The sequence below is a fragment of the Pollicipes pollicipes genome, unplaced genomic scaffold (assembly GCF_011947565.3).
Source record: "Pollicipes pollicipes isolate AB1234 unplaced genomic scaffold, Ppol_2.1 Scaffold_4740;HRSCAF=5597_pilon_pilon_pilon, whole genome shotgun sequence".
Taxonomy (NCBI): domain Eukaryota; kingdom Metazoa; phylum Arthropoda; class Thecostraca; order Pollicipedomorpha; family Pollicipedidae; genus Pollicipes; species Pollicipes pollicipes.
This window is the reverse complement of record NW_023596545.1, coordinates 10276018-10345975: the sequence shown is the minus strand read 5'-3', so window position 1 is coordinate 10345975 and position 69958 is coordinate 10276018. Positions and strand designations below refer to the sequence as shown.

The 69958-nt window shown below is 51.6% G+C and overlaps 4 protein-coding genes and 1 long non-coding RNA gene across 8 annotated transcripts in view; all 5 read left to right on the top strand.

Moving 5' to 3' along the window:
• Positions 1-420: 420 nt before the first annotated feature.
• Positions 421-10658, top strand: LOC119099460 (xylose isomerase). Its single transcript, XM_037222613.1, has 8 exons — positions 421-607; positions 6866-7129; positions 7437-7602; positions 7718-7923; positions 8164-8374; positions 8846-8966; positions 9532-9738; positions 10278-10658. Exons 1-8 carry the CDS (start codon positions 535-537, stop codon positions 10407-10409), a joined length of 1380 nt encoding a protein of 459 aa, XP_037078508.1. The 5' UTR covers positions 421-534; the 3' UTR covers positions 10410-10658.
• An 8708-nt stretch (positions 10659-19366) lies between these two features.
• On the top strand, positions 19367-47378 carry LOC119099109 (snake venom 5'-nucleotidase). 4 transcript variants are annotated; one of them, XM_037222188.1, is made up of 17 exons: positions 19367-19756; positions 32510-32613; positions 33183-33279; positions 33986-34072; positions 34591-34739; positions 35544-35660; positions 37052-37174; positions 37635-37803; positions 38213-38335; positions 38899-39039; positions 40862-40994; positions 44281-44398; positions 44606-44742; positions 45290-45390; positions 45752-45855; positions 46263-46418; positions 46745-47378. In XM_037222188.1, exons 2-17 carry the CDS (start codon positions 32533-32535, stop codon positions 46817-46819), a joined length of 1911 nt encoding a protein of 636 aa, XP_037078083.1. In that variant the 5' UTR covers positions 19367-19756; positions 32510-32532; the 3' UTR covers positions 46820-47378. The 4 variants fall into 4 exon arrangements, with proteins under 4 accessions (XP_037078083.1, XP_037078082.1, XP_037078081.1 ...); XM_037222187.1 differs by lacking the exon at positions 19367-19756 and adding an exon at positions 30987-31055; XM_037222186.1 differs by lacking the exon at positions 19367-19756 and adding an exon at positions 30996-31079.
• A 6299-nt stretch (positions 47379-53677) lies between these two features.
• LOC119099103 (AFG3-like protein 2) lies at positions 53678-63472 on the top strand. The gene is made up of 16 exons (XM_037222180.1): positions 53678-54068; positions 55699-55976; positions 56218-56358; positions 56805-56898; positions 57116-57281; positions 57586-57733; positions 58051-58169; positions 58385-58506; positions 58896-59049; positions 59394-59539; positions 59979-60060; positions 60428-60558; positions 60862-60957; positions 61351-61551; positions 62160-62354; positions 62953-63472. The coding sequence occupies exons 1-16, from the start codon at positions 53985-53987 to the stop codon at positions 63157-63159; spliced, it is 2364 nt and encodes a 787-aa protein (XP_037078075.1). The 5' UTR covers positions 53678-53984; the 3' UTR covers positions 63160-63472.
• A 394-nt stretch (positions 63473-63866) lies between these two features.
• LOC119099107 (uncharacterized) lies at positions 63867-65608 on the top strand. The gene is made up of 3 exons (XR_005094305.1): positions 63867-63993; positions 65018-65110; positions 65523-65608. It is a non-coding gene; the product is annotated as an uncharacterized LOC119099107 (long non-coding RNA).
• Positions 65609-66118: 510 nt separating this feature from the next.
• Positions 66119-69958, top strand: part of LOC119099104 (zinc finger protein 239) — a 3949-nt gene continuing 109 nt past the window's right edge. The window contains exons 1-3 of the mRNA XM_037222182.1: positions 66119-66159; positions 67124-67206; positions 67635-69958. The exon at positions 67635-69958 is cut by the window's right edge and continues 109 nt beyond it. Of these exons, the coding sequence (XP_037078077.1) occupies positions 67177-67206; positions 67635-68729 (1125 nt within the window). The 5' untranslated portion in view covers positions 66119-66159; positions 67124-67176 and the 3' untranslated portion in view covers positions 68730-69958. The remainder of the gene's footprint in view (positions 66160-67123; positions 67207-67634) is intronic.

The window sequence follows — 69958 nt, the reverse complement described above, 5'->3', positions numbered from 1 at the left end:
TCAGCCGGGTATCGGTGGGTGGTAACAGAAGTCCCGAGCCGCCCGTCCGCTTGTGCACAAACACGTGCCCATGGTGAGACGTACACCTTTTGGCGACGCTGTCCTCCAAGGCCGGCGTCACTGCCACGGTCGCATAGGCGTAGTCGTCCAAATTACACGCTATCGCGGCAGAGGAACGGCGCGATAGCGGACGCAGTGTAACATCAAAACAGCGTAGCGGAAAAACAGTCTGCGCCCCAAATACCGCGAGCCTTAGTCCAGTGTTGCCTCGCGCCTGAGTACGTGGAGCGTCCACCGGGAGGGGAAGAAGGGGGAGGGGGAGGAGGTTCGGGGACGTGCCTCCGCGCCGCCCCTGCAGCCCGGGCGGGCGGCCTCGCCCCGCAGCCGGCGCCGAAAAGGTATAGCGCGATACGGCCGGCGCCAGGCACGCACCTCACACACGGCGAGGAGGTCTATCCCGGCAAAAACGGGCCGCGCTCGTGTGACACGGCGACGGAAGGCTTTATAAACGGCAGCCGACCACACGACAGCATCATGGCCGCAGCGAGCCCCGCCAAACGCGCCAAGAAGGAAGACAACGGAACAACCATGAAGGAGGCGTTCCCAGGTGAGGACGAACTGCGGACTTGGGGGACTTCTCGGCTTGGCCGCGGACTGCAAGGCGTGCCTGGTGCCGGAGTTACCCCAAGATATCAGGCCGACTTGTTCAGCGTGTCAGGTGCCCTTGAAACTAACTCGACACGCGTGAACTACGGTCTGTCGTGTATTTACAAGTGAATACAGTTACGTAGAAATTAATTTATCGTTTATTTGTATTTTGAAACGCGGCGACTTCGAAGCCCATTTCGCTCCCACTGGACATACGATGTAAGGTGGAGGAATCGCATGTCGGTACATGGAAAGCGAACATCATACCAGTCACCACTTCCGTGCCGATTCACGTCTTCGAGATGTTCGCGTTTCCGTTGCGTGGAGCCTGGAAACGTGTTCGCCTCCGTTACCAGCTTACGTGTTGCACGGACGTTCGTAGTGCGTAAACCGAACTGCTTGTTTCATTCTTTTCGGACGACTGATCTTTTTTGGACTTAACTCTGATGCTCTGTTCATTCACGACCGCACCCAATGTTCGATGCGTAATGCAATACTTTGGCATGTATTGTGATGGGTGCTTCCCTAGACCGCTGCTGCTCACTTAGGGATATCCGTAGTTTGTGAAGACACGATGCCATCCCGATTGTTTATTAAAATATGGTTGCCTTTGCGATGCCTTGACGACGCAGTCTATTCTACCATGCACTTTTGCATGCTTTCAACACGCATCCGGAGCTTGAAGAGAAGGCATGAATGCGTGCTTGCACCACTCATTAGTGAACAAATTATTTATAGCGAGAAATTCTGCCCCAGCTTGGCACATAAGCACGTTGACACAGAATGGGGCCAAGTTGCCCTTGCTCATCACTTCATGTTTTGTGCATTAAAGGGAATGTTCCACATTTGAAGGCAATAAAGCAAGCACCAGATATCATGAAATAAGCTCACTTGTAACTAATGGTATGCTTTCGGGAAAAGACTGATCCACACCACACAAGTTCTCTATTTACTTAACATGGACCTCAATACGTCAGTATTTGGTGATGTTATCGTCCCTTGTACAACATTGATTGAGAGCGAATTGATGGCCATTATATCTGAAAGAAGTGCTCACGAACGTCAGATATGAACGAATCGACATTTACATTTTCTTGATCTCGATCGCCGCATGTCTAATGGGATGGTAATATTTGAATGCCGATACTACAGCGTCAAGGTCGTGGATGCCCGGGCGACCTTGAAATAGTCTCCCCGAAAAAGTCTGCATATATTGACGGGTGTGCAGCTCAGAAACTAGAGGGGCTTAGGCCTTAAGAAGGGAGGACTGTGATTTGCACCGAATGGTCTTCAAGATTGGCGCGATCTCTTAGTGACATGCTTCATCCATAGCGACTAGCTACATCATCTTGGCTGTAAACACTGCTTAAGGTCAGGTCACTGACCGATGCAGGATTTGCGCGACCTCTAGCTCGATTAAACAGCATGACCAACGTCGGGTGACGAGCTTTCGCATAATACCCGCCTCGGCTAAAGTTCGTGTCATACGCACCAAGCATGCGTGGAGCCCAATAACATGATCTCACTGTTGACCTAAGTGGCACAATATAGAGTTAGAGCGACAAAGAAAACTGTATGTGATTATTTATGCAACGCGCTGAGCACTCGTCCATGAAAAAGTTGGAGCAAAATTTTATAAATGCCATGGATGCAAAAAATAATGACATCACATGGACGCACAATGACCGCAAGTGCTCATTTGTATTTCTAATGGATGCAGCAGATCATCTGCTTTCAAAGAATGTTCAGTTGGGGTTAAATCAAAGCAGCCATTCCATAGATACAAAATATGTTTTGGTCCATTTTCAAGACCTTCCCGAAAATTCCATCACATCTGTCTCGTGACCCATGTGACTTAGAACCCTTGAAGATGCTTGGGTGCAATTTGTGACATAGATCAGAGCGTTTGCCAAGTTTCATCCAAAACGGAGTGGTCATGGTGAGTATTCATGTGATTACATGACGCTGGTAATTTATCCTGGTATAACCCTTCTAGCGCTGGGACGCTTCGTGCTACATCACCACAAACACGAATTTTTGGGTGCTCATATTTTGTTTTGGCCATGAGCACAATACAGCCAATGGGATGGGTTTTTGAGTGGCATCTCTATGAAATTATGTGTGGGTGACTTTTCCATAGGCTGCACTAGTTTGCTGGCATCAAGCTCGGAAACAAGAGGGTTTGAAATTTCAAAAGAGCATCGCCGTGTATTGCAGGGAACGACACCGAAAATGGTTTAAGCCACACATATTTGCAACAGTCCCTTTAAAGGGAATGTTTCAAGCTCCTTTCAAACTAGAGTGGTTTGGGTCTCAGGAATGGCAGGTCTGTGAACTGCACCGAATGATCTGCAAGATCCCTAATTCAGTTCAAAACCCTATAAAAATGTGGAGCACTCCGACAAAGTCAGGACCCCCTTGTTAACTGGTGTTTCTACGCATTTGACGCATGCTGCACATCAAACACAAGTGGCGATCCACTTAAGTTCAATTCCTGTAAAAAAGCCATTTCACATTTGTTACCCTGATGATACATCTAGGTGGAGGATATCTAACGATACGTGTAAGTCAGCTGTTACGTTAGCTAGCGCGGATGGCGTTTGGGGGGTTCCCACATGGCGTGGGACACGCACGTGTTGTGCCTCCCGACGCGAACGATTTTTCTCGATTTGAGAACCCCAGCGCAGCTTCCGCGCTACCGTCCGTTCCGCCTGACTCACCCGCATTGATCTAACCATCCCGACAGGTCAACCATTATTGAACTGAGAAACTCGATCGGCGTCATTGCGCGGCCAGAAGCTACGCGATGACGCGGATCAGAGTGGCAGATCCCTCCCGTCCCTTTTCCGTCCGCGATCGCAACACGCTCTGCGCGAGAAGTGACCAGTCTTGCACATTGCGCTGCCACTCCGAGGCCGCTCAGTGGGCCTCCCGGCTCGCTGCATTTAACTTCAAACAACAGAGGACCGTTGCAGACGAGAGGACAGACGTGTTTGTAGAGCAGGCGCGCCTGACACGCCGCATGCCCAGATAGCGCCCTAACCCCACCAAACATGGACAAGGCGAGCGCTGGCCTGCTGACAAGATGGCACTGCCAACGTTGTGTATCTTGCGGATGACACGATGGCGTCGTGTTTAAACGAAGATCGCGATCCATCATGCTCGCGCTAGTCACGTGTCGCTTCTTGGTACATTACAGAGCTGTAATGGAACGGAGCATGCATAATACTTTCCTTTGGTCTGATCTGACAAATAACAATGGAGCAGTGAAACAAGACGAAATAAATGGAAACTAAACTTAAGTCGTCGATGTCTATTGATTGCATCGCCCTGTCAATCTGGAAGCCTTTACAAATGAGAGGAAGCTGCTTGACTGTTAAGCGTTCCTCGTTTCTATGGGGTTCTGAACTGAGATAGACATTTTGAGGATCATTCAGTGCAGTTCACAGCCCTACCCTTTTTGAAGGGAGTGCTCCACGTTTGTATGTAGTTTTGAACTGAAATAGTCGTCTTGAAGATCTTTCGGCGCAGCTCACACGATTTCCAAATATAACGACGGTCAACTGGCTATCAATCAATGTTGTGCAAGGCGCGATAACGTAATCGAACAATGGTAATTTCAGGAACATATTTATCAAACAGAGAAATTGTGTTGTCTAGAGGTGTCTTTTTTTGCTTCAAAGTATACAAAAATTTATAAAGCAAGGTTATTTAATCTTATAGGATGCTTGCTTCAATATCTTCAAATGTGGAGCATTCCCTTTAACACTGAATAGTCTCCGGCTTCTGAGCTTGACGCCCGCGGAACTCTGCAGACTTTTTCATGCACGCTATTTCAAGGTCACTCAGGCATGCCTGACGCCAAGAAACGTTACACGGATGCTGTCACCTGATTGGCCATGTAGAGTTCACCGCCATGACAAGCGTAAGTGTCAGTTTTTCGTACCCGGCGTACAGCAGCAGGATTTCTGGCGTGGCCGAATTTCAGTCGACCCTCAGCCAATCTAATGTGTTGAGTACAACTTTCGACCATGAAACACGTTTTGTGCTATATCATACAGGACTTACTTACTTACGAATAGCGCCATAACCGATTATGTCAATGAAGTGAACAACATAAAATCGTAGACAAATATGCAGTGACCACACGAGAAAGGGCTGAAACACGTGCACATATCGATATTTCAATTCTGCAAACAACACACCGATTAACACGATGCCTCACAAGCTGGAGTACAACATGTGAGTCAGCCCGTCCACTGCATTGACAATTTTGCACACATTTTTGGCAGCCGCTCTGACATCATGCAAATGTGCCATGACGCAATCAAACGATGACGTACTGAAGAGCATATTTACTTAACACTAAAGTTGTTATGTCCAGAGCAGTCTTTAATATTCAAAGCCGTACCAAAACCCGGAATTCAGCTTAATTCATTACGTCTGGTGATTGCCTCAATATTTTCGAATTCGGAGCAATTTCTTGAACCAATTCGCCATTCTAGCAGAAACTATTTCGTCATAAGCATATTTGGTGTAACCACACTGTAAAGATCGGCGAATTACTTTTAGATCTACGCATATCATACACAACAATGGAAAATCAAAATCTCATGAGTTTTGGCGAACTCGGTATGTTTTTGGATATGTCATATCATTTCATGTATTTACTACCGATTGTTCCATATGTGTGGCTTAACGTTTTATTCCTGTCAATGGACTACAAGATACATGATAGCAACGAATATGCGGCGATGATGAAAACGCGTCAGGAACTTGAGAAAGCCTACAGAGTTAAACACAAGCCTGTTTTTGACGTTGGTTAAGTTAAGACATGAGCGCAGCGCGGCTCCGGAGGTCATATCGGCCGTCAGCAGATATCGTAAACCGGCTCTCCCATCACAATTTTCTGTATGTCATAGCATGCCATTCATTATCGAATATCTCCGTTACCTGGCTTTTTGAATGTCCGGAAAGTACAGCTTAACTCGTTGGTTTATATTGATTGCACCATCATGTCGCTCGTCAGGGTAGAGAGATTGCTTTAGCACCTGGCTTTTGAGATGTCCCCCAAACCGTTCAGCGCGTTGGAATGCAATATCGCCGCCTAGGGCTGGGTTTTAAACACACCAAGCCAAGTCACCGGTCTCCTTTCCTACTCTTTCTCGAAAGTCTTGCCTTGCAAAATAAAATATAGAAATCGGCGCCCCGCCGAACATCCTGGGTTGTGTGCAGCAGGTCTCCGTGTCCACTCGTTCAGAGCGAGTTGTGCAATTGCATTGTCCCCTCCACCAAGATCGAGATTTCTACCAAGGTCATTCAAGTTCAAGGTCACATCAGGTCAACTTTGGAAAGCTACATCACGTGAATACTCAGACCATCTTGATAAGGGACTGAACGGCCTTAAAAGTATCGGGCATGCTTTGCGGTCATTAGGTTCATTCAAAGCTAAGTCATGTGGGGTTGCCTGTACAAAACCACCCAAAATGGCATAAGTATACCTTTCAAAGCACACCGTCTGAAAATAGCAGTATAATCCTTTAAAATGAAGATCGTGAGTGAACGGTTCTCTTAGGCCAAGATCACGAAAGCGTCACGAAATGGCTCCAGGTAAACTTGCATTGCCCTGTGGAAGTGAATGGCCGCACACTTTTACTTTTATGCGTATGATGCCTTGAACGGCATTACGACAGAGGTCGTCATATCACAAGCTCACCTTGTGAGCATGTGAAAAGCTACGTAATAACGTCGAAACGTGATTTGACCTAGTTTGACGAGACCCGCTCGTTAATCATAGCAAATAATGTAAAATGACCTCGTTAAACGGATACGTCATGTTCGAGGCTATCGCGCAACCATGTATTTTGTATTTGCTAAAGCGCGGTGGTCCATGCCATGTGTGGGATTGGCAGGGGGTCATACTTCCACCTGCACTACGGAGGGTGGCGAAACCGGCAAAGCTGATCGGGTACACGGTGTCGTTGACTTGTCTCACATCACTGCTGTTATTTCGAATTTGTACACGTGGCTGCCATTCTGCCATTCAGCTGGGGTGCTAACGAATACGACCGTTGCGATTTATTCGTACGTCGATGTATTTTGATATTTATCCTATGATTGACCCAGGTCGTGCTCAGAGCTTTCACGCCAATAGCAATATACAATAACACATTGCTGAGGCTTATATCCCATTACACCGTGCACCGTCTGTCGTCAGATGTGCAGAAGATCGCGTACCGGCCGGACGCGCCGCCGGAGGAGGTGCTGGTCTTCCGGCACTACAACGCCCGTCAGGAGGTGATGGGACGCTCAATGGAGGAGTGGCTGCGCTTCTCGGTCTGCTACTGGCACACGTTCCGCGGCACGGGGCTGGACCCGTTCGGCGGTGCCACCATCGACCGGCCCTGGGATGACGGCTCCGATAGTCTGGAGAACGCTAAACGCCGCCTGCGCGCCGCCTTCGAGTTCTTCTCCAAGCTCGGTGGGTGCCGCCAGAAGCAGACGGTGGTCGGTGGTCGGTGGGCTTCATGACCATTTTGTGCCGGCTGCGTGCCGTGGGCTGCTTACAGCGTGTGGAATTGGACTGATTCCACAGGTTTACAAACGTCTCCACGGACTAGCCATTCTTGTGTAATAAGTAACCCCTCGTAAAATACTATGAATAATAGCATGTCAGCCTCTTAAAGAACTTCTGGACAAAGTTTCCCCGCCGCTGAACCGTGGACGTAAACCCACAGTGAACGCCTCAACACATCACATTGATTTGCAGTGCGTGCCTGTGCCTGCAGGAAACAAATACTGGACATTCCACGACCGTGACATCGCGCCAGAGGGCGCCACGTGGCAGGAGACGAGCAGGAACCTGGATGAGATGGTGGAGCTGGCGGCCCAGCTGCAGAAACAGCACGGCATCAAGCTGCTGTGGGCCACCTGTAACCTCTTCTCCCACCCGAGGTACTCAGCAGAGCTGAGCCATTAAGGCCGAATTTCTCTCACGCGACAGGCGCCGATCAGGTATGACTAACACAGCGAACTAGAGGACATGCGCTACCCCACGTGTCATCGACAGGTACATGAACGGAGCCGCCACCAACCCGGACGCGCACGTGTTCGCGTGCGCCGGCGCCGCGCTGCGCAAGGGCCTGGACGTGGCGCACAAGCTAGGCGCCGAGAACTACGTGTTCTGGGGCGGCCGTGAGGGCTTCCAGACGCTGCTCAACACCGACCTCAACAAGGAGCTGCAGAACATGGCCAACTTCTTCAAGATGGCCATCGGTTAGTCTGGGATTGGGAGGGAGACGTGAGGGAAGCAGGCGCTTCCGGGGACTGGACGGACTGTGCGTCCTTTTGTACGGCATTGGCAATGTCGTAAGCTCTTGGACATTCCTTCTATACCGTGGCATCGAATTTCAGCAGGTATCCGCATCCGAAATGTAGGACTTATTTACCCATTCGTTAGCGATTTTAACCGTGATCTTTACCTAGCCTTCTGCACCTTCTGCGCTTACTCGACAGCTTACAAGGAGAAGATCGGCTTCAAGGGGCAGCTGCTCATCGAGCCGAAGCCGAAGGAACCCACCCGACACCAGTACGACTATGACGCCATGACCGTCATCGCTTTCCTCAAGACGTACCACCTGGACAGGCATTTCAAGCTCAACATCGAGCCCAACCACACCATGCTGGCCGGGCACAGCTATGAACACGACGTCGTCATGGCGTCCGCGTGAGTTGCTAAAAAGGGCCGCCAGAAAGGGGCTTGTGTTTGATAAGGCCTATGATATTGTTGGAAAAGTTTTCTATCAACATTTGGGGTAGGTTTGTGAATTCCGATGAGCTTGTGATCGTTGGTCGCATGGCGTAGTTTCTTATATCAGTTTTGATTCAAGCTTATCTCCCGTGATCCCTCCTTGACAACAGCGTCGCCTCTTGATACAGATAACACGGCGACAATCGCATGTACGCGAAAAATGTCGTGCACCGTATTTGCTTTAGCTCAACCCCTCGTTGGCAGAGTTATTCGGTGTAGATATGTGCCAGATGGTTCTGTTTTGTTTGGTATAAACATAAATTTAGAGGATGGAATTACACGGGCTTTTCCTAATTCTATAATATTAAGCCAATCTACAAACGCAGTTTACGCCCCATCGCTTATTAAAACTGGCTGCAAGCGAAGTGATCACTTCATTTCCGGCAGAATGAACATGCTGGGTTCGGTGGACGCGAACTCAGGCTCTCCAGATCTCGGCTGGGATACGGACCAGTTCCCCATGGACGTCAAGGCGGCCACTATGGTCATGAAGGCCATTATAGAGCAGGTAAGGTGGTTGGTCGAACTCACCAGACCGACAAATGTGTGGTCAGTGGCTTAATGACTCAGGTGTGGTATTATCCGGTGCCAAGATCTTTACTCAGCGAGTGGTGAGCGAGCCAGGGGTCGTGTTAGGTAGGGTCAGACAAGGTCAGGTCAGGTCAGGTCAGGTCAGGTCAGGTTGTTGGAGGCGTCAGTTTGTCGGTTAGCTCTAGGCGAGCAGCTCGCCGAAGCTCGGTCAGAAATGCATGCATCTTTCTGGTCCTTCTGGATGCGATGCGTGTTTTCACTCGCTGTTCTTGAAAGGCATAGCACCAGAGGGGGCAAACGCTGATCACGTAGTCATGCACAGTCCGCAGGCTACTGGTAATAATCCGACACCAGGACTGCAGACATTGGCAGTGACTGGATACCTAGATTTTCCATACATCCAGCCGCAGTCCTACAGCGATCCGGACTCGCTCCACCGCCATCGCCTGTTCCGGCTCGCGCCCGTGCTCGCCGGGCGGCCCAGCTCCCGTTAACGCGCTCCAGGCGCCGGCTTGTGACCCTGTCCGCCGGCGCGTCCTCAGGGTGGCCTGCAGCCGGGCGGTCTCAACTTCGACGCCAAGGTGCGGCGTGAGTCCACCGAGCCGCGCGACCTCTTCGTCGGTCACGTGGGCGCCATGGACACGATGGCTCGCGGCCTCAAGGCGGCCGCCCGCCTCATCGCGGACGGCGCGCTGTCCCGCGCCGTCCAGCAGCGCTACAGCTCCTACAAGGCCGGCCTGGGCCTCAAGGTAACGCTCCCGGTAGCTGAGGCTCCTGCGCGGGCAGGAGGTGAGTGAGCCTGATGTGAGATCGATGGTTGCGTGATAGGCGGCGTATCCGACTCGAGGTTGTGGTACCCGGGCCCTCGTGAGATCCGTGCCGGAGTCCCGCGCACGGCATCGCTGCCTCTGTCGCGCCAATAGGCCAGAGGTACTCAAGCTCATGCTGTCACGTGCTTAGCCTCTCCTGTGAATCGTCAATGGCCGTGAAGTGTTCGAGTTTCATGTGAGAAGAGGTGGAGTGCTTGGCGTGTGTCCGGACACGTCCTGACCGTGGGGCGATCCCGCTCCCTAGATCACCAACGTGTGTCCCGACATGTCCTGACCGTGGCGCGATCCCCCTCCTCAGATCACCAGCGTGTGTTCCGACATATTCTGACCGTGGAGTTATCCCTCTCCCTAGGTCACCAGCGTGTGTCCCGACATGTCCTGACCGTGGCGCGATCCCCCTCTGCAGATCACCAACGTGTTTACCTTCATGTCACCGTGGCGCGACCCCTCCTCCCCAGATCGCCAACGGCTCGGCCACCCTGGAGGACTGCGAGGCGTACGTCATGAAGCACGGCAACCCTGCGCCCGTCTCGGGCCGCCAAGAGCAGTATGAGACCATCTTCAACCACTACGTCCACGACATGAAATGAGTCGGCACCCGCGTGTTCCTGGGGACAGTTGGCCCATGACCAGCACCGCACGGAAAACGCGATCGTGATAGACGCACCCAAACACGCGCACAATGGCACCTGGCCCGTACACAATAAAAGGCTTCACTGCAGAAAAGTGTTTAGGCAATGGTGAAGTGCAGAAGGTTGTGTGAATGATAAAACATATGGTGTGAACATGGTGTGATTGATCATAAATTATCATGGTATCATATTTCATGTCAGGTGTCACACATGTTTATGTCCTATTGGGGGCGATTTCAAACATATGTGTGCATTGAAACGTTATGTTTTGCCAGCCAAAACCGATTGAATGACCACAGGCAGTGATTTTTGCTGGATTTGTTATCACAACGCTGTTGCCAGTGTGTGGTCCGGTGCATGTTGTACGACGCATGGAGAGGAACTTTACTGCAAGAACCCAATGGCCAATCATTGTCACCAATAACTTTCATCCCGATCGCTCCATTTCGCCAGATTTGTTCTGGCAAGTCCACGTATCTGCCTTCCGATTCGACCGCTCGTGGCGGAGTGGGTTTGTCCCGGCTTAGGTGTTCGCCATTTACACCTGGCTGGGATGGCCGGCAGCATGTAACAGCGGCTGCGTCAAAGGCTGCGCGACATCAGAGGGCACGAAGGACCGTGCTGAGTCGCACGGCGAGCTAAGATTTTGCAGCAAAATTATGCCGTTGACCTGGAATTTCACGATCGGATGGTGGAGTCATGGCTCACGTAACAGTGTGTAGCGTCGGTTTTGATTCCAGGAATCTGTCCAATCAAAAAGGTTGCGATTTAACAATAGATTGCTTTGTGTGTGGTTTGCATTATAAAAACGCAACGGCTGTAACAAACATTAAATGAGAACACATATGGAATCATTACCGAACACTGTTCTTTGTACGACATGAATCGCTACCGCATGACACATTGACAGCCATCTACGATGCTGGCACGCAGGGTGGGAATGTCCTATAAACATTCGTTGTTGCGCACAATTAGCAGATTTATGCAAGCTGCCCCGGGACAGGACAAGGAGTAAGGGGTTGTGTGATTATGTCGTACTAAAGACTCAAGTATACACACACGCGGCTGCAGGGGGTGGCGGCCTTGTAGCACATCTGTCACGGCGTGGGACGGTCTGACCGACGTGTGGCAGCTAGAAGTGGGATCGCGTCCTGAAACTGTGATTGTGGCGGGTCACGTGACGACTCACGGCCACGAGAGGCCGGCTGGGTACAGACGGACTTGCCGCCGTGATGCGTGGCGCGTCTAGTCTCGTTCGACAAACGTTTATGGTGAACTAGAATGGCTGTACTACCCCGCAGGGGCACCGGCTTCGGCCGGTGTAGGGGACTAGCGCCCCCTCGGGTCCCAGCTCCGGTAACGGGTGGACAGCGCAAGCTGTTCCTTTCAGGGCGTAGCGACCCTGCCGGTACGTGAGCTCCTGCTCCTTGTCCCGCCCGCTCCGCTTCCCATTATCCTTTCTCCGTCATCCAGCCCTATCACCACTCCTCATCCTCGTTTTATCGGGGTCGCCGTGCCCCCTCGCCCACGTCCCCGGGTTGATCGGATCCTGGTGGCTGAGGGGCGCGTCGTGCGGGTCAGTCACGGCGCGTCCCAACACTCCACTTTGGCCAGAATATCCGGGGGCGTGGGGGGCCCGTGGGGCCCCACACGGGTCTAGCGGCTTGTCGCTCGCGTTGCGGTTGGGTGCTCCTTGCGGGTTTCCGCTTGGGGCGCTTGGCCGCGCGCAGCGGCTTAAGGGGTCAAGGGGCGGCGGCGCTGAACCACGGTCAGGACGGGGAGGGGTCTCCCTGGTTACACCTGGCCGTGTGGGAGGCGTCGTTCGCCCTGTATAGCACCGGGGTAGCCCTGGCGGAACCACCACCCCCTGGGTGAGTGGGCCGTCCCCCAGTTGGGCTCCGAGGTGGGTGGGGAGCCTCGGTGCCGAATGTTACAACCTTACACGCATGGCAACTATAAACTCAAAAAACACCCGCACCCCGAAAGGGGGGCGGACTGAGGCTACAGGTGGTAGTGCGTCAGCGCCTACCCCTCGGATCTTGATTTTTCGAAGCGCCGAGAAGCCGTTGTCGTCCCTTTCGCCCTTTCAAAGGCGAAATGGGTGTGATCGGTTTGGAAAGGTGCTCCGATGCGATAAGCTCAAGGACGGCGGGATCGAGGTTGAGTTCCAGAACGGAGAGGAGGCCAAACGGGCCAGGACCTCGGATAGGTTTGTGTACTGTGTACGGGACGCGGAGGGGAAAAAGGATGTGTCAGTGGCGATGGCTGTGGAGGTCCATAGGACAAAGAACTCGTCAAAGGGTATCATGAACTGTTTTGACCTGAGAGATGTCAGTGATGAGGAGATAATCGATGGTCTCGCTGAGTTCGGGGTAACGGATGCTCGCCGCATCAAGGTGCGCAGAGGTGCGGAGCTGGTCCCCACGAACAACATTGTGCTGACTTTTAATCGTCCTGACATACCATCTGAAGTAAGGGTAGGCTATGTGAAGGTAAAGGTGCGCCTTTTTATTCCGAACCCCATGAGATGTTTTAAGTGCCAAATGTTTGGACATACGAGAGATTTCTGCCGCAACCAGCCAGCATGTGGCAAGTGTGCTTCTCCGGAGCACCCGAGCGATCAGTGTACTGCAGCGAACCCATGGTGTGTGAACTGTGGGAAAAACCAGAAACCTCACTCCACTTTTGATCGCGCATGCCCGGCGTACGCCAGAGAGAAGGAGATCATCGCACTAAAAACCACGAAGAACATCTCATTTCGGGAAGCAAGGGACTTATATGAACTGGGCCACCCTAAGACATCATATGCCACGGCGGCCAAGGCCCATGTCCCACCTGAGGTCTCCTTAGACCAGATGACCGGATCGCAGTTCATTAAACTGCTTACATCGTTCGGGCTGTCGGTTGTACCGGCGTCTCAGGTGCACGCCACAGCATCGGCAACACTGTCGTCCCCCGTCTCGTTGGCACCTTGTGCCCCCTCTGAGGCACAGGCCAGCGCGCCAGTTGTTACCTCGCCGCCCCACCCCACACCAGCCGAAAGCAATGAGTGGACCGTGGCCCGCCGGGGCCGAACCTCTCGGTCTTCGCCAGTAAGCGCGCGATCACCGGCTTCACAGCCGTCCTCCCCAGGAGCATCACGTCCTACAACCCTGAGTGAGACGATGGGTCGGAAACTGGACAACCTTGAGCGCCAAGAGGCGGAGAGACGGGCGCGCGAGGCAAAGCGTGCACGCCTTCAGGAGCAGGAGAGGGCAAAGGCAGCCAGTCGGCTGTCGGGTGCGGGCCCCGGGCCTGCTCCCACGGCGGAGGTAGTCCCACCTCCCCGAAAGCGTGTGGAAGCTCCCTCAGGCCCCTCCGACTCGCGGAGAGACCCGTCTATGGGTGCTCCACCACCACCGCCGCCTAGGACCACGGCGTCGCCGGCGCCGGCTCAGTTTAGGACGGGGCGTCCGGAAAAGCGTGGACCGCCGGGGCCGATTTCGCCAACAGATGGCGGTAGTCCCCGGATCCGACCCAGGATCCGCCCGATCTCTTCGGGTTCTGACGACAAAACCCACAACCGTGGGCCAGGCTCTAGCGCTGCTGAGTTCTTTTAAAACCTTACAGTGCTTTTAAAGCCTCCTCATTCAGTCAGTTTTACAGTGGAACTGTAGAGGTGTAAGGTCAAGCACCCAGGACTTGCAGACAGTTTTAAGCGCGCACTGCCCGGTAGCCGTGTGTCTCCAGGAGACCAAGTTGGCGCCTGATGCGGCCTTCAGCCTGAAAGGGTACACTACCTTCCGCACTGACATGCCAACAGATACCGTTGCTTACGGTGGCGTTCTTTTGGCTGTACACCAAAGCGTACCTACGCGGCGTCTGGTGTTGAGAACAGACTTGCAGGCTGTCGCAGCAACGGTGAATTTCAACCGCCGCACCATAACTGTCTGCTCTCTCTACTTGCCACCTGGGGTTTCATTTCCATCTGGAGGACTACGAGAGTTAGTCTCTCAACTCCCTCCCCCTCTACTCGTTTTAGGCGATTTTAATGCACATCACACTGTGTGGGGGTGTGCTTCCACGAACACTCGCGGGAGGCTATGTGAGGCTCTCGTGCGTGACGAAGGTCTGTGCGTTTTAAATACAGGATCAAGAACGCATTTTACATTGCCATCCGGACAATCGTCGGTGCTAGACCTGAGCATTTGTAGTCCGCAGTTGGTACCACACTTCACCTGGGATGCTTCAGAGGACCCCCTTGGAAGTGACCACTTTCCGGTCTGGGTTCGGTACCGTGGTGGTACTGTTCTTGGTACTCGACCTCAGCGTTGGCATTTCAAGAAGGCGGACTGGAGTGGATTTGAGACTCGCCTGGACGAGACGTTTTCCAACGATTTCGACTCTGCAACTCCGACTACGGAGGAATTTACGTCTCTCGTGTTGGATGCGGCGAAAGGATGCATTCCGCGCACCTCCGGATGCCCTCGTCGTACCCCTGTACCTTGGTGGAGCGACGAGTGTCGCGACGCTATTCGTGCACGTCGGAGAGCTTTTAGGGCTTTTGACCGGCACAGCAGCACATTAAACCTCTTGGCTTTCAGGCAAGCACGCGCGGCCGCACGCCACACTATACGAGAGGCGAAACGTGCATCATGGCGCAGCTACGTCAATTTACTAAATCGCCACACGCCGACGTCACAGGTATGGGGCCGCATTAAGCGAATCGCTGGACTGCATCCAGCAGTTTCTCTTCCCGTACTGCGAGTGGGAAGTCAAGACATCACCCACCCAAGTGATGTGGCAGAAGCCATTGGGGAAGCCCTGTCAGACCGTTGCCGAAATGGCACCTGCGATCCGCGGTTTTTGCGGCACAGGGCACGATGTGAAACTTCGCAGGTTAATTTTGTACAGATGACGTCCTGACGTACAACAAACATTTCACTATGATGGAGCTTCAAGCGGCCATTCGCTCGCTGCGTAGTGTAGCGGAGGGGCCCGACCTCATCCACAATGATATGATACGGCATTTTCCTCCCCGTGTACTACGAGCGTTGCTGGCAGTTTTCAACTGCATATGGGTGTCAGGTAACTTCCCGCCAATCTGGCGAGAGGCAATAGTAGTGCCTATTTTAAAGCCCGGGAAAAGTGGGACGAACGCTCTTGACTACCGCCCGATCGCCCTCACATCTTCGCTTTGTAAGCTCATGGAAAGAATGGTGAATGTGCGGCTCTCGTGGACTTTAGAACGCCAGAACTTTTTCACGAATGCTCAGTGCGGATTCCGTAAGAACAGGAGCACGATTGACCACATCTTAACTCTTGATACCGCAGTGCGAGCCGGATTTAGTAGCAAGCGTCATACCGGCGCCATCTTCTTTGACATAGAAAAAGCTTATGACACCACATGGAGACATGGAATTATGATGAAGTTACTCGATTGTGGCATCCGTGGTCACATGGGAAAGTTTTTACAAAACTTTCTGACTGACAGATTCTTTCGGGTGCGTGTTGGTTCTTATCAATCCGACAGGTATCCACAGGACAATGGTGTGCCTCAGGGCAGCGTATTAAGTGTCATTCTTTTCGCAGTGATGATAAACGACATAGGGGACACGCTTCCACATGGGATCAGCCGTTCCCTGTTTGTAGACGACTTTGCTATTTGGTGTAGCTCATCGACCACTCGCACGATGGAGCGACAGCTGCAGCTGGCTGTCACACGTCTGGAGAAGTGGAGTGTGCTCAACGGTTTCCGGTTTTCTACATCGAAGACAACTGCAGTTCATTTCTGTCGTCGTCGCCGTCACTGTCCTGATATGGAAATCAGGCTGTATGGGGAACGCGTCGCCAATGAGAATACCGCGAAATTTCTCGGTATACGCTTTGACCGACGCCTAACATACCGTGAGCACATCAGAAATCTCCGCGACAAATGTTTAAAATCTCTTAACATCCTAAGGTGCGTGGGACGTACGTCATACGGTGCTGATAGGAGGACACTCTTACTCCTATACCGCTCCCTGATTCGTTCAAAACTTGACTACGGCTGTTTTATCTACGACAGCTCATCAGACCTGATCAAACGTACTCTGAACACGGTGCATCACGCCGCACTCCGTATCGCCACAGGGGCTTTTCGGACATCGCCCATAGACAGTCTTCTGGTGGAGGCTCACGAGCCCCCACTAGCATTGCGAAGGCAGATGCTGGGACTGCGCTACACGTGCAAGCTGGCGCAGTTCCCAGATCATCCCACCTACAAAGCAGTGTTTTCGCGTAGCTTACGAAGGCTTTTCCTACGTCAACGGTCACCTAAAACTTCTCCCTTCTGTGTACGAATGAGAGAGCTTTTAGATGCGAGCGGCCTGAACCTACGGCGTGTCATCAGACCTAAACCCATGGAGACTGCTCCTTGGGAGCTAGCATCGCCAAGAGTGGATGTCTCTCTATCAAATATGCAAAAGCAACATGTCCTCATGGCGGAACTCAAAGGCGCAGCTTTAAAGCACATGGCCTCCTTTGATGGGTACAAGATGACTTATACAGATGGTTCGAAGACGGATGCAGGTGTAGGGTGCGCTTTTGTGTGCGGATCGACCACACGGTCATTCACACTGCCTTCACACGCGTCGGTCTACACTTCCGAGCTTATAGCCATTAGCAAAGCTCTCTGTTTTATTGAAGTGGACGATAGCAATCTGCATTTAATTCTTTCCGACTCCTTGAGCAGCCTGCTGGCTGTTAGCGGCTTCTCCCCGTCGAATCCACTTGTTCAGGACATTCAATCTCGTCTTAGCTTACTGGATCGAGCAGGAAAAACGGTCGTTCTATGCTGGATCCCAAGTCACGTGGGGATATGCGGAAATGATCTTGCTGACGCGGCAGCAAAGCGCGCTACGACGGGGACTAGAATTCCTATAACACCACTACCTGCTCAAGACATGTACCCCGCAGTGTCGCTGTTTATGCAGAAGCGATGGCAGTTGTACTGGAACTCGCTGAGCGCCAACAAGCTGCAGTCGGTGAAACCCCGCATTGGATTATGGCAGTCGTGCTTTCGGGACAATAGGGTGGAAGAAGTTGCCCTTTGCCGGTTACGCATAGGTCACACATATGCTACGCACCGTCACCTGCTATTGGCTGGCGACAGACCATGCTGCGGTCGATGCTCTGATCCACTGACCGTGCATCACGTACTGGTCGCTTGCCGCCACCTTACGGCAACGAGAGCGCAGTTTTTCGGACGCCACGTCCAGAGTCGCACGCTATGCGACTTTTTAGGGGATTCTTCGAACATCGTCGGGTTTGGTAAAGTGCTCCAGTTCCTTCGCGCTATAGATTTTCCTGTAATCTTCTCATCATGATGCTAGGGCCGATCATCATGGCTCTATAGGGTGACCTGATTGATGCACTTCTCTGATTGACGGCTCTGCATGAATCGATAGTTATGGGCGCTGCATGACCTTTAGCAGTCGATGCGCCCTAAATCCCCAAATCATCATCAATGGCTGTACTAGGTTGGTAGGGATCTCCGCAGCACGCCACAAGGGAAAAGCTATACATGTCTCAGAGCCCTTCCCGTAAAGTATTTGATAAAAATAGAACATTTGGTAAAGACTGCTTCCCTCAGCGCGATCGTGATACAACAGCCACGTGCTGCTCTGCGCTGTCGAACACCAGCGCGCCCGCCCGTCGTCGTCGACATATCAGGATCGCCGCGCACCAGCCGCTGCTCTGCGCTGTCGAACACCAGCGCGCCCGCCCGTCGTCGTCGACATATCAGGATCGCCCCGCACCAGCCGCTGCTCTGCGCTGTCGAACACCGGCGCGCCCGCCCGTCGTCGTCGACATATCAGGATCGTCCCGCACCAGCCGACGGACGGATCCGGGTCACATTCTCGCGGCCGCGTGCCTCCGTGCCCCCATTCCACCGTGAGCAAGCTCTGGGTACGGATATCTCCACACGCGTTAAACAAACAAATACATGCGCACATACACACGCACGCACTTACGCACAGACGCTCGCGCGCGCGCGCGCTCTCACACGCGCGCACACCGATGCGCTCAGGTTCCAGCTACCATTCGAGATAGACAAAATCCAGAGCGAACGACGGATCGCCTACCGACGCAAATGGGATTCACTTATTTCTACAATGTTGACTTACTAACGATGCATTGTGGAGACGACATAGAGATGGTCGTTTGTGTAAGGCCTTTACGGGGGAAGCGATGAGTGTTAGCAGCCATGTGTTCGAGTCCCACCAAAGACGATCCTCTTCGCAAGGTAAGGAAAGAATAGAGCAGTTTTCACAGATATAATTGAAATGACGTCGTCTTCGATGGGGGACAAACTTATCCATGCATGTTTAATTTTAAGTAGAATAAGGTCCTGAAAAAGAACGCCTTGCTATTTGCAACAATTTGTAATAAACTGTGCTGATGACACTGATTTCATGCTTTCTTAGATGATAACCTAAGTGGCTAGTGAAAACGGTTGGCATAATGTGCTAGCGGTTCGCATAAGGAACTCTGAGGCATCAAGGAAACTTCTTTCTTGCGAGCCATTTTCAGTGGTTCAGCTGGCTTTTTTTAGGCGGCCGCAAGAGACCGTTCTCAGACTTACCGCAGGCACACGTGGCCGTGCACCGCTCACAGACGGATTGCATGTGCCAGCCAAGTACTCAGCGTCACTGGCACGCCACAAGGCGGGCACCGAGGCTCGCCGAGACAGGTCCGATGCCCCCTCCCCGTCTGAGGGGCGGCCGTGCCAATTCTGTGCGACGGCGTCGGGCCGGCGCGGCGCGTCGCCGCCGACGCGTCCGGCGCTGAAGGCCGCACCAGCCCAGCGTTGGTGCAGTGCGGTGTGGGACGGAGAGCCCGCCGCGGCGCCGAGCTTGCCGTGACCCGCTCCCGCGCCCACGCCCAGGAGCGGACCCGCGCCCTCGCCCGCGCACCGGAGCGGATCCGCTTCTGTGCGAACAGAAGGCGAGACTCTGCCCACTGTGGGGAGAGTGGGGCGGCTGAGAGACCGGGGCCATGCTGACGGACGGTCGAAGTGGAGCGCGGTGACGCAGGGCTCGCAGAAAACCAATGCCGTCATGTGACAAAGGCGACTGGCGAGGGAGTACAGGAAGCAGCCTCCTCGGCCTCCGGCCGTCATCTGCCTCGTCGTCGGCCTCCGGCAGACGGGGGGAGGCCCGGGAGTGTGGAAATCTTTCCGGCACAGCCTGAGGGGAGACCTCGGACTGTTGCAGCCTTCTCGGCACAGCCTGAGGGAGACTTCGCAGTGTGGAAACCTTCCCGACACAGCCTGGGGGAAACCCGTGAGTGTGAAAGTCCTCCGAGCACAGCGTAAGAGGAGAGTCCTGAGTGTGGCAGTCCTCTCGACACGGCGCGGTGTCCGTGACCCCGTCGGTGCGACAGACAGGTGACGTGGTATGCTGACTTAATCCCTCGCTGCGAGGGGAGGGGGGACGGTGGTGGCCGGAGAAGGCCTAAAGCACAAAGCAGCGAAAGGTATCCTGTTTTGTTGCTAAACCCATTGAGCAATCGGCAGAGATTGCAGGTAGGCATGAATAAATTTTTATCTTATCGAACGCCGACAGAGCCTATATTTCTAGATCTCAGATAAATCCCCGTGACAGGACACAAAATGTTATAGTATGTACTTTTTTGCTGTCTTACAAGGCGCTCGCGAAAAGGTTTACCTGTCTGTATCTGAAATGTTTCTGGTCAAACGTCTTACAGGGAATGCTCCACATTTGAAGCAAGCATCAGACATGACGAACTATGCTTACTTGTAATTAATGATGTACTTTATGTGGAAAAGACTGCCCTAGACAACGCAATTTTTTATTAAGTAGAAGTGCTCCCGATAAGTGATTGCTTGATGGCGTTATTGTATTTTGCGCAACATTTAATGGGAGCCAACGCCAGATATGAAAGACTCACAGTTACAGTTTTGGCCTTGGTCGCCGCATGGCAAATGGAATGATAAGATTTGAATGACGCTATCATGACGGCATGGATGCCTGGGTGACCTGGAAATAGTCCGCACGAAATAGGCTGCATATCTTCGTGGGCGTGCAGCTCGGAAGCCAGAGGGGCTTAGGTCTTAAGAACTACACCAAAGGTGGACTGTGAAGCGCACCGAGTGACCTTCAAGATGGCTGTGTCAGCTCAAAACTCCGTACAAATCTGGAGCACTCCCTCTAAATTACCTTTTAGCGTTCGCCGAGGTCATAACAGCTGATCTTTTGAACAACACTCGTCAAGACAATTTGCTGTCCATGCCGTGGCGTGTCGGAGCAACGTTAGATCGCTCCCTGAAAACTGATCAGTCTTTCACCCGGCAAAAAAATAATCTACGAGCCTGATAAACCTGTTCGAAGAGAATGCTGGTGGAACAACACCTTTCCTGCCAAAATTCATGTGCGACTGCTGAAACAGGTTCAGTCTGTATGATTCGGACGAGAAGTCAGCGCGTTCGAATTATTTCTTAACAACACAGGTTTGACGTTCAGAGTAATCCTTTGTGTGGATGTCTGCTTTCTGACACCTAATAAGCAAAACAAAACGTCTTTTCTCAAAATATTGAATGCTCCCTTTCACTTGTCCCGGCCACTCAGGAAAACAGGAGCCATTCCTGTTATCACGTCATTGAGCAACGTGGCCACTTGAAAGTAAAGAGTGTTATTTCAGGCACCCGTAACTCGCTTCTTCGCAGGTGAAACAAACTGAACTAGGCTGAGATATCGTGTGGTGCACTGTGGTCCATCGTTTCACCACGGACTCGTTCGGTGCACGTCACTGATCATCTTACATGCTTTCGAAATCTAGTCTTTGGAGAAATCATTTGTTATTCCAGAAGACAACAATCAATGATCTGTTCGTCTATTTGACGACTACATGTAGTCCTCAAACATTCTCATCGTTCTGAAGGCTATTTATTGCGACAGAAAATGTTGAAACATGGCTAGGGAAAACTGTCCACAACATTTATGTAACTTATTTAACTAGTCATCCAAGTGCAAAGCGGTATTAGATTGTTCTTGAGTTTCCACCAGCGTGACCTCCTGGCTATGACGTGCCTTCAGTTTGAAAACAAGAAGCCTCGCCCGTGTCTTGCCGAAACATGTTTGGCTTAGGGATTTTTTTTAGCTCTTATAGCATTTTGAACTGGATATTTTGAACATGCAGTGCTTAGACTGCAAATTGTGCGTCCGACAGGTGGATGCACAATTACGTCTTACCTTGTTTGGCTAGGGCTGCAAAACTGACATCGGATGGTAGCCTCGTATCTCAGAAATCCGGTTTGAACACTTCAGTTGAACCATGCATATTCCAGGCCAGGTCATCACTAACGTTTGGTAATCTAACGTTTGGTAATCTAAACAGATAACATGACATTTCAAAACAGAGAGTAAGTCACAAGCAGGCAGGTGGGAGGTCACAAAATGAGGGGAGATAGAGCGTGGCAAATATCTCTTAAATCTCTCTCTCACCATGTCACGTCGCGGGGCTAATGTTCATTGTCCGTCATATCTCAGTTGGGAGGTCGCTTCATTTTCCGGCAGCAGAAACTGGTTTTAGATTTGTGGAAGGGTGTTTTTCAACTATTCAGGTTCGGTGAATCAGAATTCTCTGTCTCCTTTACAGCTTGACAATGCCCTTTTCCAGAAAGTGCGGAAAATCGGTGCCCTCCCACAGGGACGGTGTGGATGGGCAAACATTTTATACCGACCAACTGATTTTTATTTTTGCCGGCGGATTCTGTAGTGGCCGAAAAACAGCCCTGAACAAACATGAATATGCCCAGCTCGAAAAAATGTAACCTTGTTTTACGCCTTTGCATTCTCTAGCTGCTGGGGTTTGACTCAAATCGTATAAGACGCTCAGAAAGCCGGGAGGTTTCATGGTTTGCTTACGGAAGCGCTTGACAGTTAGCATACACCAACCCACGCTAATGCCAGTGCGAACGTCCATTTTCTTCTTCCGAATCTGTTGGTCCTGTGTCGTTGCAATGCTGAACCGCGAAGCTATGAACCCAGTTTCGATCTGTGTTCTTCAGCTTTTGGCCATTGAAAAATCTAACGTTATCCATGTTAATCGAATGGAGGAGTTGAAATTGCGATGGTATTGCAAGGCACACGGAAAACCACTCGATTTAAGGCCTTGCCTGCAAACGTCTGATAATGTGTCACATAATAATTTAAGGAATTTGGCTTTTTGTTGGGGACTGCATGAACATGCAGCCAGCGACTATATAGACATTAAAGTCCGGACGGCGTAGTGCCCGGGCCGTGCCGGTCCAGGTAGCTCAATCTGAAAATCTTCTCATGGTTCAGGTGAGACATAGCTGGCGTACAGTCTTGCTAGTAAACACCAAGCAACCAAATTTGCCGTTAAACACGACTACAAGCCTTCGGAGATGATGAAATAGCTCGGTGACTTGACATGACGTGTATCCCGATAGGCCTTAAAACCATGGGCAGCAAGAAGTCACCCTTTAGCTTTGTCAAATTTAAATGCGTCACCATCAGCGTTTCCGGTAGTGTCTGAAAGGCCGGCGCTCGGACAGGTATGCCTTGGATTGGCGAGAGGTTACGTGACGTTTCATCTTCCCTCCCGAGCAATGCAATCTGACCCCGTGACATGACATCCGATGTCAGGTGAGCGCGACCCTGTGTCTATGTCTAGCATGTGTCCGACGGACAAACATCCACTCTATAAACAGTGAAAGGTGCCGACCCGCGACGGCGTTCATCTTCATGGCGACCGACTGCGATCTCTGTGCTCAAAAACCGGCAGGAGATTCAGCAATGACAGGAGATGGGTCTCATTAAGCATTGCGACCGGGGATCGTGACGAAACTCGGTCCTAAGTAAATTCAGGTATGCATTGCCTCATCCAGGCCATGGCTGCTACTGCTGTTGCAACCGAATGTTTCAACAAGCTTGGCGTCTGTTGTGCATCAACAGGTACGATGGTGATGTCTGACGAAAGTAGGTCACATGCTAAGGAGTCGCATTTGGCATTTGTGCATTTTGCGATGGTACAATATCTATCAAGCACCAAAATTACAGCAATTTCAACACCGATTTTAAATATGTCGCGCCATAGGATGCTCTGTGGCCTATCCATATTGTCATGATACATATCGACGATCGCTTGAGTTCCTGTTTCAGCGCATATAGTCGCCCAATAAAATACTTCAAGCGAACGACAGTCTCCACTTTGTATGCGTCTGGTTAAGTTCTCATCACGCACGTTACGCTTGATGTCATTTGCTAGACTATGAATTAGTTCGCCGAAAAAATGTGTCGCCTTTATAAACATTCGTGATTAGTGCTCTGACACACGGTCTATCTATTCTCAAAAGCAATACATGGCTGTTCAGAACACCTTAGAAGTACACACACCTTAAACCAGAACATAAAACGCGAGTGTGCAAACAAAAGTCTTCTCGTGGGACAACATTCACAACCGTTGTTGCCTGGCGAAAACATGTAGTGCTGCAGCTACGCGGAATACAGCATTGATGACATTGATATGACACGCCACGTTGACATGATATATTGTTCTCCTTCTAAATCTGCGGGGATTATAGGTTCCGTCATTATAGTTTTACCTAAGTCATTTATAAACGAAAACCGAGAGCACTGGTGAGTTTTGTATTTAAAAACTTTATGACGGTTGGTTTTGATTCATGTTGCGTATCAAAGCCTATCAATAATTTCTCATTGCGTATATACTTAACCTCGCCCGTATTTTGATGGTCAACTGAAATCATGAAAAATGAGTGAGCATTGAGAGCATCCAGACAATTGTTGAGTTGCATGTGAAGTGGGCGTGCTATTGGGCAACGTGTTATGCTTTGACGAGCGTTAGTGCTCCCTCCATTTAGGGCTTACCATCACTTTTTAACACGCGCCCGGGTGGCCGGCTAGATACCCTTGGCTCGGCTGGAGGTCAATTTGACCCAACCGAGATCTTGGGAACTAAGAAAGCTAGAGACACCAAATTTAGAGGGTGTGTTGATCTGTACGTGAACTCACTTGGCTCAAAGCTTGAGGTTCCTAGTTCAAGACCTTCGGGTCAAATAAGGTCAGACATAGTCAGATTCCAGGCTGATCCCCAAAGTCCCCAGAATCTAGCCAACTGCTTCTAAGCAAAAGGCCACATGCTCATTTAAGGTCAGTGACCTTTTTGACCTTGTTATGGTCATTGTGACCGAAATCACTCAAGAATGCTCTGAGTTTGGCATTTGAATAAGCGTAAAAGACTTCGCTGGGCAGTACGTTTTCAAAAACAACATGGTGACCTGGGTCATTTTATGTCAATGACCTATTCTGGCCTCTAAGAAGTCCATGGAAGATGTATAATCCGGTTCCTGCGATCAATGAATTCTAAATGAGCACGAGAAACTATCTCACTGGAGTAATAAAACATGCTGGTTTTGACCCTGGTCTGACCTTCGTACCTGACCTTATGTCAACGTTGTTTGCTCATTTAATTGCTGTGTTGCCTAAGAAAATATCTCAGAGATGTATTGTTTGGTCTAGCACTCTATTGGTACGCCAGATTGAACGATTTCCTAGAAATTGACTTCGCTGAAACCATGAGCTGAATTTAACCTGCCATAGGTCAGCGATCTTACAAGGTACATCCAACTTTTTGATACCAAACGACCCGCTATTCAGTTGTCTACAGCTTTGCTCAATTTGGCGCTACTACGCCGCGCCGTTCGGAAACTATCATGGAAAATACCTTTGGGGGTTCAATTTAACACCCACTCAGGCGCGTGTTGAAATGGGTTGTGAAGTGACATCCGTACACGAATTACGTATATTTGGCCAGTGTAGTGGAGCATGCTAACACCTTGTTTTGTGGCATAGAACTTGCATATCCAGCCTTTACCGATATGGGTCCTTCGGCTCCGCAGCTGTGGTATGGTATATAGCTCCATAATCATCATGACAGCCATTGGCATTCCCAAATGCTTTGTAAGCCTGTGAGCGAAGGGCAACCTAAGGTCTCGCGCATCGCAGACGATCTTATGTGTCCTATTGTCCAGCATGCTATGCCTGTGATTGATCGTGTTTTTTTTATTTCTGTTCTGCGCCTACTCATGCTTTTCTGTGCCTGTAATCATGACTGTGCTGGAGAGGGAGGACTGATCTGTGGTAATGTTCGACCGAGATAGGCTGCTCTGGCGATGTACCTGAATAGATTCATCCCCTAGCTTAGATGGAAATTATGTGGAACCAGCTTCAGATCGACTTCAGTTCGGGTCTCAGCAATTCCGAAGTATTGGAACTTACGGTCTCCATGCAGATGCGGCGTCCTTGCTCAGCTATGCAACTGGCAACTGGATTGCGATTGATAGGTGCTGTAACTGCAAGAAGAGAACTATCCAGCCACGCTACAAACGTGGTGTGGAGAAAGGTTGACTTTGACATCAGGACCTAGATCTGCTTTTCGTCAAATTTCAGCCATGTCTGATCCTATTTTGCATTCAGTTGGTACTTTGGGCATACGTAATGGAACGCGTGCCTGATCTTGTCCCGATCTCTGCATTTTTGTCGGGGCATTCGAGCGCAGTGAAGTGTATGGATTCCTCTGATTCAAAACCGCATCTTAAGCCTGACGGTATGCTCAGTATCCACTCAGTATGCTTGAGATCCACATTTCTCATCCATGTGTTTATTTCAGAAAGCCAACGCTCGTTCACGCTGCTTCTACTTGTCATTAACTATCTTTAGTAGAACTTGAGTTAGAGCTTTTCTTTCGAATTTCGCGTACCATTTCGGGGCCGAGGGAGTAATGAGAGCAGGTAAAAGTGGTGCTGCTGCCGTCATCGCAGGTTCCGCAGGCCTGTGGACCAGAACTGGGTGGTGCTCAGGGGCGCAGCCTAGGTGAGCGCGGCTGCTCGGCCGTACTCCCGCCAGGGACGGTGCTCAGGGACGCAGCCTAGGTGAGCGCGGCTGCTCGGCCGTACTCGCGCCAGGGACGGTGCTCAGGGACGCAGCCTAGGTGAGCGCGGCTGTTCGGCCGCACTCCCGCCAGGGACGGTGCTCAGGGACGCAGCATAGGTGAGCGCGGCTGCTCGGCTGTACTCCCGCCAGGGACGGTGCTCAGGGACGCAGCCTAGGTGAGCGCGGCTGCTCGGCCGTACTCCCGCCAGGGACGGTGCTCAGGGACGCAGCCGAGGTGAACGCGGCTGTTCGGCCGCACTCCCGCCAGGGACGGCTGGAAGGCCGACACAGACCTAGCGGCCGCAGGATGTTACCGGTACGACGAACCACCGTGGGACTGTGTGATGGGGCGGACATGGATGAAAATAAGTGAGTGGGATGACCGGAGTCAATGCAAAGAAAATGAGTGGAAACGGTTCACTGTTAGGAAGACAAAATAACAAGGCTGCAATGTGCCGGCGCATTGCCATCCTCAGCATGAAATGCCTGAGAGCACTCAGACCTCATCCCTTGCTGGGCTTAACAGGACCACGCTGATAAGGGTAGTTGGCATCGCCGTCGGTTTTGACACAGGTCTCGGTGCATTCGTAACGAATGTATTGTGAAATGGCCATGTCAAGTCACTGAAGGAAGACTTATTACTGAGGCCCTCCAGACCGGTTTTTAAAACGAACATCCTTCTCATGTTTCGTTAAAGCAGATCACTAGACAGCTGTATACCTAAGGTAACTATGGGTATTCAATCGGGATATAATGGCGCAGGCTAACCCACTACTTTGGTTATGGAAATATGCTTAGTCGAATAACGACAACGATGTGATGACCCTGCTGGACCCATGGCCTTACCTAAAAAATCGCTGGAGATCAACATTATTATGCATACATTAACTATGTATTCTTGCACGAGGATGCGCAAAAAACGGCTCGACCGGGGCAAGCTTGGCTGAAATGGAGATCCAGTGAAGGATGCAGACTGGACTAAGGTAGAAGATCCGGTGAGGGCGTGAGTCTGGACCAAAGCTGGAGATCCTGTGAGGCAGGGGCGTCACTTTATGTTCTTTCGGGAAAAGGGGTCGGAGCCCATCCGTCACTGCTGACTTTTGCCCTCCCCAAACGCTGCTCTGAACCGCCCCAATGAATGCGAGCAAAGGGAGAATACTGGGTCAAAAAATGTGGAACAGATTGTCCTGACTATTGGTACACTTGGTACCTAGACACATCATTATTAGTATCATGTTTACTTTATGCCAAATAATATTCTGTAGATACTTACGTACTTGTTATGCCAGCCCCTCCAAATGGCTGGGCAGTCTAAAAATATTCGACAAGTTTTTCACATGATGATATCTGTATTGGTGTAAAGAACATTTGCCTGCAATGTGCGGCAGCTTTTGAAAGTTTAGGGTAGCCCAGATAAACGTTAACTCAAGTTTCGTCCAAAAAAGCAAGTGGACTTGTGGCACAAACATCTCTGTGGTGGTATTTGATCCAATGAAATACGAAAACACAATCAGTGAACAGCGGAAGACATTAATTCCAGATCAGAGTTGCAGTTTCGTTTCATGTGGATGGAGGGGCTTCAGTCCCTTCCCTCCGACTTGGGCTCCCCCCCCCCCCCCCCATCTTTGAAAGGACGTGGGCTGAACCTGGGAAGAAACCTGTTTGTTGGTGTCTTTTAGGGGTACACTGGATTATTTTTACTCTACAGCCTCTTCAACTCATTTTGTAAAACTACACCCCTGCCTCACACCTATCCTATCAAATCGCGAAAACAAAAGATGTTCCACATGAGCCTCTGGAGGATCAGAAACGTTCGATTCCCCGCGGTGCCCGCCCTTCCTGCCGGGGTGAGAGGCAGGCGACGCCATATAGCCTCAGCAGCTGAGTGCGTCGTGAAGCCCCAATAACACACACACACACACCACACACACAACACACACACACACACCACACACACACACACACACACACACACACACACACACACACACACACACCCACACACACACACACACACACACACACACACACACACACACACACACACACACACACACACACACACACACACACACACACACACACACACACACACACACACACACACACCACACACACACACACACACCACACACACACACACACACACACACACACACACACACACACACACACACCACACACACACACACACACACACACACACACACACACACACACACACACACACACACACACACACACACACACACACACACACACACACACACACACCACACACACACACACACACACACCACACACACACACACACAGGAACAGCTGAACCTGCATGCTGATAGTCGATTGCGCGGCCGATCGTCTGCAGTGCTGCACCCGACCTTAAGACTGAATGCGGTCTTAGCCAGAACGGTGGCAATGTGGCGCTCTGAGGTGGTATTAACAATTTGCTCGCTCTCGTCCTCAAATTGGCGTCTTCTATAGTCACGATTTGACAAATTTTGAATCAATGATGACTACCGCTCCTTTTTTATCACGTTTTCTAATTGAGCAGCTATTCAAAAGTCACTCTAGTCATGATTGTGATAGAAACACACCAGTCACTTTTCAGCAAAACGTAAGCTAAGGTTTGCCTGGGCGACTTTGCATACGCGGTAGTTTCAAATAAACATGATCTGTTTATTTCAACTTGCTATGACTCCTCTGCTCGATATTTTTTTCCCAAACCTTCCTATTGGATGTATTTCTGTAATGAACGCCAATGTGAAACAGTGCTCGCTTGATGAGCACTGATCCGATCGTAAAATTCTGGATCAACAGCAGAACTTTGCGGCGAAAGCGCATCGTGTCGCAATGCTCGGCACGCCCTGTTCTGTCCTCTGACGTTACCCGAACGTCAGCGCGCCCGCTGCCACAGACCGCAGGCTTTCAGAGTCAAGGGTAAACAGCGCAGGTCTGAAGTGAGACTGGAACCCACCTCGCGGCTGGTGGGTCAGTCGGAAGGCAGGCGATCCTAAACTTAACTGGGCTGTCGGGACGAGCTTAAGTGCATTTCGGACAGGATGGTTTGAAATGCAGCTCGGCTTAAAAGGACCGCCGGCGTGTACCACACAAAGGGTGTTAAGGTCTAGAATTAACGCATTAAGTGCGCTGTAGTCCAGAATAAAAGAAATACTTAGGTGTCATTCATTGACTCAAGCAAAGAAATCTGACCTTGAGCACGGCTTCGAAGCGTCGGGTTTCCTCAATAAAAGCAGCGTTTTTTTAGAGCGTCATATAACCCTACCTCCCGGTATACTGACGGCCGATCATTTTCAACACGAAAACAACCAACTTATAATACCTAACTAACAAGATACAACACCTCTCGTGTTTATATCAGCTTCCATCACATTTCATGGTGTTGGCCGCGCCATTTTTAAGGCGGCCACTCTGGAGACCCATTTGGTCACCGGTCTTCACCTGTTTTGCCCCTCCACTCATCGACATGTTTGTTGAGGAATTTGTGGAAATTCAGATTTACTGTCATGTTTACTAAATCGTTGCAATGTGCTCGAACATTTTCAATAGACTCTCTTCCGTTCATGTCAAGCCAAGCCGTTTTACATAGATCCGTCTTGTTGTGCTTCGGACCACCTTCGCTAAACAATGAAGGCAATCATTTCGATGATGACGAGGGCTTGACGCTAAGATATTTTTGTGCTGATAACACCCATTTCCAAACTTTTCACAAAACGCGGTCTCACATCGCTCTTAATTTGGAAGACATTCCTCCACAGCAGACCTATTCTGGAATATACGATATGCCTTACTCTTAAAAGCTTTTTAGTTTTCCTATCGGGACGGAATTAAAGTCGCCGAATTTCGGGCGAGATCAGGTTTTGAAGGTGGGTTGTGTCAGCCTTACCCGTTCAGCTCCTCCCCCCCCCCCCTGGCAGATTTCAAAAGTGATTTTTGAAAGAAAGGCTGGACCAAAACTGAAGATTTCGGGATGGCCAGAGCCTGGACCAAGCCTAAGCATCCAGTGAGACTGTGCAAGCAAATACCCTCAAGATCTGGGCGAATCACTGAACCTGTGGCCCTATGTTAAGACGTTATCACACCAACATTGGTCTAAGATTAGCTGATAGCTTGATGCTGGCCCGTGGTCATGGACTACACAAGATATTTGGACGCAAAAGGCGCCTTGGAAAGCACGAGGAACAGCCAGCTTTGGAAACCTCAGATGGGCCAAGGTTGTTCCTAAACGGAAACAGCGAGCGCCGGAACTGTGGTCAGATAGTCAGAAACTGCAGATCTGAGGGCTCATGCCGACTTCGCAGCGCCCGCATGGCCTTCGGCGATCATTACGCAACGGTCAAATTTACATGGCGGTGGCACAGGCTCTGGGTCAGGCCGACCTGCGGGAACGGTCATTGACCTTGACGTGGGCCGATCGGTGGCGCTGGCGGCGCGGCACTGAACATGATTAGCGTCGGCGTGCAAGAGATTGCACCGTCAGCTGCCCTCGAGGGGGAGCGGAAGCCGGCGGTGGGCGCCAGGCCGGGCGGAGCACCAGTCGACCGCTGGACGGGCAGCGAGACAGTCAGGTCACAGACGGTGGGATGGTTTCGCTTTTCACTCGGTGCTAACATTGAGGAAAACGGTGAGGGTGAGGGTGAGGGTGAAGGTAAGGTTCGGTGCACTGGAAACTTCGTTGATAGGGATGATAGTTGTCCTGTTTAGACTGGATATGTCTGGTGAGTGCTATGCCAACCGTCCTTCCAAGGGTGGGATTAATAAGAAAAAAGGCGGTGACTTTTCGACCCAACACTGAGCACACTCATGGAGCACTTCTGCTTAACTGGAGAATTGATGGCGCCCGGCCTGCAGCTGAAGCTCCAGTTGACGTCAGCTACATGCAAGCTCGCATGTCGGCCTGACGTCAGCTACAATGAACGAGTGCTGCAGATCTCTAGCATTGTCTCTGGTGTTTCCTGGTACAAACGAGACACCTTTACTCGCTGGGCGATTGATGAATGGACCAGTTATGCGCAAGTTTTCTTAGTTTTTTTTAGGAGTTAGAACGCCTGTGGGTTTGCGCTTTTCTAAAGCGAGCCGGTTTATCCCGCAAAAGACTTCAGATTCAAACACGGTATTTTACACAAATCAGCTGAATCGCAGCGAAGCTTTACAGCATGGGAGAGAACAATGCTCTACATCACGTGCCAAAACAGATATGCAACGAACGATTACATTTCGCATAACTTGGCGCTTTTATTTCATTTATTTCATGTCGGCCTTCTGGAACCTTAAATCATACAGTGTGTTGTGTCCCTTGATCACGGAAATTTTAATGTCGTCCACCTTAAATAAGCACACACCAATGGCCAACACTGGTACATGAATTATTGACCTTGTCGCAAAACCCCAAATCTCAAAATGGAGGTGATAAGGGGGGTATGCAGGGATATGCAGGGATATATCGAGGGCTGCAGGGATATGTTGGACTACATCTATGAAGGTAATGTTGAGCGGTTCGTGTTGAAATATTCATATTGGTCAACGTACAACGTTTTGCTGCTACAAATATTAGGTGGTGTCCAGCGCAAAGTTGTGAATAGCCGTGGTAATCTGATCGCAAAATGTTCCCTTATCTGCTGCTTTCCATTTATATACAACCTTGTTAATAAGGCGGAGTATAAGACGAGCTGGTGGGCGTATGATACTGATTTAGCATTGTCTGGAACTCCCTGGAACAGAGTACTTTGTGATCAGCTTATGATTGCTGTAACGTATGATTGCGATGCGTTATGCTATGAAACCTGCCAACTCATCGTACCCTCAAATTCATTCCAGCCAACACTTGGGAAGATGGTTATCAAGGAGTGAGCCCCTAAGGGCGTGCGGGATAGAAACCGGAGCGGTAAATTACATTCTCCGTGGGGTGAATGGTTGCTAACGGAAAAAAAAATGTTCAAGTGCTACCTGACCAGCGACTTTTTATGGTGCTGAAAACCGCGTTGTTTGCTGTGGCAACGTTTAGCTTAAATGTCGTCAATATGGTGCAATAATCGCACAGCGAGCTTAAATTACAAATATGTTAAACGTCCATTTCAGTCCTCCTGGAGGGATTTCGCAGAATGATTTCATTGGACAGCGGCCGGCTGACCATCGTCCACTTCAACGATGTCTACAACATCGAGGCAGGAATGCAGGAACCGGTTAGTCCATGGTCTTGGAAAGTGATCCATTGCTTTATGGATTTAGTGTCTTATTTGGGTACATCGTACATGTTTTTTCTATTTGTAATTTAGAGGGATGGCTACTTCAGAAATGTTTTCATGCTCACGCATTGAATTACAGGCGCGATATGATATCGCAAAAAGAGAGGGGAAAGAAAAAACATAGTCAAATTTTTGTATCTGTCTATAAATAACTTACTATATATATATATATATATATATATATATATATGAATGTTGTGTATAGTAAATTATCTTGACATGGTCTATGAAATGCCAGAACATAGCGGGGGAAGCATCGCCACATCGCCACACATAGCGGAAATTAATATGCAGGGTGTTGACGATTGGCTGGAATGCATTACAGTGGACTGTCGTCCCATTCAAAGAATACGTGCTTTGCTGAAACAACATTAACGGTGCCTGGACCATTCAGGTTGGGATTTTCGCTTGGCGGTCACTGGCAGCAGATATCACCGGCACTGCTCACCAGCTTATCACCGAGTGACGCGCTGTCCTGTCACATGTGCATGCATACGTGCTGGCAGGTGGGAGGGGCGGCACGCTTTGTCACGGCAGTGGAGCAGTACAAGCACCTGAACCCCATGGTCATCTTTAGTGGCGACATCTTCAGCCCCAGTCTATGTAAGCGAGCCTGCATCCGACACGTGATCTGCGGGACTGATGTCGGCGCCGAACATTGGGAACGGATAAACAGTTTCGCTGGGAATTGATGGGCTTCTTAACGTTGCACTGTCCCTAGCTGAACACATGGTAGTTTTGTGAGAAGCTTTCCGATTTTTACTTTCCAGGTGGTATCCTTTCGCACGATGTGCGTATCTATGTATTTTGAAATGACTAGTGAGATGGGCCCGTTTATTGCTGTATATATATATATATATATATATATATATATATATATATATATATATATATATATATATGCCGGTATCCGTATATCGAACGTGTCCTCAGGTCAGGGGCATTCTCATCCGAACAGGCCTGATGCAGTTTTAGGAACATCTGTGGTGCATTGTTCGATAGCTTGAGAGGATTAATTGTTGTATTTTTGTGTGCCCAATTGCAGTGTTTGTATTTATGTGCATTCAATCGCTTATGGATGTTCAACGCTGTGCCTTTCTTTACATGTGATGTGTCCAACGATGTCTTTTTGTACAGTTTGTTCTGTTTCTATATGCTGTGTTTCCCATATCACTCCATCTCCTGTTATCGTGAATAGAAGCTGTCAAAACTTACGTGTCATTTAAAGTGTCCCCGGCAATGGAACTTCTTCATGTGTTCGCAATTTCCGGTTTTCTGGTGGCCTGGCGTTGATGGGCGGCTGTTGCAGTAAGCACCTTTGCCCGAGGAGAGCACATGATACCCGTGCTGAACCGGCTAGAAGTGCACGTTGCTGTGTATGGAAATCACGACTTCGGTAAGCTTTCCTGGATTTCAGTGTCGCCGCAGAATAACGGTTTAATTGTTACACTGTTGATATTATATCCCTTGTGAATGATTTACCGCATCCCATGTCCAGAGCGCCCGCTCGGGAAGTTTGCAAAAGGCTTTCGAAAAACCAGACAGATACTCGAAGTCACAAAAAGCTGATATAACCACAAGTTAGTCAGAGACCACAGCGTCCAGTGTAACCACCAACACTATGAACATAATCCAGCAAGGTGTTATCAAAGGCGGCCACCAATGTTGAAATTCGTGACCCTAAGGTCATTGATCCTGGGCTGCAGTATTTCACTAAGATCCTCGGATCCGCTACGGTCATAACGTAAGACCATGAACACTTTCAAGCGGCTATAACAGTTTACTAATTACTGTTCATCCAGCTCACTGCACTGCCACGCGTCTGCTCCCCCTCTCGCTCTGCAGAGCCCCGCTACACACGCTGACTTCTCACAATCGCCCGGTGGGCGCGCTGACCTCTGTGCCGCGCTTCAGACTTCGGCCTGGACTCCTGCATGTCTCTGACCGCCGAGACGTCGTTCCCCTGGCTGCTGTCCAACGTGCGGAACAAGGAGACGCAGCGGCCGCTGGCCGAGGGCCGCATCACCTACATCACCCGCTGGAACGGGCTCAAGCTCGGTTTCGTGAGTCGCGGCGTGGGCGGTGGCGGCGCGGGTGGTGCTCCGGAGGGGGGTCGCATCCGTTAGCTCTGGTGCGATGGTTTGTGACGTCATGGCACATCCGCCGGCCGGCAGCGGGGATCATGTGGAACATTGGACATGTGCGCAGTAACTGAATGCCTGATTGGGTGTGTCCGTTTGCGAGCCCGTGCGATGAGCGCTGACAGCGTCCCATTTCTTGTGACTGGCAATCCGACGACAGGCAAGGCCGTGTGCCGAACTTGGCTTAATGTCCATTGACAGGAAATGTGGCGGTTTCGATAACACGAGCCGCCACGCTGGAACAGGCTAAGTTTTGACGGCCTTAGTTCTTTGCGACTCCTGGCAACAGTCATAAAGAATTTCAACTACAGGTGTTGCGAATTAAATTTGTGCTGCGATATGCTATATGGGCAATCATTACGGTATTCTGTAAAAGATAGGCCCGATCGAAAAAAGCGGCCCTAAACCATCTTCATGACACCTAACCCGTTAAAATGAGCCTGGCCGCAGGTCTGCGCTGCGGAGATGAACGCCTTCATGAAGGCACGCGGCGAAGATCGCCATTGTTCAGTGTGGCCAATACGGTTGTTTCGATTGTTCGGGTGAAACCAACCTCGCAGGCCGCGATTCCTGTCGTGAGAAATGGTTTGGCATTCCCCATGTAACGGGATATAAGTGCAATTTTAGAAGTTGGCCTTTAATGCAGATTAAAACGGAGCGAGCCAAAACGATAGGGCTCTTGCAACTACTCGGAGATATAGCCTGATCATGTGTACCGGTCCTCAGATGGGGCTGGTGGAGTACGAGTGGCTCGAGACGCTGTCGACGGTCAACCCAGATGAAGTGCACTACATCGACTATGTGGACATGGGCAACAGGCTAGCGGCCAAGCTTCGAAGTGAGGTGATGTATTCAGCACCTTAGTTTCGGAAGATTGATTGGAACGGAGGAAGCGGTGTGGTTTAAGAAAAATACGTCACGACAGATTTTGTGCCTGAGCCATTTTTTTTAATGGAAGTAGTTGAGAATGTCTAGAAACGATTAGGAAATGATTGGGATAGAAACGATAGGAATGAACGGAACTTAAAATCAATTTAAGTAATGAAAACGGTACGATTAACGATGCCAAATCAGCAAGGCATATTCGAGCCTGTGCCGTTTTCGAATAAAAGCGAATGAAGGGTTCAGGAACGAGGGAGAGGGTAGCAGGTCCACCACCCGCTGGTCTGTGAGCTTGGATAATCGCGATTGCGCGCCTGCTAGGCCGCTGAATGTCTGGCTGGCCACCAGGCGGCTCCACCCATCACTTCATTGAATGTTCGTATCGGCGGCCACGACCAGTGGCGTAGGTTAAGGAGAGAGTTAAGTTAAGTTAAGAGTTAAGAGGAGAGTTAAGATAGCAGCTACAGCACCCCTCCCTGTGCTAACATCAGCAAATACTTAGCATTAATCCCACGGCGGTGCAAGTGCGATGATGCGATTGAGTGCTTAGTGTCTGCTACGAGAACCAATAACAGTTATTTGACCTGTGTTGCGGAAGTAATTACGCAGATGTCCTATTGCGCCATAGCCACTAGGGGCTAATAGTGACTTCCGTTGATTTTGGACCATGCCTGCAATGGCGAGACTTTCGGAGAACGGGAAGACCTTGTACCGTGATGTCCATCGTCGCAGTCCGGCCAACTTGACGGTCATAATTAGACTTTTAACTGACATCGTTGGGTGACACCTCCCTCCGCTGATACCACTTTGTAAATGATCATTGATCGGACCTTATATAACTCCACACTCGGTCGGTAAAATTATATTTCGGGACTGGGGTCCTAAAGAATCATTCCGGCCCAAATGTGTTATTATTTTTACCATATGCAGCTTGCTGACATGAAGAGCAAACACCGTATTTCCAGGACTATTCATTGCAGTGTCAAGTTGATATTGTACCTGCTATTTTGCTTGTGTTTTGTACTTGTTGTTGGTTTGTAAGGCCGTTGACCTAAGCTATCTAAATGCTTCAAAACTCCCGTGTACCTCTTTCTCGGAAGATGTGCGTACAGATCGTGCGGTAAAAGGTAAATCCCCAACAGGCCGAGAACTTTGGCTTCATGGTTCACATAACACTTAACACGGTGTCTCAAAGGATCAAAAACCTTTTGCCGCACGATCACACAAATGTGAAAAACCCACTCAGGCATATGGTGAAAACGGTTTCATTCGCGGTTGTTTGTTGCCATTCTACCTTGCTGATCACCGTAAGTGTTATCCCGTAGAATTACTGAGCTCTCTTCTTGTCCCAGGGCTGCGATCTGGTCATTGCCCTGACCCATATGCGAACAGCCAATGACATGCGACTTCTGGAGAAGGGTGATGGCATTGACCTGATCCTTGGCGGACACGACCACGAGTACGAGATCCACCGGGTGAGTGGGCCAGCAAGCCTGGAGATGGGCCAAGATCGAGAGGCCCACTGACTGCTCATTACCAGCTGTCACGTGCACCCGAATTGCGGTCACGTGACACGGCAACAAGCTGGGTCATGTGTGACACAGGGGGTCTATAAGGCTGCATTAAAAGGTATTTAGCCACTCTAGCTTGTCTTGAGTCAATTTGATTGGCAGGTGTGAGTCTGATTGTAGAGTTCGTGTCGAGATGATAAATGAAATTTCTGTCTTTTTGAGTGCGCTGATCCAACCTCAGGTGGTAAGTGTGCGCTTGCTCTCGCATAGCTGGCATGCTCAATACGTTTGTCTCGATACAAGCTGTCACTCTGCCCAGCACAAGCCGCTGCCACGATGTGCGACGGTTTGATGTTATGGTTAGTCTCGGTTTACGCTAACTAGCTTGCTCGCTGTCTTGCTTGCCGCGGCCTGCTCGCCTCAGACGGTGAACCGCCTGCTGGTGAAGTCTGGCACAGACTTCCGTGAGTTCTCCGTGCTGGGGCTGTCGCGCCAGACGGGCGGCACCTGGACGATCGACGTCGATAGAATCGAGGTCACTTCTAAGTATGACGAGGACCCGCTGCTCAAGCAGCAACTGCAGCACTACATAGGTAACGTTATGAGAGCGAGAGAGAGAGAGAGAGAGAGAGAGAGAGAGAGAGAGAGAGAGAGAGAGAGAGAGGAGAGAGAGAGAGAGAGAGAGAGAGAGAGAGAGAGAGAGAGAGAGAGAGAGAGAGAGAGAGAGAGAGAGAGAGAGAGAGAGAGACAGAGAGAGGGAGAGAGAGAGGAAGAGAAAGAGTGGATTGATAAAAGGAGGAGGAGCAGAGAAAAGAGAGGAAAAAGTGAGACACTAAGAATCCGCAATTTTCCTGTTAACAATGAACATGATTTGTATAATCAATCGCCCAATCAAAGGAATGTCGTAATGCTGCTGGTAAAGTGTCTTATTAAAAATGCGGTAACAGGATTTCTACCGACCAGTGCGATCGGGCTTGGCGAGATTGGTGGTGCTGTTGACAGACATGTCAGAAACCCGTCTGGATGACGTCATTGGTCACTTCGAGGTGGCACTGGAGGGGCGCTCCTGCAAAGTACGAACGGAGGAAACAAACTTAGGCAACTTCTGCTCCGATGTAATTTTGGGTAAGGTGCTGAGAACATTCGCGCTCTTTTTCCAGTGTGCGTCAATGTGTTATGTAATGGTATTCGTTATTGTCCAGTCCGGACAGAAGGGCAAGCACGAATGCGTACTGTGTCGATAAATAATTTTCCTAGTGATGGCGCCGTGCAGCGGAATGACGTAAAGCGCACTGAAGGGTCACCATACGGTGCATGCCTTCGTCAGAGCAAAGTCCTCCCGGAACCATGTGAACGATAACTTATTTTTGACATTGACGTGACCGTCGAGTAGCGCACGTTGCCGAACATACGACGCAGTTATCTTTGCTTTGTTTGTACGATTACGTAAAAATGAATGTTTTGATTTCTCACATGCCTGCATTATTATCACTCAAACGTTTTCTACTTTTCCATCTCATTTCCATTTTTCTGAGTAACACTCAGCAACATTTGTGCGTTATTAATTAAAAACCCTCCGGAACATCATGATATTTGACCTGCAGTGGTACGGCGCATCGGCCGATGGGGCCGTCTCCGTTCGCTCCGCGTGGCCGCCCCGCCTCCAGAATTTCTCCCCTGTGCTGCAGCCGCCATGAACGCCGACTGCGTGATCCTCAACTCGGGCACCCTGCGCAGCGACCGCGTCCATCCGGCCGGCGACTTCACCATGCGTGACCTGGTGACCATCGCGCCCTTCATGGACGGGCTGGTGCTGCTTCAGGTCAATGGTGAGTCGGTCGACCGACGACGCGCTGACCGGGGCGACTTGCGCTGAGCCGGACACAGTCAGATGGGATGGGCAGCCACCGGCTTATACAAGGGATACAGGGCGGCACCCCTCCCTCATCAAATTTGTACATGCAGTACTATCGATGTGAGTAAATGTTGATACTAAAAAATCAAGGCAGGCACACTTTGTGTATGTGGAAAATCTGAGTTGTACCGCTCCTCCCACTCAAGCCACATTTCAAAATCCTGCGCACGTTCCTGCGGAGGTCGGGGCGCTGTGGGACCCGTTTGCATCGCGAATTGGTGCTGCCAAACTCTGTAGCCTGGATAAGTTATGCCACAAGCCGGGGGGAAAAGGATTTTACAAGATTTATTGTTTGTTCCCATAAATGTACTGTGGAAGCTACAGAACTCTGCAAAATTACACCAACAAGGTGTTTGGCGTGACGTTTTCATAGAACTGGCAAAAATTAGCTTCTCTTTTGTTCAATATTTGTCCGTGGCGAATTCTAGCGAGTCCTCGGTATCCGGTGCAGTCGTTCAAACATCTGTAGTTTAGCAGGAAGCTGCTTGCACCCATACCAGCTGTACGTCGATGCGTTGGTGACCTCGTAAGGCTCGCAGTTGATAGATATCAGATTAAGGTACCCATTTTCATGTTGCAGTTGCTCCTGATTGCGTGCTCTGGCTGTAATCGTGAGCTGAATCTGTAGACTGATGTTATTCATAATCAGTGGCGTAGCCGAGGAGTGGGGGTTTGTGGAGCCTTGCCTCCGCTCTGCAGGTGTCGAGGACCGGCCCGATGGCCCCAACCGCGGTACTTCTTGGCAGTTTTAGACACCTGTGACGCCTCGAAAGCATACAAAAAGGCCCCGAGACAGCAAAATAGAATCCTGAACCTAACAAGGTCTTTGGATCCAAAGCAGCACGGCCCCGATAGCGGCAAAGAGCCACCCTTTGCTGAAAGGCCTCCTGTGACCCCTTTGCCCACGCCTTGGAAAAACTGTGACCACACCACTGTCCGTGACGTCACTTTGACGTCTGCTTTTTGGCGCTACATTCACACCACGCATGCAGGAGTCTAACACGCTCCTTGCCGGTTTCGTTGTGTAAAAGTATTGCGGTGGACGTTTTGCAAAGTATTTTTGGGCGTATATCAAGACGGAAGAATTTACACAAACGTCTTAACTACTAGTTTAAGGGTAATGTTGCCTGTAAGAATAGTGCAACCCTCTAAGTAGCATCTAGCTGTTGGGTGATCCCGATTAAACTGTTTTTGGGCTGCACCTACTTATTTTGTCAATACGCTTATCTTTTTGTCGCCGTGTGGCGCTTGAGGGATTTTCTATGAGCCGAACATGTAACGCGTTGACACCGCCGTAAGACTCCTCGTTTCCCACGCTGCTCAAGCACGGCTGCGTCCAAACCTGGCTGATTCCTCGGCAGCACGTGCCGCGTAAGTCGATCCACGCGGTACTGCGGCCGCCGCGACGCGTGCAGGCGGGCCCCAGTCGGAGCCTGTTCCGTACCCAATGGCATCTACGATCTGGCTGGGGATGTCCGCGCCCCAGCAGGGCAGTCCAAGACACCCATGGGAGCTCCTCAGCAGGCTCTCCCACAACGCTTGCATAATCTTGGCTTTTGTTGATGCGGTGACTGCGATAGTGGTGAACTCGGCTCGTGCGAACATCTGTCTTGCGCTGTCTTTCTGTTGTGAGTTTGTGTCGCTCAAACGTCACACAAGGCCACACGCAGCCTCACCATGTGGCGTCCGGGTCCACTCACGAGCGCAGGCACTGACCCGGGAGGCGGTGCCGGCAGGCGCCACTCTGCATCAGGCGCTGGAGAACGCCGTCTCGATGTACCCGCGCCTGGTCGGCCGGTTCCCGCAGGTGGCCGGCCTGTCGTTCGTCTTTGACCCGGACAAGGAGCCCGGTCAGAGGGTCGACGCCAGGTGAGATGTCTGACCAGTGCCGACGACTCACTGCTCGGCTTCGACCCGGATAATGAGCCCGGTCAGAGGGTCGAAGCCAGGTAAGATGTCCGACCAGTGCCGACGGCTCACCACTTGGCTTCGACCCGGACAAGGAGCCCGGTCAGAGGGTCGACGCCAGGTGAGATGTCCGACCAGTGCCGACGGCTCACCACTCGGCTTCGACCCGGACAAGGAGCCCGGTCAGAGGGTCGACGCCAGGTGAGATGAGTAACCAGTGCCGACGGCTCACCACTCGGCTTCGGCCCGGACAAGGAGCACGGTCAGAGGGTCGACTCCAGGTGAGATGTCTGACCAGTGCCGACGGCTCACCGCTCGGCTCGATCCCGCCGCTCGAGTAATCCGGCGGATTTATTCGAGCGCTCTTTTGGAACTCTCGAAATGTTTGAGTTATCATTTTACGTGCAGGGGATGCTGTGACTGGCTTCTTCGTGCTCTTAACATTTTGAACCGCGTCAAGAGGTAAGAGGGCGACTGGTCAAATAAAGATGACAAATTACTGTCCAAAACGAGAAAGAGCAAGTCGTTATTTGTATCCACCTTGAAATAGAATATACGACTGGTCGTATGTAGAGATAGAGGGCAGCTGGCGGTGGTTTGCTTTTGCATTTTTTCATGTCCAATCCCGCGACATTTTTGGTAAGTGTACACATTATGCCATGCACAACAGAGCTCTCATGTTTTCGGCACCCTTGCGGGACAGCCTTGCCCAAGTGCTCTGCGTTCTTTGCGCTTCTTAGGGCCCTATGTGTCTAAAGTTTTCGCATCGATTATTCGCTCAGCAGCTACGATTTTTATCTGGGGGTGGGAGCAAATTCCAGTTCTAATTACGAGGGTGGGGATGTTCTGGTGTGGGTAAGTGCTCTGCTGTACACAACAAACATTTGTTTTGTGTGTAGGGGGTTAAATATGCGGTTATATTAACGGATCAAAGTTACGATGTTTGGGGACCAAACCATTAGGCCAAAGTGCACAACCTACTCCAATTTCATTTTCTGTTTTTAAGTAAAGGCCACAATAACCCTGTGTAAAACAGTGCTGCTTTATTTAGGTTATAGCTTTTCCGTGACACATCAGCAGCGTGCAAAAGCTTGGTCAGAACTTAGTGCCGTACCCCCCTTTTCACTTCAATTATGTAATGGCATCAACAATTGGGATCAACAGCATGGTCATAATCAATTATATTTAACGACTCAGAGTGAACAATTTACGTTGACCAAGAGTTGTATGAGATTGAGACTAGGAGCAAACTGTTTCAATAAGATACGCAAAATTGCGGTGCAAATAACGGTGACGATGCGTTTGTTGTACAAGTGGTATAAAAGTGGATGTGCTATTAATCGGACCGCCACAGGCATGCGTGGTGGTAAATCGCTGTTGCGCCCCTCAGGGTCGCGGAAGCGTTCATAGAATATATGTATGCTATATTATGTAAGCTAATGTAATTTCACCGGGTTAATTCTACGTAACAAGGTGATAAATGACTGGTCTTAAAAATAGCATTGACTTGATGTATAACAACTTTAAAATGCCTTAGATTTCGCGATATTGAATGGTATAAACATCAAACGCACAAGGCGAAGCACTTCTCCTTTCAAGCCTACAAGTTTAATTCATTCACAAATTGTCGAATACTCTAACATGGTAAAAGAACACGGCTAAAAAATATCCGACCACATGATTTCAGATGAAACTCAATTACTACCCTTGCAGCGTGCCATAATGCGCAATGAATTTCAAAGCAATACCGCCGTTTCGATGAATAACGTCGATTCATTTATCCATGCTCGCTTTGAAACGGGAAGCTTGATGTAAGCCCCTCCCCCCCCCCCACCCCAAGGTGTTTGAGGATACCTTTCCGTCATGTTGTGCAATTGCGCCCACATTGCCAGTATGGGGCTTTCATTGCAAGTGTTTTGACACCACAAATGTTTTCGTCGCTTTTCTAGATCCGGAGCAGTGGCGACTTTAAGGAACGCTCTCCGGCGATCCACGGCCGGGGCGGGCGGCGGGCGGCAGCCGACGGCGCCGCGGGACGGGCGCGGCGAGCCCGATATCTTTACATTAACAGAGCCATATATTATAAAAGTATGCTCCGAAGACATAGGGATACAACCAATGTCTTCGAAATCCAACAAAAAACACGCCTCTTAAGATTTTGTGTCGCCACGAGTCATTGTCTCGTATGTATAATAATTGCAAAGCTGAAAAGTGCGATTTTCAGGAAAATTTGACGTGTAGCCTATCATAATACGGTCAGTTATTGACTTAAAAGCAGTAATAAGTACTGTCAATTGCGGGATATTGTTGAGACCCATCCACGGATGTTTTTCCACTAAGCTCCATATTTATCAGTGTGGAAACGCCAGTCGGTTGCATCGACCCCCCCCCCCCCCCTATCGGTCTGCGTTATGAAAAACAGCGAGTCAGGACGAGGGTTACTGCGTGTGACCCTTTCTAGGTCACAGGCGATTGAAAGCTCTTGACAAACATAGTTCGTGAAGGGGTAGCTCACAGGCATCGCATTTCTTCAAACCTGTTGACTTCAGCTCCTAAAATGTTCGCAAAAAGAGCGCATAATTCCACGCAGGGTCACCAATCACCGTGGCAGAGTCCCAAATTCGTTAAAGCGCTGAAATTATACTGACCGCATACGTGATGCGACTAACCGCGTAGTGGTAGATTTGCCTTCCAGAAGAAGGTTCAGAGTCCTGGCAATAAATTCTGTTCAGCACAGAATCAAGTTAAAATCGGGCCCGGCAAAATGTTGACCGGTGAAAAGTGACGTTAATATCACTGGTACGAGATAGGTCAATAGTGGCGTTAATATCATGGTTGGGCGGTAGGGAGTTAAGCGTCTGGTGTTACGTTTGATGAAAAAAAAACCAGAAAAAGTAACTCCAAAGGTAAAGTGATTTATCATGCAATGGCTACGTTACATTTGAGAGAATAATTTTGAGGTTTCGGGGCCAGGTTTATGTTGCATGTTTGATGCACCTACCCTGTCGACGCCACTACAAGGAATGAGCAAAGAAAATAGTATTTGAGTGATGGCCAACTTTTTTCCTACGGTTTTTAAATATGCCAGTCAAAAATATTAGGAACCAAGCCAACACAGGGTATAGGGCAACATAGGGGGGCCCCAACTCAACATTGAGGGAGGGGGACAGGGCCCTCACAAAATAATGTAAGCAGACACCCGCGGTCTGCGTTGGTGGCATAGCTCTTGACATCGAACCTCTTCCAGGTACGTCAAGGTCGGGGACGTGTTCGTCCAGCCCGGCCACCTGTACAAATTGGCCACGAAGGAATACATGCACCACGGCAAGGATGGATTCACCTGTCTGGCCGAGGCCGTGGTGTTGGTGAGGTTTTCAACGATTCCACGCGTGGATAAAACTGTTTCATTTCCATCGGTGTGTAATCAGTAAAGACAATGGGATAATTTGCAACTGAAGGCCCTACGCCAATTTGATTTAATCCCGCTGCAGAATGCTACATACAGCTTATTTCAACCTGCTGAAACCATTTCCAATCGCAACGCTCTGACGCTCAGCCTATGGCCACCGCAGCAAGACGCTGAGAACAGCCCTGTTCTGAGAACGGCCATCTTGAATCACTTCGACGCCATCAACCGGCTGCGTGGCTACTGCGGCGCGCAGGCCGCCTTCAGCGCCCACCGGCAGTCCATTGTGCCCACGTCTCGCAGGTAAGCCGACCGACGTTCGGCCGCGGCTGGCCCCGGGGAACCCTCCTGTTCACTGGGAGGTGGGGTACACTAGGTAGTCTTTGGATGGCCGTTGACTAGTTGTGCCTGGCTGTTCAAAACATGGGTGGTGAGGGGTCAGGAGGCTCGCAATTTCTAGAATATAATGTGATGCTCTTCGGCGGGCACGGAAAGATGCGGCTTAAAGACACAGGATAATGCATAATATTAATCACAACATGAAGTATTGGCAACGGAACCAGTGCACTGGCTGGCTTAACATCATGAAAGAAAGTCTTCTCAGCTACCCCTTGCTTCTAACCAGAACAGTTTACACCCCTGTTGGTGGATCTTCTCAACCGCGTCTATGCTGGCCTAGTATACTCAATAACCGTGCCTTGCTGTTCCAGGAGACGTGCCGACCGTGTCTGGGACGATTAATCCTTTTTCAGGTTTTCGATCGCAAACTTATGTCAGCCCCTGGGAATTGTTGTGTATATTCTGTGTGTTACACTGTGTCTGAGGCGAAACCATGTACCGGTCCTTTTAGAAACAGCCGACTGAAGAGTACCATGGAGCTCAGTGGCTTCAAGAGGCCAGAGTCCACCCTCCTCAGGCGAAGCAGCACCAGCGTCATCAACCTGCCGCCAGGTCAGCGTCTGGGACCACCATCCCAGCGCCATGCGCGGCCTCGCGTCGCTGGGGCGCAGCTGACTGCAGCCCCGCGGGGTGGCCCCGCCCTTTCCGTCGTCCTTGCTCGTTTGCTCGGCAGGGAATGAACAGACACCGAGAAGAACTCAATGTTCGCTTCATTACACCGGCGATGGTGGAGTTCGCCCCTCACCTCAGGGCTCCACTACAGCACATCCCTGATGTGCGGAACGCCTGCAGCATTGTGCCGCCACGTGGCTACATCTGTACGTGCATGCCATGCACTGGCGATGTCCGATTGTCACGGTTGATTCGTGCGCGACTTGCGCCGTCCGTTGTGTGCTAAACTGGCCGCCGGCAGAGTCTTCGGTGCGGAGGAGGAACTCGGTGCAGGCGGCCACCGCGCTCACCCCGCACACCATCATGGACGCGCTGTACAACATCGCGGACGACGCGGAGGCGCCGGTCAGCCGGGACATGGTGGCATGCGGGGAGCGGATGGGGCGTCAGTCTGGGGAGATGCGTGTCGGCCTGGGGGAGATAGGCGGCATTCTGAGGGAGATGAACATCAGTCTGAGGTAGATGGGCGTAGTTTAAGGGAGATAGGCATCAGTATGAGGGGACTGGGCGTCCGCTTTGCTTGGCCATTGGTCATTTCTTTAGCTTGGCCATTGTCTCAGCTTCCACCTGTCTTGCTGCATGTTTACATCCACGGCGTGCATCGACAGGTTGGAAGCAAGCAGCAGGTGAAACGACCGAGATAATGCTGCGCTCTTTGAACCTTTTAGTTGAACAGAGTTGTGCCGTCATCACCCAGCAGGTGTAACCGGTTCGGTAATTAGCTCATGCGCCAGCTGGTGGCCTGTCGGCAGACTGCGCTCCAGCGGGGGCTCGGCGTGCTCAGCCAGCCGGCTGTGGCGGGCTCGCTGAAGGCTCGCCGCCTGGAGCACGACGTGGAGGAGTTGGAGAGCCGGGCGGCGCGGCTGGCTCCTGCGGTGGAGAACAGGATCTGCATCGCCACGCCCCAGGTCGGCGCAGGCTTTGCTCGGTGTCGTGAAGCACCACAGAGCCAACGTGCTGTCTGTGCGTGAAGTGTGGCTGGTAGAAGGGGCACGTTTGTAATGAGCTACTTGGGTTTCGAATAGGCTCCTGGGGCTATGGGTTGGTTGATATTACATACAGATGTTGCATATATGACCCCATCCTCCCTCTAACAGGAACCGCTTTTGTCGTTACGAGGTTATGTCAAAAGACATGCTGAAAAACATGTCAAGCTTGTCAAGGTGAACGTGTGGGAAACGATTCTCCAATCGTGGGGACATGCGGCGCTTGCTGAGCGTGCGCACCGTTCCAGGTGCTGGAGAGGGTCCAGGCTGAGCGAAACCTGGTGGACCTGGTGAACCGCGATGACAGTGACAGCGACCAATGATCTGTCAGGCGCGTGACCTCGGCGACCGTCACAGGCACGTCTCGCCGGCCGCAGACCCCGACCTGACCTGTCCTCTCTTGTCCGTGCACGCCACGCAGAGGCGGCAGCCGTCCAGTCCTCGGAAGGATCGACACGAACTGGATACGACGGGGAGCAGTGGCTCCATGGGCTTCAGGATGCATTGCTGTCGAGTGCGATAGCCAATCGCTATGCCGTTTTTGGATATGCTGTTTATCTGGGAGTTTGGGAAGCGGTGTCAAGAGCGCTCAATATGCATATATCCATTCGGACATCACAGCATAATGGTGTTTTGCCGCTGTCGGCATGAGAGCCTGCACCACACATCCAGACGTGCCTTAAATGTATACCGCTTTGGGTTCGTGCATGTCCCCGGTGTATACCGTTATTGCTCAACCAAATATTTGGTCATAGACTAAGCCGTGCTTCCTCATGATATATTGTTTTATTATCGCCCAGGTGACGGCTCCATCTTGTTAGTTATGTCTCCGTTCAGTCTAATATCGTGAGTGTTGTTGCGAAATATAGCGCGTCACTAGAAGTTCTGTTCTCAACAAATCTCAGCAATTTCCATGCAAGATGTTTCGAAATTCCAGCCCACGGAGATGGACTTGATAATAAATACGTTGGCCTTCCACTCGATTCAACGACTTGGGTTTACTTATCTTTTTTACCAATGGTGCTGCTTCTTGGCTGGGTAATATTTTCTAAACGCACAGCCCGTAAAATAATAGCATCTACTACAAGTGTAGGAAACTCCCGAAATAAGAATACAGTGTTAGGAGGCACACATATGGTGAGTAGTCAGCTATACCCCACGGATTGGAAGGATCTGGATCCGACTCCTGGTTTTGGAACCTGCTTTACAGACAGTGAACAGCAGCGCAAATTCGTCGGTGAGATCGTAGTTGACGTTGCGCACATAACACCTATACGGGGGTGTCTGGCTCCTGCCAGGTCTGGTTGACCTCGGTGAAGCAGTCGTCGCGGTAGCCGTAGGAGCACCTGTAAAGGGGTGTCTGGCTCCTGCCAGCTCTGGTTGACCTCGGTGAAGCAGTCGTCGCGGTAGCCGTAGGAGCACCTGTACAGGTGTGTCTCGCTCCTGCCAGCTCCCGCTGACCTCGGTGAAGCAGTCGTCGCGGTAGCCGTAGGAGCACCTGTAAAGGGGTGTCTGGCTCCTGCCAGCTCTGGTTGACCTCGGTGAAGCAGTCGTCGCGGTAGCCGTAGGCGGCCTTGCACATTTCGGGGTATGTGCTGGAGCAGCCGGGGCGAAGATGACCCAGCTGCGGCTGCCGGGCCGCTGAGACATCTATCCCTGCTGGTCGGACGACTGAGGTGATGCCGGCACCACGGCAGGGGCGTAAGCAGGCCCAGGGTCCACTGCTAGCCGCTGTACCAGGGGAGACGTCACAGGTGGGGTTAACTAGGGTACGACCACAACAGGTCAGGGCGTCATGGGGGGGGGGGGACTACCTGCACCGGCCTGGGAGGATTCCCATGCCCCGTATTTCCGTTCCTCAGCTCGTTGAGCGTGAGGAGGCTGGGTTAACCTCCCGGCGTCGCTGCAGGTTATGCGCTGCCTCGAGCCCCTGGTCATGAGCTGGATCTTCCGGGATGTGACTGGAGTGAAGACCAGCAGAAATTTTCGGTACGGTACCGTGATCTTCTTGGATCTGTCCATCGTGGTTTGGTACTGATTGTGAGGCAACACCACTACAGCCCCTTCCGGTCCCGCTTGAGGGTGTGAGACTGGCTCTGTTTGAGGACAGGCCTTTTAATTGTTAAAGGCAGGTAAGTCTTTGGAGTGGACGCCTAAACGCTCCTAACCTTTGGAGGTACGTTTTCACAGTGCGTTCTTCCGCCAGTCAGCCAGGTCCTGCCAGGTATTGCTCACATGAGCGAGCGTCGTCATGGGAAATGAGAGAGCAGAGCTGGGAAGGAAGTCCGGTGGCTTTCTTCCCAGAAGCCCGACTGGTGACATACCAGTGGCCCTGTTCAGAGCATGCCGATAATGGAACAGGGATCAGCTGGGTCTGAAGTTGTTAAACTGGCCGTCAATAGAGACGGTGTCCGCGACAAACCGCTTCGTTGATTTGACAGCCACCTCTGCCCTACAGCTTACATATGAGAGGGCTGCTACTGTCAGCCTGTGTGGAATCCTATGACGGCCCATGCAGTCCCGTATAGCCTTGGCCATGAAGTGGGGTCCTCGCCACTTGGGAGGGTCTCCGATACACAATGATATCTGGGCAGACTCGTGAGTGCTCACCGGTCTGTGTAGATACTGCTGGGATCATTCTGACAAGGTTTAAGCATTCTTGTAGTGCCTACCATATCTCGAAGCAACTGCTAATCCGATCTACGATCACGCCCACTTTGAGTCCATGTAGTCGGCGCAGTCTGCAGGACGGGCACAGTCATAGCCTTGGTAAGGGGGGGGGGGGGGGGGGGGGGGGGATGGCGTTAACAAAGACCACATGACTGTGAAAGTCCTACTCCCCGCCCCCCCCCCAAAAAAAAAAATTACACTGGATATGGTAAACTTGATTGCGATGGGGCATGATTCCCTTCATTTTAGTTTTATTTTTGCCTTTTGTAACTGGAACGGAAGCCAGAAGTTACCGAAAGATGCCATCCTGTTCGTATTTTCAAGTCGATGAACTGGAGGTTACGAACGTGAAATGTCTGTATGAAACAGTTTGCCGGCGTTAATTAATCTAGCAATGTTCAGCGGACTATTTCTTAACCTAAAGAACATAGAGGCTCTGCCAGAATTTTGCCTTGGTTCTCCCGAGATATTGGGGACCCGGGATCGTAGATTGGCAATCGAAACGAGATCACAAATATTTATTAATATGACCAGCCTATGTTCGTCTGGGAATGTCCAGATCACAGCCAGAATCGATTACTGAGAAAAATGTGCAGCACAATTTTTGAACAGGCGCGCTAACAAATCGTAGGATCAAAGCCCCGACGCCCTGCGTTACAGTCTCCGTAGGCCGCGCGTTGCCGGCTCTGTACATTACACTACGCGGTGACCGACGGGAAAAGTAAATGATGACGCATCTGCAGCAAGTGCCTCTTAAAGGTCAATTCGCGCATTTAACAAGCAGTCCTGGCGTATGTTTGATCTGTGCAATTTCTCTTAGAATGATGATAGGAACGGATTACCCTTTACAGCACTGCTCACTGGCACTGGGATCTGGTGGTGAAACTGGAATAGGACAAAAAGCTCATTTGTTTGGCTTACATCAGCTCATAATCTGTTCAGAGGACATCCTCAAGGTTACTAAGGTAAGATATATCCTAGGTAATATCTTTGAGCGGTACAAACTAATCTTGAAAGTCTTTTGCAAGCACTATTCCACTGCGGTCGTTTTCGCGCGTACGCAGTTATCTACTGTGCCCAACCCAGTTCGGTCCCGCAGAAATCGCACCCCGGCCATAACTTTTGTTTTGGCCCCGGGTCGAAGGTCATGTCCCCGGAACAAGAGTACATATCTGCCAAAGCATAGTGAATTTTGCAGCTTTTTTATTGGATTTCATTCAGTTTTATACTAAGTCACGAGTGTATAATGTTAGCAGTTGGCAGAACGACACACCTATGGATTTTATTTTCCATCATGTTCGGTCGGCCCCCCCCCCCCCCCCCGACAGCATGTCCCTTAATGCCGGCGGGTCGACCGCAGCGACACTTTGCAAAGATACAATGTCCAACTTGAAAAAGTTTACTCGCACAGAGAGCCATGGCCATGACCATGAGCACACAACAAAATTGTGAAGCACGTTAGGCCAGCAATGTCAATTGCTCATCGAGAGACATGACCTTTTCATTTATTCAAATCATCCCTCGACGGTGCATTCCGTATTGCCACTGACCCGCCGGTGGAGCGATGACCAAATAAACGGCAGAGGACAAATACTTACAATGGCGCGCACAGGGCGGGACTGTGTGCATTCGATAGTCCTGGTAATGGGTTGCCAATTAGAAAAAAAACTTTCAAGTTCTGGCTTCCAGCTTATTTGGTCACCCCCCCCCCCCCGCGACAGCATGTTATCCAATCCTGGCGGGCCGGCCAGCGTGGCAATTTGTGATGGTACGCTGTTGAATTTAAAATAATTTTACTCGTGCCGAGGGCTGCAACCATGCGCGCACGATGTCATTGTGGGATCATGCAGGTAAGTTCCTCATCAGTCGACATACGTCATCTCTTATGACCTCTTTTGTTTAAATCGCCTCTTGACCCCCTAAATCCCCTCCAACTGCCGCCGGCTCGCTCAACAAGTGATTAGCATGCTTGTAATGCATATGTATATATATAACATAAAATATATGATATGAATACCGAGACAGGGACAATGTTCATCATTATGAGCGTTGGAGTCATTGCAAGTATTTAACATCGTTTAAACATTAAACGTTATAAACAACATACACAAAATTCCTCTCGTTATCATCTGCTGCTACAGCACACTTCTCCCGAAAAGGGAATTCCGGGCATGTTGGGCAAAGTCCAGGAAAATTCGGGGCAAATCTTTGCACGTTTTGCATTTTCCACACCTACTTTCAATGCTGCAGAGTTACGACGTTGTATCCCTTACCCGAAGGGAGTTATATCATCATCAGGTCATCATGTCTTCATTTTGTCATCATGTCATCATCGGGTCATCGTTGGTGACTGAGAGTGGACACTCCTCGCTGATGCACCTCAAACGTTTTACTGAAGGAGTGAAACGGAATTGAGAAAAGGTGGTAGGCAGCCAGGCGCTTATCAAGCCAGCCTCAATAGCTGGAGCGCGCCGTAAAATGCTTTATAGAATGTATAATTGCAATGCTATGCCCACATGGATATACCATCGTGTTATGCACCAAATGCAATGCCAAAGAAGAGGTCCGGGTATAAGGATAACTCAAGTCTTAGCGAGTATTAATGTATGCTTCCTTCACGCTCTCTGCTTGACTTAACACTCACTCGTTCCACTCCGCGCAAAAAACTCCGCACAAGGTTTGCGGACAATCCGCAAACTCCGGCATACATTCCATCACCATCGCGACCTGTCTTCGGTCCGCTACCGAAGGACTCCGACGCTTGAGAACCCTCCCCCGTACCAACCAATAAGTGCATTTTCGTACCAGCGCAAAAACATATTCCACGCGCAGGGCGACAAACAGTTCAACGCGAATTTTGGCGACGCGAACGACCAGCTGATCGGCCAATGTCGCCAATCGTGGAAACAAAGTACGTATGGCTCGAGGGAGCACGGGTGCGTTCAAGAGTGAGTGCTGTGCTGATGTGCTGTGTCTTCATTCCTATCTACGCATGCAGATTTGTAGATTTTATGTATATAAATATATATATATATATATGTATATATTTATACATACATACTCGGCGTTATGCATTGTCGCTCTGAACAGGTGCCCGGCTGGCCGGTTGTATGCCCTTCGTTCGAGGAGGGGGGGGGGGTCAATAAACCCCTGAGATCTCGAGACCCTGAGAAAGTGAGGTAGCTAGTAATCCTAAATTAACAGGGTAGATTCACCCGTATGTGAGCTTACTTAAATACATTTTTTAGCTTCCTTAGCCATGATCTTAAGGTCAAATAAAGTCAGACAAAGTCAAACTCTAGATTGGTGTCCAAATTGTCAACGGACTTTCTCATGCACCCACCGGAGACCTCATTACCTGTCCTGAGCAAAAGGTCAGTGGTGTTAATTTAAGGTCAGTAACTTTGTTTAATCTTTACAAGGTTAATGTGACCAAAAACTGCGAAATTGCTGCTATTCTGTCATTTCAAGAAGGGTCAGGATTACTTTAGGTGGTATGCTCCTAAAAACGAAGTTTTGGCCCCGGCCCTTTTAGGTCAGTGAACTTATCTAAGCCTTTAAGTCCATGCAAAATGTCTGTGTCGGTCCCTGTTATCGATAACTTCGAGATGACGACCAGAAACGTTTCCATGAAGCAAGCCCTCGAGTAAAAAGCAGGTTAGTTTTGACATTTGCCTGACCTCTATGCGGAATAGCGAGTCAACGTATGTCTGTGTAATTTTGAATTCAATTTGTGCATTACCGAAGAAACTATTCGAAAAATGTATGGCTTCGTCTAACACCATCGTTGTCGCATCAGATTGAACGATTCTCTAGAAACGGCCTTCTCTGACAGTCACGCTCTGACGTTGGGCTATCATGGGGCAGCAAACTTACAAAGGACATAAAATTTGTGTGCTAAAAGATATGCTATTCCATTGCATACAGCTAGGGGAAGTTTGGCGTTGCAACGCTACGCTGTTCGGAAATCATTCTGGAAAACATTCGGGGAGGGGGTCAAATTGGCCCACCACCCAAGCTTGCGTTAATCGTAGTATTAACTTTATTTCCAAAGAGGGTTGCCAGTTGCGTGAGTGTGCCACATGGTCGTACCAATTCACCCGTGTCTGACTAGAAGCGTATGCACTGTAGAGCTACGTAATGGTTTTATATAACATCGAAACTACGGGAACTAAATTGACGGAATGATGTAATGGTATAAGGACGAGTCACCGTACCCTGGCAGACACAGATGAAAACTTGATTGTGGATATTGGGAACTGTTTATATTGCCAAACGCGAAAAATATGGTTCGGACCCCCTATAACGCGGGGTAATGAAGTGATTAAGCGAGGTACTTAAGCGAGTCAAAATGGCTTTTCCCTTCATATTTCCTTAAACACATGCTTTTTTAAAAGAAGCCGCAGGTGTAAGCTACCATATGAAGGCAAAAGGTGTTCGATTAAAGGTTGAAGAGTTTCTGCAAATGTATATCATAGTTTTGATTTGCCATTTGTGGACAATGTGTATCATGATTTGTTGTTTAATGAATATCAGCATAAAAACATCTTGCTCTGAACGAAGGACAGTTCTTTGAGCGAGCCGAAATTTCGTCAGGATTGGTCGGTCCTACCATTACACCATTGCATTATACAACAGCGGGTGTGTCGCGTGCTGTTGTTGGGAAGTGGACGGGAGTGACGCGTGGGGCGCTTGCAGAGAAAACCCAATCGCTTCTGCTCTTTAGTCTCGTGCCATGTAAAGGAAGTGTGTGCAACCAATCCAAAGACAGACAGTATCGCCTCGGTAGCTCTCAACCTGTCAACGGGGCCCTGCACGATGGCTTACAGAATACTGGGGACTTGCCGCGTGTTATGCAGGACGAGCGGGTTTGCCCGTAGTCCTTGCGATGGGATGCACATGGTAAGTACCACTCCTAATGTGTTTGATGCGGATCATAAATGTGGTTTAACAGCTGATGCCTTTATTTTGCTTTAATTTTGGTTTACATAGCCAGTGTTGTGATTAGCCTTTTGGAGGCGGCTTTCATACTTTTTGTGATTTGATGCAGTTTTGGTCTCTGGAGTGGTACTGGGAGGTGTCCTTCTTGTGGCATACAATCCATCATGATGGGTAAGGGTAGTTAAGAATTACTTGCCACCCATATGGTTTTGTAAAAGACATCTTCCATTTTTATGACACTTGCTTAGTGACTGATAACTAGGAACTAATGGCTGGTAATAACCATTGTTGTGTGACTTTGCCAGGACACAGGACTCTAAATGTTGTAATAAATGCCTAATCAGTTTGCAATGTGATAGGCTGTACAATGATATGGTTCTGATTGAATTGATAAAAGAATGTATGGGTTGATTGAAAGGATTAAACATATTAAATATTTCCTTTTAAAACATTCCTAACAGCATGGTTCAATGCCTGTCTGCAGCAAAGCCATCCACTGCACTGAGGCTAGCTGACATTGAGCTGAGTGTTCAGCATGCATCAAAGTCAGGCCAGGCAAAATTATACATAATTTTCCAATCATTTTGAACACTGCATGACCATGTGCAATGAATAGCTAAAAAATTCCTGAACCTCATCATCAAAGTTTTTTTGCTTAATAACTTTGTGATATTCTTGCTTAAAATGTATCTTAGCAACCCTATCATTCCTGCAGACATGGGCTCTGTATGTGCTGAATTTGGTTGCACCAAACTGGGAGGTTATGAGATTAATCCTGTGCATACACTGACATTCTTACAAGGATATTGTTGGTACACCAGGAATGCTTGGTGTGATTGATTGCTCAGGTTAAGTGTTGAATGTATTTTAGGTGGAAATCTAAAATGTTAATTCATGCATCAGATAGAATGTGAATTAATTCAGTGCAAGATGTAAATTCATGCAAAGTATAATTTTTCCAGTCAAGATTAGGTGGATTGCTGGGATCAGCACTTATGCGAAGCAGCATGCATGGTCTGCACTGTAACTACACTGCCCCATCCAAGTTCTTGGTCAACTGCAGAATTTAGAGGCAAAAACATAATGTGCCACAATGGTTGCAATGGTCCATCATGCCTTCTGATATTACCAGATATTTACTGGTGTTAGTGCCACTAGCCATTGGCCATCCTGGCTATGGACAAACAGTAAATTCCTGAAGCCACTCAAACCCACCACACAATAAGTGGGTGAATTCAAACATGGGTGCTCCAAAGATTAACATATCAAGATGGGCATTTCATTTTGGCATTCAGATTCAAACTTATACCTGGGCTGTTCTCTTATTACATATAATGCTAAAGTAATTGCATTGTTGTTGTCTTGTCTGATTGGGGCTGCAATGCAGAATAATACGTACTTTGGGAAAATCTTATACTGAGATGTTAAATATCTTGCACTGTGATGTTAGTTCAATTACTAGCAGAAACCTAACAAACAGCTGTTGTTAAAGCATTCCAGTTTGTTGTTTCCACATGCATTTTATGGCTTCAGGCAAGGGGCACCATGGTGTACTACATCAGCATGCCACTGACATTGTGCTGGCCTTCAGCTGCCACTATCCAGGCGCTCGCTTGCCCACATCTCGTCCCGGTTCGAAGCACTGCTGGGTGGCCATCTGCGCCGCTGCAAGCCGCCTGAAGGCTTTGAGAAATATTTCAAGCCCAAGAATGGCGGTGGCAAGGAGGCTGCTGGAAAGGAAGGCAAGGCGCCACCTCCGCCGCCGCCACCATCCCGCAGCAGCGGCGGCGGGGGCGGTGCTGGCCGCAAAGACGCCGCCAAGGACCCCATGTGGTCGTTCAAGATAAACTTTGGCGGGCCAGGAATGAAGTGAGTGGGGCTATATGGTAAACTCGGCAGCCGTCACGTTACCAAGGGCATAGGTAGACACTTTGGCTGGATTGCAGTGTGTTATTGTGGTGTGATCGACGATATACAGACTGTGTGGCTAAAGGCTGCTAGCATACAGCCTAGTTCACTGATCAACATGAACGAGATTCTGGGTACCGTTACTACGTCACCATAGCGCCAGCGCCCGTCGCCCGTGACGCGGCGTTTGCCCGCTTGGCAGGGGCAAGCCCGGCGACCAGGGCAGCAGCGAGCAGGCGCGCATGGTGCTGTATGTGGTGGCCGGCTGCACGGTGGTGGCGCTGGGCGCCGCCATGTACGACGTCGGCTACAAGGAGATCACGTGGAAGGAGTTCTCCAACAGGTCCGTCATGATCAGCATTCAGCGTGTCGATTCGGGATACCTGGGCCTAGTTTTGGCTGATGCGTGGACAGGTAGCCAAAAGGGCAGTGCAATGCCCTTCCTGCCCTGGTCCTGTAACAGCACTGGCCTTCCAGGGTAGTGCCTCTGTTTGACATGTAGAAGGAGTCTGAATCGCAAGGAGTCGGAATCGCGAGGTGTGAGTGTACTGAATTTAAGGTGTGCCAGCAGGAAGTTCTCTATCACACAGATGCATCATATTATCATGTACTTTTGCCTGGACGCAGACGTATCGCTGGCGCCAACGTGCGTGTGCTTGACGGTGTCCACCATCGCGTTGTGCGTTGCGTCTGTTTGCTGCGCATGTTAGTGCTCTTCACCAATGTTTAAGTTGGCTTGCTGTGGACGCGCGTATGATCACGGTCTTCCCGTGCGCCCCCTCTGTGCAGCTACTTGGGCCGTGGCATGGTTGACAAGCTGGAGGTTGTCAACAAGAAGTGGGTGCGCGTGCGGCTACAGCCTGGCAGCAACATCGAGGGAGCCGTGAGTTGTGCTGTGCTCTTTATCCATCATGTTCACAGTTTGTGCTAATTTGTGACAAGTCACCTTACGCAATCCAGACATAGATTACACGTGGAATATTGCAAAGCACTTTTCGGAAGCAGCGGACCTCTTGTCATAGCTTGCCCTGCTGCGTCAGCGAGCAGCACCGATGCTCGGCCCCTCGATAGACCGACCAAAGCCACGCGTCCGCCGACAGACGACGCTGTGGTTCAACATCGGCTCGGTGGACGCGTTCGAGCGCAATCTGGAGAACGTGCAAGCCGAGATGAGCATCGAGCCTCCCAACTACGTGCCGGTCGTCTACAAGCAGGAGCTGGAGGCCAGCAGCGTGCTCAGCTTCCTACCCACGCTGCTCATACTCGGTAGGTCACTGCGGCGGGCGCTGCCCGGCCGCGCTGCTCGCGCTCGACGCGCCCGCTGTTTCGGGAGCTGCGCCGGCCAATCCGCACCGCCTCGCTGGATCCGCTGTCGCTCACGGCGACTGCCTGATTTGTGACCGCGGCGCGCGCGAGTGCCCGTGAGGCCACGTGGGGACCGCACGCTGTGTCGCGCCCGATCCCAGTCGCGCTCGCCCACCCTGGCACGCGCGCCGCGTGTGCGCTCGTCCGGCGCGGTCGTCGGCCGCCGCGCGGCCTCTGACGCCCTCCCGTCCGGCGCGCCCGCCAGGCTTCGCCGTCTATATGTTTCGACGGGGTGCGACCATGATGGGCGGCGGCGGCGGCGCCGGCGGCAAGCGCGGTGGCGGCCTGTTTGGCGGCGTCATGGAGTCCACGGCCAAGCTGATCAACCCGGAAGAGATCGGCGTCAAGTTCAGGTCCGTGCTGGGGCGAGCAGCAGCTGGGAGGCGACATGCGTCAATCGCATCGGTGATCAGTGCCTGGGCTGCAGTTGAGATGTGGTGACATTAGTGTACGTGGGTCAAACTGAATCATGGTGCCTTTCGATTCTCGTCATTCGCCTTTACTCGTTCAGTCTATGAGCGAAGTGTCATTCTGTGTTTCCGAAGCCTGAGGGCTCGTTTGGGTTACTGAATCATAAGATAAATCATGACTATCGAGTGCCTTCAGCGACTGGCGAATTATTTGCATTGACGTGCGCGTTCGGTTTTATTGGTTTTGTGGTGGTTTTCAGGGATGTCGCTGGATGTGAAGAGGCCAAAGTTGAGATAATGGAGTTTGTCAACTTCCTGAAGCACCCGCAGCAGTACATGGAGCTGGGAGCCAAAATTCCCAAGGGAGCCATGCTCACAGGTAGGGCCGGCTTCTGCTACCAAACTTTTATGCTTTCTTACTGTAATCTCGGATGTTCCTCATAATCAGTTTGTTCGATGAAGCTATGACATCAATGGAACATGGAACTGTGATGAAACCGAGGTGAGGAGTATCGAAGCCGGGTGGTTAGGCCACCGTGCGTGTTTTTTGTGTGCATGTTCACTGTGTGTGAGACCTCTGGTCCGTGTCTGCAGGCCCTCCTGGTACGGGTAAGACGCTGCTGGCCAAGGCGACAGCCGGCGAGGCTGCTGTGCCCTTCATCAGCGTCTCTGGCTCCGAGTTCCTCGAGATGTTCGTCGGTGTCGGCCCCTCCCGGGTACGGGCTCGACTCTGCTTGGCGCCGGTGGCGCGCGCGCGTGTCCGGTCGGTGGCGCGCGCCGCTCTGCCTGCCAGGTCATGGTGCAGCGTGGATGTGGCTCATGATAGGCGTAGTTTGGGCTCCAGGGCGATGGAGGCGAATTGGGATGGGGTGATGTTGGTGTGAAAAGTGCGTCGGTAATTGTGAGTTGCGCTTATTCGGGAGGAGTATTTTGCGGGCTTGTTAGTATCATATACGGGTGGAGTTTTTTTCCCAAGCTTCACGTGCCATGGCCGGCACTTGGCTGGGTGTAGGCTCCACCTACAGCTATCCAAACACACAGCTTGCCGATGCTTGCCGCAGTCTGTCGGTCCCGCCACTTTTACCCGGCTCGCTGCCGTCTCCAGGTGCGCGACATGTTCGCCCAAGCTCGCAAGCACGCGCCGTGCATCCTCTTCATCGACGAGATTGACGCGGTGGGCCGGAAGCGAGGCGGCCGCAGCCTGGGCGGCGCCTCCGAGCAGGAGAACACGCTCAACCAGCTGCTGGTGGAGATGGACGGTGGGTGGCGCGTCGCCGCGCCGCTCCCCGGCGCTCGGCTCGGGGCGCGCTCCCCCGCCGGCCTTGTTTGATGGAGGCTGGTCTCCGGTGGTGACGTGGCCGGCTCGGACCGGAAAGTCCCGGGGGAGGCACGACGGCGCTGTAAATAATGAACGTCGAGGGCGTCAAGGCCTTGAAAGCCGTTTCAACTTTTAGTTGCCTGCCCAATCGCATGGCGCAGGCAGTGCTTAAAGCACGGCGTCAGACAAACATGGCCTCTTGCGCTGAAGCTTGCGCCGAGGCCGTGTTACCGTGTGGTGACCAGAAGCACGCGGTCGTGTCTCACTCCGCATGCCCCGCGGCAGGTTTCAACACGACCACCAACGTGGTGGTGCTGGCGGCCACCAACCGGGTGGACATCCTGGACAGCGCGCTCATGAGGCCCGGCAGATTCGACCGGCAGATATACGTGCCGGCGCCCGACATCAAGGGCAGGGCGTCCATCTTCAAGGTGGGTTAGGGGGCGGCGGCCGACAGCCTGCCGCTGGCTGCTCTACGAAACCTCGGGTGAGCCGAGCGGATTTCGGTGGGGTGTTCGCTAATTGCGGGTGGTTAAAATAATGTTGGATTAGATGACGATTCGGTTGGATCAGGGTGATGCCTGGGTCATCCCGTCCACTGTCCGGCGGCCGGTCCTTCCGTTCGCTGTCCGATGGTTCGTCCTTCCGTCCACCTTGGAACGGTTCGAACGGTGCTCTAGTTCAGGGTTCATTGAAACAGTCTCAGGGCAAAGACAGCTCTGTATTGCCAAGCATCCACCACATTGCCCCGGTGCGGGCACGGCATCGGCATGCGCCGCCGGTCCGAAAACAGCCCCCCGTGCATAGGGAACATTGACCCCCGGCAGTGGGGCGGCGCTCCGTTTCACCGGTCGCCCCGCGCCGCCGCAGGTGCACCTGAAGGAGCTGAAGACGGAGCTGGACAAGCAGGAGCTGGCCCGCAAGATGGCCGCGCTGACGCCCGGCTTCACCGGTAGGCAGCCGCTGCACTAGCCCGAGGCTGAGCGCCGGCGCTGCACTAGCCCGAGGCTGCTAATGAATGCGGTCTACGCTGATTCATCCGCCGGACTGATCTGGCGCCAGTCTTTGTGAGATCGGGGCTGCTGGACACGTCACGGAGCGAGTCTCGGATCACGGAGCGTCCATCGAACCCCGGCCTTTCTGTGTGCCCTGTGTTGTGATCGGTATATGCCGCGCTGGGGTGGGACTCCAACTCCTCACAACATATCGTCTGACCGGACGGCGTCCGCTGTACTGCGTGCGGTTGGCGAATCCTGGGGACGATGGACGCCGGCGTCGGCCGTCCGAGCACCTGACGCGTCCCCCACCGCGTCTGCCAGGTGCCGACATCGCCAACGTGTGCAACGAGGCGGCGCTGATCGCCGCTCGCGACCTCAACGACAGCATCGTGCTCAAGCATTTCGAGCAAGCCATCGAGCGCGTGGTGGCCGGCATGGAGAAGAAGACGCAGGTGGGCGCGGCGCACGAGCCGGCCGCCTGCCCGGCCGGGACGCGGCGCAGGCGAGCGCTCGCAGACGCGCGGGGGCGGACGCGTTTACGTCCTGAGAGCACGGCGTTTTTTTTTTACTGAGCTGTGACGTGTACTTCTCATGGCAAAATGTCCTTCACATTCTGATACGAAAAGCACATGTGCGCCAGTGGCTGACGTGTCGAGGGCGGCCGTGTGATCGGGCGGTGGCGGCTGCTCTGGCCCAGCCTGTCGTCACCAGCGCCGCTCCCGGCCGCGTGACGTGTTTCGCTCGGCCGCCGCCAGGTGCTGCAGCCGGACGAGAAGCGCACGGTGGCGTACCACGAGGCCGGGCACGCCGTGGCCGGCTGGTTCCTCGAGCATGCTGACCCGCTGCTCAAGGTCAGTGTCCTGGTCGGCTGACGTCAGAGCCGGTAGCCCAGCGTTATCGGCTTCAGATGGCGGGAAGGCCATGACCACAGTACCAGGGGAAGGTCTTGACAATGTATCGTATGTTTTTACCGAGGTGGTGTGTTGGTATTAATAGCTTATCAACTTGGTAATAACAAAAATTCGTAAATATTATGACGACGCGATGGACTGGCATTGCTGTGCGCACACAGGACACTAGGATGGCTAGATTTGAGCACAGAAAAAAAAACAGTCTACCCCGGCGACCCGCCTGGCGGTCTGAGCCGTCTTCAGCCAACGCTTCGGTGACCTTTCGAATGCCACGCTGACCACTCCCCCATGATGGTGACGTTCGGCACGTGACACGGACCCGCCGCCTGTCAGGTATCCATCATCCCGCGCGGCAAGGGCCTGGGCTACGCGCAGTACCTGCCCAGGGAGCAGTATCTCTACACCAAGGAGCAGCTGCTGGACCGCATGTGCATGACCCTGGGCGGCCGCGTGTCCGAGCACATCTTCTTCAACCGCATCACCACCGGCGCGCAGGACGACCTCAAGAAGGTCACGCAGAGCGCTTACGCCCAGGTCAGAAATCGCGGGCTCGTGCGCGAGAGGTGACTCGTGGCCGGTCCTGGGCCTGGGAGGGGCGCGCGGGGAGAGGGTGTCAATCACCACAGTGTCGTGTCGTACGTACTGATGCATAATTGCTTGCTTTTCGCATGCACCGCCGACAAATGAAGCCCTGGTTTTTCAGTGCAGTGCGCGTTTAAGAGTAGTTTGGCATCGTAGCCTGTCATTGCTTTCAGTAGAAGCAGTTTCAGACAGCCGGCATAGTTGTCGCATCATGTCTCACCACATCGGCGTCAGCGGTTGACGCTGCGCCGGTCGTTGTAGCGGATAGCCTTGCGCCGGTGGTCTGCTGGCGCATGTGCCCAGCGTGCCGTCGCTGGTCTCATTGGCATCGCTGTGTGCAAAGCTGACTGTTCTGGTCCTGGTCAACCAGTCTGTCGTCTGGGTGTGGCTGATGGAAGGCAACTGCCCCATGTGTGATTGGTGGATAGCCTTTTTGCGACGATACGGTATCGGCAACAGGGCAACACTGCGGCCCGGCGCACCACGTCCTGCAAGTAAGGCACCAGCTCCCACCCCAGCGGGTGACCGGGCACTGAACTCTCGTGACTTGTGACGCCCAGGTGACCCAGTTCGGCATGAACGAGCGGGTGGGCAACGTCAGCTTCGAGATGCCACAGCCGGGCGACATGGTGATCGACAAGCCGTACTCGGAGGAGACGGCGCAGCTGATCGACAGCGAGGTGCGCTCCATCATCTCCAGCGCCTTCGACAAGACGATGGCGCTGCTCACCAAGCACAAGGACGACGTCGAGAAGGTGGGTGGCGGCGGGGCGGTGTGGCGCGGTATACACCGCGGCGCTGTGACCGGTCCGGCTGGACAGGCGGGCCCGGTGGCGGCCAGGGATCTGCGGATGTGAGCGGCAGGATGCCGTTGTGTGTGATAGGGTGACGGTGTCGTTACCGAGACGCGGACGTTTCGGAGCTGATTCCGTGCTCCCGCAGCGATCGGGCATCGATACAGGGTGTACAGGACTGCCACGCCACCGGCTGCAAACCACAGTTGGTCTCGAGATGCTGCTGTTCGTTGGACAGTGTGGATGGAGACACACTTGTGCTATGGTGCACGACCAACACATTGATACATTCAAGCACAAACAGGTTTTGACGCCTGAAGCTTACGCTTTTTGTCCATAAGTAGCTGAGTTGTACGAGGTGTACAACTTGTCTGTGTACGAGCGTACGACAGACAAGGTGTACGTCTGTCGAGGTGCACGAGTTGTCTGTGATGAGTGTCGCCTTTGAGACTTCCTCAAGGGCGACAAGAGAAGATCTCTGCGACGTGTTCGCGGGTAGTGATGGCCGGAGGCTCTCGGTCGATGCGTCCCGCACCTGGTGCTCCGTGCTTCTCCGCAGGTGGCGCTGCGTCTCCTCCAGAAGGAGATCCTGGCGCGAGACGACATGATCGAACTCCTCGGGCCGCGCCCCTTCAAGGAGAAGTCCACCTACGAGGAGTTCGTCGAGGGCACCGGCTCGTTCGAGGAGGACACCCAGCTGCCCAAGGGGCTGCAGGACTGGAACCGGGAGCGGGAGCCGCCCCGGCCCCAGTCGAGCAGCTCGTGAGGAGCCGGCCGCGCCGACCCGCTAGCTTCCGTTGTGTTTTGTGATACGGACGGCCTGTGTGGTACCGCGCGGCCCGCGGAGCTGGCGCACCCGGCCAGACAGGCCGCGCGCGGCTAGGTGTGCTGTCAGGGAGTGCAGTGCTAGTCCTTGCCCGACTCAGGGGGGCAGGAGTTGTCGGCACGCGTGAGAGAAGGCGCTGGCTGTGTGTGTGTACGGTCTGAGAATGGGTGTGCAATTTACAGGCCAGCCGCCTTATTGTGCGTATTTTTGATCGATTGTAATGCATTTCGCGAATACAATAGGCTCCACCCTGGTCAGATGTTCAGTGTCCGATTAAGTTGGAGAGTATCGACACGAAAAATGGGAAGTTTGCAGCGCAGGGAAAAACAGCAAAATCGCTACGATGTTTAATATTTGGTGCGGGCTTCAAAGATTAATAATTTATTTGTGCGGAATGAAAATATTCTATGGTTATTTTAATACTCACACACTCACGGCGTTAACTACACATTTTGATTTATTGCACGCACGGGAAAGTTGGTGCGAAACCGACGGCGGCAAACTCCGCATGCAGTCCGAACTCGCCGCCTCGCGTCCCGAGGACTGACATAAAAAGAAGAAGTGGACCGTCGGAGAGTTCTGATGCTAAAGTGAATGGCGAGAGGCAAATATGATGCCCTCAGGCCATCTGTGTAGCGTAGGGCAAAGGGGACAGGGCACACATGCTTTGTCGCAACAGGTGGTGAATTGGTGATAATCTCTGATACGGTTTTGGTGCCGCGTGTGGCTTTTTAGCCGTGTCTACGCGGATAGCTGTGTGTTGATAACACAGAGGTACATGCCTGATCTGTTGTGCATCTGATGCGTTTGTTTGGTAAGGTGGAGAAGTGTGCTTAGAACATCAGAATTATCAGATGTGATAAGTTGTCAAATTTTAAAGCTAAGTTATCTCCTTTGCTGCCGGTGCAGGTGTTTTGTTGAGGTGGGAAGGGGTGTGTATAACATCATATTTATCAAACAGGTTATCAGATTTTGATGTCTGTCATTGGCCAGGCCCCAAAAATGCATGTTATGTTGAACATCTTCAGCATAGCAGTGACATCCTGGCCACAGGCTTGGACCATGTATGCTCTAAATTCAAGAGCCTTGAGTCTGGGATGTGGTCACCACAAATTTCAGTGTGCGAATAGGCAATGTATTAAAAAACTGTTGTGGTGTGCAAGTGATATGCGGTGTGCAAGTCAATTAAATACTTGAAAATTATGCACATTTTGACCCTTTCTGAATTTGGAGCATGGTACATCATACAAGCATGTGGCACTTTGTTAACTGGGCTATGGGTAGCACAGTTGTTCTTTTTTGTAAGTCCTGTTTCTTCAGGTAATTTGTTTTACATGTAAAGAGTTCTCAAACTATCGTGGTTGTCCATTTTCTCAAAGGTATCAGTAGGTCGTCCTAACTGAAGCAGTCTGTGATGAATTAACATGAATAACTTAGTTTTGTCATTATTGGATCAGCATGTGACCCATTCAAGAAGATGGTCCCTTGCCATTGCGATCAAACTTCACTAGTAATTATATGTATCATATGAGCACACCATGTCCATGGCACAACTGCATGATGAGGTAAGTGGTGGTTTGCACTTGATTAATATTGGTTTTTCCATGTTTTGATGATGGAGAATTTAGGTGTGTGGGAGATTGGCATTGGTGAAGGCCTCTCCATTGGCCCAAGTCATTAGAATGTTGAATAATGGTATGTTAAGATGTTATAAGTTTTGTATGAAGGGTGCAAAACTTGTGTTCTCTTGCATCATTAAAAATCTCAGGTTATCTAATGTCTTCATTATTATTGCCAGGTTGACACTGAAGAATGACATAATACTGCAAGATTTTGTGTGTAACAATTTTTAATTTTCATTAAACAGCATAAGCTGCTCTTGATGTGTGAGGTAAGTTGCCTTTCAGCAAAATTATAATAAGTATGTCAGTTCTTGGCACAGAGTGCTTGTGTTATGTTTTTTGCAGGTCAATTATTCATGTAAGTTTATGTAAACCCTTTTATAAGATATTATGACACAGCTTATGTTAGTCTTCTGATATTAAAATAAGTACCAGTATGTTGCAAATACTAGTTGGTTCGACTGGTATTTGCAGCATCTTTCCCTTAATTACACACAGTATGCCCACCCACTGATCTATGTATGAAATCTTGAACATCATCATTCATCATAAGCAATACTTAGAACAAAAGCCATACTCAATCTACTATGTTACCATAGATTGCACTATTATCATGCCATGCAATATTCGGTGTGCCCACATGGCATCAGTGTTTAGTGTTTCCTCTCCATGTGGTGGCAGGGCAGCGCAGTGGCGAGTACGAGCATGGCGCCGGCCGGGCCGGCCTGCCTGGTTTGCGACGCCGTCTGGTCGCCGCCGCACCGCAGCGTCCGCCAGCTGACCGCGCGGCTCTCGCGGCGTCCGTTCAGCGGCCTGCTGGGCGAGCTGGCGGGCACGCCGCCGCCGCGCCAGGCCGTGCTCTGCCTCGCCTGCTCGCGCCTCGTCCACGAGCTGGACGAGCTGCAGTCGCGCGCCGACGGACTGCGCCGCCAGCTGCGGCGCGCCCTCGACCAGAGCGCGCGCAGTCGCGGCCGGCGGCCGGCGGCGGGCCACGGCGAGGAGGCAGAGGCGCCCGCCGCAGAAGACGAGGCGGCGGGGGAAGAGGCGCTGGGCGGCGCCTGCCCGCCTGATGAGAAGGCGAACACCTGCGGCTCGACGGAGCCGCCGCCGCCGGCTGCAGGGGAGCTCCCGGGCGATGCAGGGGGCGTTGGAGTGGCTGCCACTGCGGACCTGCCCAGCGGCGAGGCGCCGTCCCGGGACGCCTCTGCCGGGGTGGGACCGGCACCGGCTGCCGAACAGCCCGACGCCGCCGAGACGGACCGGCCGCGGGAGCCGACCGACCAGCACCAGGCGCCAGGACCCGGCGGCACGTTCAGCGGTACGATCCGGTTGACGGCGCGACCCGAGCGTTGAGTGATGTTTCGTGATCTCTAGTGTCTAACCAGTTATGCATCAAAACATTAATGCATCAAAACGTGTAATGTATCAGAACACCTAATGCATCAAGACCTCTAGTTTACTGCAACACCTAATATATTGTTACACATAAGGGCACTGGTAGTGAAGGGGCTAAGCTGTACCTCCGGGAGGCAAATAGGAGGCACCGGATCCACTTCGCCGCGGTACCCGCTCTCCCTGTCGGGGTGAAACGCAAGCGACACTAGATGCGTCAGCAGCTGAGTGCACCGCAATGACACACTAAAGGCAGGAACCCAATACATGAAAACACCTAATGTCTCACAGTCTCTAGTTTAAGACGATGACACGGGCCAAGGTCAACGGTTTTCGACCTCAGGCAGTAGGGGCCACCGCCGACTAGTGGGTTTACCAAAGTCTACAAAGAAGTGTCAGTGGAGAGCCGTTAGAAACACATTTGGGGAAAGTTAGATTGCCAAGGCCCTCTGCTCGCTCATTTACCAATTATTTATGCAGATCAACCCCGGATCCGAATAGTATGTAACGGAAGGGATCAAAAGCATGAGACCGACATGATTGTGTATCGAAAGTAGCTAGATTACAGTAAACGTAACTTAGAGCGCATTGGAAAATGATGAATAGAGAATCATCTTTCGGTTGGAACAGCAGAGCATAGATCGAAGCACAAAATGTTTCATCAAAGCATGTACGATTATCTGGCAGGAACCATGGATAATTACCCAGCAGGAATCTTGGTTGATTATCCAAAACGGATCGTGAGTCATGAACCATGATGTCGGCCGAATGGTCTGACCCGCTCAGGCTGATCAGGGCTACAGATTGTTTCCATGCTGGGCTGTTTTCCTGGTACTCTTGACGTTCGCTGTATGCCCGTCGTGCTTCTTGCTGATGTCCCATGTTCGCAGAGTGCCGCGTGCCCGGAGGCGGTATCGCCGTGAAGGTAGAGGGTGACGTGGAGATGGCATCAAAGCACACCGAAAAAGCTAAGGTAATGAAAGCTCCTGTATACGGATTGGTCGCAAATGATGCATCCAGTGATCCTGTGCCATCATCTTGTTTGAAAGCATACTCAATCGCATGTATCCGATCTTGCTTATGTGACATCCCTTGTCATGGGTTTTCCGTTTGGCGTTCGTGTTAGCGCAGGTCCTTTGCTTGTGGTGGGTAATGAGTGTGTGTGAATTGTATATTAGTGCATTGCTTATCGAATTACATGTATTATTGTGTACACATTGGAATAGAATATTGCCGACAGCAGTCACCACGTTTGCAATAGCTTTTGTTTAATTACTGCTGGCATTCGCCGCACATGCGTCTTTTTCCATGTTACCACGTTTGACTGGGTATCGTGAACTGTTCGTTGTGTTTCTATCGCCGTGTGCTCGACTCTTCACCTCACTCTCGGCTGTCCCGCAGGCTCCGAGTGCGCGAGGCGCGGCGAAGCAGTCGCGGCCGGCGCGCGCGCGCCAGCCGGACCCGGCGCTGTGGCGGCGCGTGGACGGTCCTAGCCCCTATCAGTGCGTGCTCTGCCACAAGCAGTTCCAGTACCTGGCGAGCATCAAGATACACGCGCGCACGCACACGGGCGAGAAGCCGCACGGCTGTGACGTATGCGGCCGCCAGTTCGCGCTGCTTTCGACGCTGACCAATCACCGGCGCCTGCACTCGGGAGACAAGCCGTTCAAGTGCGACGACTGCGGCCGCGCGTTCGCGCAGCAGTCCTACCTGTGCGTGCACAAGCGCGTGCACTCGACCGACAAGCCGTTCTGCTGCGAGCAGTGCGGCAAGACCTTCAAGCAGGCCTATTACCTCAACATCCACAAGCGCTTCCACTCGGGCGAGAAGCCCTACAAGTGCGACGACTGTGGTAAGGGCTTCGCCACGGTCTCCAACTTTTACAAGCACCAGCGCGGCCATCGCGGCGAGCGCCAGTTCTGCTGCGAGCAGTGCGGCAAGACGTTCCGAGAGCACTGCCAGCTGCGCGACCACCGGCGCGTGCACACCGGGGAGAGGCCCTTCTCCTGCGACGTGTGCGGCATGACGTTCACCTTGGCCAAGATCCTGGCGCGCCACGCCCGCCTGCATACCGGCGAGAAGCCGTACGTTTGCGCCGCTTGCGGCAAGGCCTTCAGCCGCAGCGAGAATCTGCGCGACCACGCGAAAGTGCACGAGACGCACGAGGTGCCCGCGGCGCCGTCCGTGCCGCCGCCGGCCGCCGGCGACGACCGCTACTACATGGTGAACGTGATGCCGGTGACGGACGTGCAGGAGGCGCTGGCCTGGCCGCTGGAGGTGTACCGCACCGAGACGGGCGTCACCGTGTACAAGACGCTGGCCGAGGATGGCGCGGCGCTCTACCAGACGGAGACGGGGGAGGTGTTCCGGGAAATGGCCGGCGCCGTGGAGCTGGCCGCCCCCGACAGCGGCCTGTTCGCCGCCGCCGAGCACGGAGAGTCCGCCGAGCCAGCCACGCCGCCGGTGCTGCCCGCTTACGACGGGCTCGGCATCTGATCGCGGTTGGTGCGCCAGTCCAGGCGGCGCGCTGCCGACTGGGCAGCCTCTGTGCGTGTGGGTCCACTCCTCGCAGGGCCGTCGGCGCCCCAGACAGGTGCCGTGGGCCGCACCGCCGCCTGAGGTTTCGTTTCGTCATCTCGCAGGGCCGCGCCGAAGGACGTGTGAGGTGTGAGGTGGGCGAACACGTGAGACTGGTCGGTATCCGTCCCCGGGACGCGATGACGGGTACACCCCTGCTGATGGGACAGGCGCTGGCTGACCCCTGCTGATGGCACAGGCGCCTGAGACTGACCGTCGCTGGACTTCTGTGGACGGGAGCTCCGCCGGCGGTAGGCTCGCCTGTATAACGGCGCTCCTGCGCGACGCCGGAGCGTCACGCAGCTACAAGCGGCAGCTGCCTGTGTCGTGCGGTCACCTGTCGTGAAGTTGGGGCCGTGTGGGCCTTGTCTTTTCCTGAGGGCTGGGTTTTGGGTGCACCACGTGTATCGGCGGCTGCTGTGAGTGCAGACCGGGGGCGGCTTGTCGTTGAAGCCCCAATGGTTCCTGGCGTCTCGTGCTCTTATGACCGGTGCTGTGAAGAGACGGCCTTGGGCTGGCGAAAGAAGGGTGAAAATGAAGCACGCCGCTCTGCACTTTTGCAACTTCTGCATCGTGTAGTTCCTTACTGTTGTCGTCCGATCCTCAGGATACGAACTGAACGTTCAGCTATTGTACACTGTTGGTTGGTTTTGGGTGTGCAGGTGATAGATACATGGACGTTATATGCTGCGTGAATAACTGTATTTTGAAGTTTTGACCTAATGTCATAGTGCGTAGGGATGTTTTTCTATGGTGCATTGCTGTCTCACTTCAATCTGAACGTGTGTGCGGATATAAGTTACTTTAATGCGTGGAGGCCATCTAAAAAAGAGACCGGGTTCCTAGCAGCCTTCGGTTGGGCCAGAACGTGGTCGCTCATCCAGTGATCTCTATGTGCCTTCCAGTGCCGGTCGATATTCTTACGTTGTCACGGGTGTGCTGTTAAAAGTGCCGCCGGCTGCGCCCGTGTGACCCGCATCTGCGAGCCGCTGGCCACGTCGCGCGATCAGTGATCTGCGCAGAGCTGATCGCTGCCTGTGCGGACGATCTTTGCGCGGCTCGTGGTCGCTGATGGCGGTGGCAGCAGCTGCTGACCGAGGCCGTGATCTCCGGAAGTGTGGGCGTGGAATGCGAGACGGGCGTCACTG

What these genes read in the sequence shown, in the direction of transcription:
- LOC119099460 (XM_037222613.1), top strand. Translation starts at nt 535, where the DNA reads ATGGCCGCAGCGAGCCCCGCCAAACGCGCCAAGAAGGAAGACAACGGA. An exon ending in GACGTCGTCATGGCGTCCGC is followed by an intron (nt 8,375 to 8,845) that starts GTGAGTTGCTAA and finishes CATTTCCGGCAG; the next exon opens with AATGAACATGCTGGGTTCGG. An exon ending in TGAAGGCCATTATAGAGCAG is followed by an intron (nt 8,967 to 9,531) that starts GTAAGGTGGTTG and finishes GCGCGTCCTCAG; the next exon opens with GGTGGCCTGCAGCCGGGCGG.
- LOC119099109 (XM_037222185.1), top strand. Translation starts at nt 31,832, where the DNA reads ATGGAGGTGATAAGGGGGGTATGCAGGGATATGCAGGGATATATCGAG. An exon ending in CATCTTCAGCCCCAGTCTAT is followed by an intron (nt 33,280 to 33,985) that starts GTAAGCGAGCCT and finishes CGGCTGTTGCAG; the next exon opens with TAAGCACCTTTGCCCGAGGA. An exon ending in CTGCTCCGATGTAATTTTGG is followed by an intron (nt 38,336 to 38,898) that starts GTAAGGTGCTGA and finishes CCTGTGCTGCAG; the next exon opens with CCGCCATGAACGCCGACTGC.
- LOC119099103 (XM_037222180.1), top strand. Translation starts at nt 53,985, where the DNA reads ATGGCTTACAGAATACTGGGGACTTGCCGCGTGTTATGCAGGACGAGC. An exon ending in TTTGGCGGGCCAGGAATGAA is followed by an intron (nt 55,977 to 56,217) that starts GTGAGTGGGGCT and finishes CCCGCTTGGCAG; the next exon opens with GGGCAAGCCCGGCGACCAGG. An exon ending in GCAGGGCGTCCATCTTCAAG is followed by an intron (nt 59,540 to 59,978) that starts GTGGGTTAGGGG and finishes GCGCCGCCGCAG; the next exon opens with GTGCACCTGAAGGAGCTGAA.